The sequence below is a fragment of the Lygodium microphyllum genome, chromosome 3, assembly GCF_053477565.2.
Source record: "Lygodium microphyllum isolate KBCC chromosome 3, Lygodium_microphyllum_v1.1.10, whole genome shotgun sequence".
Taxonomy (NCBI): Eukaryota; Viridiplantae; Streptophyta; class Polypodiopsida; order Schizaeales; family Lygodiaceae; genus Lygodium; species Lygodium microphyllum.
Window position 1 is genome coordinate 138788033 of NC_141137.1, and position 72089 is coordinate 138860121.

Consider the following 72089-nt stretch of genomic DNA (forward strand, 5'->3'; position numbering starts at 1 on the left):
CTTTCTTAATGCAATGATAGTACTCTTTTCACTTCAGTAAAGTGTCAATGTCATTGTCCACATACACAAGATTGTGTTTATGAGTCCAAGTCTCAATCTTGGAACCTAATTCACTTGTGTAACAAATAGTGTCCATTCCATCATGAGTCTACACTTCTCCTTCCATCCTCCATAGCTTCCGGTTATGTCATGCTCTAGATCCCACATTTCTAACATGGTATCAGAGCCCAGTTGGGCATGGCATTGCTTCTCTAGCCTCTTTTGATTCTTCTGAACCTCCACCCAGCTCAGTGTCAGTGTATGACTTCTTTTGTCAACTCTACTCTCACTGAAGCTTCCATGGCAGCCATAACCAGCAGCACCCTGTCACATTGAACTGCTTATATCTCACTCCACAGGTCAAATCTCTTGGAGCTTCCTTTTGGAAAAGTATTCCCCAACTCATAAAGCTTCCCTGTATCACATCAATCCAGGACATTGGATCATCTGGAGCTCAGCATTGTGAAAATCCCCAATCTATGTTCTGTGTCTGCCATAGCCAGACAGGACCTACCTCGCTTGGAGCTTCCATAACTCTTCAACCAAGCCATTTCAGCCCACGATTTCTTCTAGAGAGTTGTTCCTCTGCTCAAGCCGCTTCATCTTGGCACAATAATCAATGACATTGATGCTCCCTGGCTCCAGCATTGCAGAAATTCGACCTCGCTGTCCAGATCTGCGCCGATTCTGTTCGCGGCACCTGCGCGCTGCATACTGACCACGATGTTCACAATCTCCATGGGGCTTTGGTAGTCCATGACATAAGCTTCCTAGATATGTAAAAAGTTTTGAAAATGATGCACTGTAGCTCCTGCAATAAGCAAAAAACCAGGCCCCTATCTCAGAAACCCTAATTCCACCATAGCCAAAAGCTTCAAAATCTTGACATTTTTCACTGTTTCTCTCACTGAAGTTATCAACAGTGATTTTAATCACTGAGCAATACTCTGTGAAGTTCGTTAAAGTACTGTCACTCAGATCTGAAGACATCAGCATCAAATCAAGAAGGGGAAGATCACTTGGAGTTGGAGTAAAAGACTTTTGCAGATTTGGTATTCATTGACACTCAGTTAGTGCTTTTTAGCACTTGTGTCTCTCAATCAATTCTTCTGTTGCTCAAATCTAATAAAGTCTGAAGTTGATTTGCTACTGTTCCCGTAAATCTAACATGGGCAAAGACTCGCCAAATGCTCGATTCAAAGGAGTCAGATTCCACACTTGGCAAACCCGCATCAAGCTCATCCTGATGAAGAAGGGTCTCTGGGCCATCACAAATGGCAAAGAGAAGAAACCGCGGGACGCGGACCTTGCAACTACTTGGCAAAAGAATGATGACAGAGCCCAGGCCATTATCAAATTGGAGCTAGATGACAGTTATATCCATCACGTGGATAACTGTGAGACCTCACAAGATACATGGAAAAGACTTGACACCCTGTTCGGTGCACAATCTAAATCATCAAAGTATGGTCTCCTAATTGAATTCTTCAGGCTTGAAATGAAGTCCAGCACATCACTTGCCACACATCTTAATTACATGGAAGGACTCCTAACCCAACTTGCAAGAATCAACATTAAAATGGATGAAGATGTTTGCATCGGTGTTCTACTTAAGAGCTTGCCTCCTGAATATAATAACGTATCAACAACTTTAATCAACATGCCAAATCCTGAACTTGTTGATATCTAGGCATCACTATTAGAAGAAGAAAAGAAGCTAAAAACTAAAGAAGAACCAAGTACCTCTAGAGATGAGCATGCATTATATGTTGGCAACAGGTACAAAGGCAAGAAAGATCAGCTCTTTTGTGACTTCTGCAAAAGGACCGGACACACCGAGAAGTTCTGCCACGCAAGAAAGAGATCCCAAAAGGCCTATCTAGTCGCAGTCAAAGAAGAAGAAGAAAATGAAGCAAAGGAAGAAGAAGATGAAGATCACCAGGATCGGAAGGACAAGACTCATCAGTCCTTGTACTCTCATAATTCTGATAGACTGTTTTAATAGCCTTGTATTTTTCCTTGCCCTAATGCTTCCTGCCATAAGCTATGTAAACTCCTTATGTAACTTGGCATTACAGTCCCTGTACACTTTGTGAGGCCCCTGTTACAGCCTCTGGATGTCCACCATGTTTATGGTACCCACACTTAGCTTTTTTCTGCGACAGCCTCTGGTGTTTTGCCATGTCTGTGGTATACCCACACTTTGCAGGTGGTTCTCATTACAGCCTCTACGCACTTTGTGCCTTTCCTAGTTGTGATTGAGGAGGGGTGTTGAGAATCAGCAATCACACTCAAACAGCCTCTTTGTATGGAGTCTCAGGGTCAAGGACATGCAGGCTAACTTATCCCATATGCACAATGGTGCCTACTGCAGTTTCCTACTTTCCTATAAAGCATTGTACTTGCTTCCTTTCTTAATGCAATGATAGTACTCTTTTCACTTCAGTAAAGTGTCAATGTCATTGTCCACATACACAAGATTGTGTTTATGAGTCCAAGTCTCAATCTTGGAACCTAATTCACTTGTGTAACAAACAGTGTCCATTCCATCATGAGTCTACACTTCTCCTTCCATCCTCCATAGCTTCCGGTTATGTCATGCTCTAGATCCCGCATTTCTAACATTATCATTATAATTTTTCTTCTGCAGGCTTCCCTAACGGCCTCACAACTAATAAGAACTCCTAGAATGGCTGCCTAGCAGGCTAGCAGAACAGGGTCACTAGGACTTCCGTCTAAAACAGATCTTTCAATGCTTGACAACGTCTTTATAGGAGGCAATGACTACTCAAACCTCCCTCAGACATACTTAACCTAACCTGGGACTTCATGCCTTGGACGCCGGTCCCCAATAAGAAATGAAAAACCCCCTTAACAAGTACACAAACACATATAGCACAAAAACCACAGTACTCATAAAGGAAAGATATCACCTGGATAGGGCCACGAGAAGCTTCCACGCAACAAAAGGCTCCTTCCAAGCTCTTCTTTCGAACCTGTCTAGCACAAAACTAAAACAAGAAACCATTAATCGCACCTGCACTAAACAGACAACTGGCCCTCTTGGCCTAACGAAATAAAGCACTTCACTACAAAAACTGATTGGCCCGCTTGGCCTAACGAAATCTGGACGTAATATCAAAGGCAACTAGCCTTCCTAGCTTAAAACTAGATAGGTCATTTTAGTCCACGTAATATTGATGTCCTTGGCATATACATCACACCCTAACTGACTACCCAGGGTGCCAAGGATAGCATATCATAGGTTGACTAGCCCCATGCTCCTCATGCAAGTTAGGTAAAAAATTGATCTTGTATTTTTTTGATCTTAGGTTTTTTGTAGAGCTACAAGTCCAAGCCTTTCCAAAAATAACTCATCAATAAGGCCGATCCCTTCTTGGGCACTATGAGCTGAATGAACGGCCTCAGTGGGCTCGCATGTCTCACCTTTATGGTCATCCGAATAAACTAGTCATTTAAACGGCTGAGTGGCTCCTTTGGGAAAAAGAATCATAGCTTTGTACTCATTCGAACCTCCCCTATTTGGGTTTTCACATAAATGAGTGCTGCGACCCAAACTAGATAGAGCTTCAAGCCTAGGCACATCACATGGGTGTATCCCAAGGCAGTGTATATTGTCAGATGTATATCCAGTCTTATCCTCTTGGGGTTTCAACAGAACATATCCAGATGGGATCCTTGGCCTTGCATCCGACACTCCTGCCATACTTTTGGAGATTTTGGGTCTCCAAACCCATCTCACATTTCCCTTAATATTCTTGCACTCCCTCAATTTGCTGCACTGGTCTAACGAACTCAATGCAAACTTATCCCTATGTCCAAAGGGCCTCACATCCTTATGACCTTCGTGAAGCACTGGTGGACTTTTAGCATTTTTCATCCTCTTTACAAAAGATGCCTTTACTTGTTTACGTCCATAGTGCAAATTTTTCCCCATAAGAACCATGCTTTCACTAAAGGGAACAACATCCACCCAGAAGCATGATTCCAATACCAAAGGTCTCTCAAGAGCCTTACTAGCAATAAAATTAGAACCACACACAGAATGCTTATCAACACTCACAGGCCCATTGGTTCTATCCATGTTGCCATCACAACCACTTCTTGTGGAAGTGTTGCAAGCCCTAATGGGACTTACATGGCTTGGAACCGTTTCACTGAGAGGCATGTCATTACTACTCATAGGATGGCCATTTTCTGCTTTGAGATTTTGGCCACCAAGGTTCCCCTCATAGGCTGCCTTGGTATCAACAAGTGAGCTGTCTCCTTGCAGAAATGATTGGAAGCTAGGATGCACTTGTACTGAGCGGGAAAAACGCCAAAAGTTTTCCCAACATCTCTGAATATGCCCCTCATAATCAATGGCATGCAGTTTTGCTTCCCTTAACGACTTAGGATTCCGCAATTCCACTTGGATTTGCATATTAATCTCTAAACAATTCATAAAGAGCTCACATAGCACATCATCTGGTAGAGCACTAGCTCTTCTTGGCCAAAGCCTAAGAGTACTATCAAAGGCTCTAGCATACTCGTTAACAAAAGGATAAGACCCCTGTCTAAACTACATAAGCTCCCCTAAGACCTAAATCATAGGGAGCTTCTTTTCATACTCATCTAGAAATCTATCACAAGACTCCTCAAATGATTTGATCGACCCTCTTGGGAGGCTCCAGTACCATTTCCTTGCCTCTCCCTTTAGGGTACTTGAGAATATGAGCATCCGGTGTATATCGTCGAACCCACTTGCAATGCAAGTTAGGTCACATTCTATTAAATGAATCATCGGATCCTCATTTGGCAACCCATAAAACACTGGGAGATCCCTATAAAGAGGAGGACATTTAGTCCTCTCCTTTGGGATCAAGACTGGGTCATCAAAATCTTTGTATTCCTCTTGACCTAATACCAGTGTGTTAGGGTCTTTAATCTCTTCCATTTCCACCTTTACTGGTGTGGAAGGGTCACTAATTCCATGAACTTCCCTTTCCGCCAACTCACAAAGTGGTTTAGGGAGTCCAACACTATGCAATAGGGAATCTATCCCATCATCTGCTAGTGGTGTTCTAGTAAGCCTATTCTCATCTGCCACCACTTTGCTAGAACTTAGGATAGGTCCTAATGAAGTCTGCCTTACTAACAATGGTTTTCCACACACATGGACATCATCCAATGCTTTATGGATCTTGGCAATCACACTATGGTACCCAACTGCGTCAGGCACTAGCATCGGATGTATCTTTAGATCATAATCATCATGTCCTCCTATGTGCATATTAACCATCATTGTCACGGTCTTTTCTATGACATTATCATCATGAATGATCATAGATGACTGTGTCATCTTAGCACTACTTTCACTTTCCCTTTTCTCTAATCTCCATGGGCTGTTAATCTTAGAGGTAGCTCCATGGGTATTTTCCCATAGTGACCCAAACTCAAGCATGGTATCGCTTTCAGGGCAAAGGGTAAAATAGTCAATCACCCGACTTGTCAAAGATCCCACTAGATTGTTCAAGATAGACAAAGTATCCTTTCGGTGTTGGGGATTTCTTGGATTGACCGTCATACTGATGACCAAGGTTTTTATCAGACTAACTTGATATCCACCGCGTCAAGGCGACTATCGACCAATAGAATAAAGCTAACATGTCCCTTATGAGACCAAGATTCGGAGACCGCCACTTATTGGTAGCTCCCGGCAAACGCACCACTGATGGGACCTTAAATGGGCCAGCACTGGCTATGGCACTAGCCGGACCTCATGCCCATGACACACAAACACCCTCACGGCCTCGCGGACCAGGAGCGCCAATCTAATGCTAAAGGACAAACTGCCCTAAAGATTAATTTATGCATTTATAGGTTATAGTCCAATGTTTCCCTTAAACTCCTCAAAGGGAGAACCCTTACACATTGGCAATGCCACAATCACACACATATGGAGGCACTCTCACGGTAGAAATACCGCGGCCCCACTGCAGCTCTCCTACATCTTAGGGATTGGTCCTTTGATGCACTGCTAAACATATAACACAAACAAACACAAACTCCTCTCTTTTATATTTCTCGTATTTCCAGGAGATATACCATGCTTCCTTACTTCACAATCCCTTAGGAAACTGACCCTCTACCCTACGCAAGGGATAACCTCACACTCTCAATCGTGGGTCAAAGTCCTAAGAAAACAATTGCTATGCAGTCCAGGAGATTTCCCTTCGATACCATGAACCATGCATAGTGCATAATGTGAATGGTTTAGTGCACAAACAATAGAAAATCAGCATTGTGCATCATGCGCAACCAATCTTTTCATGATTTCCATGCTAACGTTTATGTATTGAAACGAGGAGAGACACCGAGCCTTACGCTCATGCTGCATTTTCCTTTATTTTAAAACACGTCCTATAGCCATGATGCAACACATAAATCAGATTTAAGATTGTACTTTAACACTCAAACTCTCCTCTCGCCCTACCGTTTAATGTTTTGCAATCACTGATAGGTGTAACAGTCATTTTATGTGTATTTCTTTGTAGAGAAAGTGATAAATACGGACAAAAACATAGAAATGAGGGTAAACCGAGGCTATCCTTGTGCTCTACCTTCATTTTACATTGCACAAACACTTATGTGATTTTCTAGAATTTTCCTTTTATCGTTTCCTAATTTTCTCCCATTTAAAATCCATTTTTCACCATTTTTTGGTATTTTCCCTCTATTTTCTTCAATAAAAATGACTAAAAATTGAGATTGATTGTGGGCTGTGGCCCTTAGGTTCTTTGACAGCAAAATTTCAGGTTTTATTGATGTTATATCTCATGTTTCCTCTTTATTTTGCAAAAAACCCCCATTTTGTCTCTTAAACGCGTGTTTTACGGGTTTTATACCATTAATTTCAGTCATAACACTTATGATTTTTTGATTTTCTGAGCATAAACTGATCAAACTCATAGCAAACAACAACATAATGCATAATCAGCCCATGGGAACAATATTTCATAAAGCAAATAGCATTAAAGATAATTTTTCTTCAAAAAAAATAGCATTATCGCTGATTTTCAGGTCTCGGTTTCTTGGTCTCGATTACGGGACTGATTTCCAGCATGCATTTAATGCTCAGCATCTTCAAGAACAGCACTCTTCATGTCTTCATCCATTCGGAAGCAATCCGGTCATCCGGACAAGCTTTCCTCCACCATTCTTCATTGCCTTCTTCCACACAAGAACAACCCCTTAAGGGAGAGAGAGGGAGGAGAGAGAAAGACTAGATTTCCATCTCTTCATTCCCACAACCATTTCACGGGTGAAGATAGGCGATAAGACTAGCAAGAAAGGAGAAGATCAGCCCCATGATTGGTTGTATGGGTTACTTTCAGCCTGCATACTCCATCTCCATCATGAGAGGGCGCAAAAAACGGCCACCATATTGCTCCACGTTTTTTCTTCATCCCTCATTCTCTCTCCACGTTTTTTGCTTCATAAGATGCATAAAATTTTAGGGGGAGGGGGGTCCAAACTCAAAAGGCATGCCCAATTTTGGCCTCCCAAGTGTCCACCTTTTCATATCTTGCCCATTTTGTGGCCATTTCCCCGTCCTGGCTCCGATTCGAGCTCTGAAAAATCCTGGCCGTCCGGCTTGATATCCCGCATTGGTCGGTAACTCTTGACAACCTGCACGGCAGTCTAAAAAATTATGAAAAATCAATAAGTGTCACTCGGGCGCCTTTAAAGCACTTTGACGCTTAAAATCGTCCTAGCTGGAGCTACCACCTTCAACGTTGAATATTTTTCCCTTGATATTTGTAATTTTTAGCTATTTTTAAGCACTTCTCAGCATGAAAACTCCACTCTCACAAACATATGGCATTGATTATGAAGAAACATTCAGTCCAGTTGTTGTAAGGATGGCAACCGTAAGAGCAATCATTGCTATGGCTACATCAAAGGGATAGTCTTTACATCAAATGGATGTAAAGAATGCCTTCTTGCATGGTGATTTGCAAGAAGAGGTCTATATGGAGCAGCCACCAGGTTATGTGCATGCTATTCATCATGAGTTTGTTTGCAGGTTGAAGAAAGCCTTGTATGGCTTGAAGCAAGCACTTAGAGCATGGTCTGACAAGATATGACAGTATCTTGTCACTATTGGCTTTCAGATTTTCAAGGCAGATTTCTTACTTTATGTGAGAAAAATAGAGAAAGGTATTATGCTACTTGTCATTTATGTTGATGATTTGATTATGACAGGTGATAGTGATGAAGATATCCTTCATGTGAAAATGCTATTGAAGCAGAAGTTTGAGATGAAGGATTTGGGAGAGCTGCATTATTTCTTGGGCATTGAGGTGATTAGATCACCAAGTGGGATACGGCTCTTGCAGAGGCAGTATGGATTGGACATGCTGTCCAAATATGGAATGACAGGCTGTAAGCCTATTTCAGTTCCTTTGGAGCAGAATGTGAAGCTGAGCGCAGATGCAGGTGAGCTTCTGGAAGACCTACTATGTACAGACGCATAGTAGGAAGTTTGATTTATATGACTATTACCAGGCCAGATTTGAGCTATGTTGTTGGATTGGTAAGTCAGTTTATGCAGGCTCCAAGGAAACCGCATTTGGATGTGACTAGATGCATACTCAGGTATGTGAAGTCCACATTGCAGTATGGACTATTTTATGAGACTGGGGTTCAGATACAGTTGCATGGATACACTGATGCTGATTGGGCTGGTAGTATTTCTGATAGATGATCTACCAGTGGATATGTGTTCTCTTTTGGGAGTGTTGTAGTCACTTAGAGCAGCAAGAAACAACCTATAGTTGCCTTGTCGAGCACAGAGGCTAAGTACAGGGGTGCAGCAATGGCTGCATGTGAGGTAGCTTGGTTGCATAAGCTACTTTATGATATGCATGAACCTACAGATGGACCAGTTGTCATTTATTGAGACAACATGAGCAGTATACACTTGGCAAATAACCCAGTCTACCATGCTAGAACAAAGCACATTGAGATGCATTATCACTATGTGCAGGAGAGGGTTTTACTAGGTCTTATTGATCTAGTTTATGTCAGCATAGAGGATCAGGTAGCTGACATATTCACGAAGGCATTGGGCGTAGAGAAGCTGCGCAAGTTTAGAGACGTGCTTGGTGTGCAGGAATTGGGATTGAGCTCAAGGGGGAGTGTTAAGATATCGAGCTCCACTCGTGATATGCCAGGGTGACCGTTGTGCATTTATATCATCGACTTGTTAGCTGCAGATGCGATTGGTACACCACCCATGAATAATAGCTAGATGACAGCTATCCTTATCTACTCTAGTTCGTGGCTCAGTTAGTATGCCACCTTAGTTAGTTGAGTTTGGTTTGAGACCCATATATAGGGTTCTTCTATTTCTCTGTACCGGTGTTCTTTTTGGCTTACACAACTAAAAAGAGGAAAACTGTTTTCAGCCTCCATCTTTGTGTGTATTCCCCCGTTGTGTAAGTGAGAAAGCTACAAGTGAGACTCCTTCCTTCTCTCCCACAATCTTGACAATGGCTACCTCTCACATAGCCGACACGCCATCTACCTTCGAGTGTAGTGAGCTTACCTCCATGCCTGATCGAGTTACCTCCTCTCTTGATCACTTTGGTAACTCCATGATCCAAGTGAAAGCCTCAAGCAACCTCCATCCTCAAGCTCCATGCTCCAAGCTCCATTGCCACGAGCAAGAGAAGAGAAGGGAAGAGAAGAAGAGAGAAGAAGACAGAGAGCTTCTCCACCATGGTACCTCATCCTTACACACTCATTCCCTCAAACTCTCACACTCCCTCTCTCAAGAACAAGCTCAAGCAAGCAAGTAAGCAAGAAGAAGAAGAAGAAGAGCAGAGCTACTTTTGGCCACACATAAGAATGAGTTTCTCATTTAGTTTTAAACTCTATGTGCAAAACCCTAAATCCCTTTTGGGTGGTCATCCCGTGATCCCCTTTTTTACATGGCTGGTTGTGGCCTAGGCCCATTTTCCCATTGTCCATGTATCTTCCTAGCTTCCTTTCCACCACCCATCTACCTTTACAATTTGCACGGGTGAGACCGACGCTCTTAAAATAAATCCTGGTGTGCCTTGACCTCTTTTCCAAGAGTATTGACTTGTTCTTTTTCTTGTGTGCCTTTCTCCTTCATTTAGGACTTTTCTGCACTTCTTGTGTTTCCATATTTTTCTTGGTGCACCTTCGTCTTCCATTTCACTTTTGCCTTGGCCTTGTCTTCTAGTTTAGATTTCCCAGATGTTCCATCTTGTTCGTTTGAGGGTTAGCACCTTAGCTGCATGGTGCTCCATCCTGGTTTGTAAGTTGTATTTATTGACTATCTATTGGATATTGACTGAGAAATCTCCCAAATCAAGCTGGTCAATCTCGTGGTTGGAGCTAGATTCTGACATGTCGAACAGCTTCTTGCTCCACTAGGCTATCGATTAGGTTGATTAATTCTAGCAGCGATGCATCTCCAATGGTGTCAATCTATCTATGCTCCTGAGCCTTTAGTATCTTGACTCTCTCTTGGTCCTATTGGTCGAGGTTCTTAGTCACTCGTCTAAGTCTAAGGGTCATCTCTTATTAGTGGGTTCAATTTGCTTATTATGTATTGGTGTGTTTCTTCTTATTGCAAATAACCATAAATTTATGTGTACTCAATGTGTGCATGGTGCGAAATCAAGCTTTCAGCTTTCGAGTGCACTTTACGTGTTAAAAATAATATGAGGTGCAAACACTAGATGAATTGCTCTCTCCTCATTCTAGTTTTAGCCAAACATGGCTCTAAGCATGATTATTGGCCTCTTTCAAGGGCCGATTAGGGTCTCTATTGCATCTCCTAGCTTGGTCAGGGTGTAATTAGGGTCTGCGGGTCAATTTGGGGCAATAAGTGGGGGTGGACAACTAATAGGTTAGCGGTCGCTTATAGTTGTTAGGTCACAAGTTCTTTTTTTCTTTTGCATCTGGAAGTGATTTAACACATCTGTAAGGCTTGCAAAGTTTTTTTGGGCTTGGGTCTAGGTTTGTTAGAGTTTGAAGATGTCAATCTTGCCTAAATTCACATTCGGCTCAAATGATCTGAATTGCAGAGGTGTGAGTCCCAAAATTGGCCCATTTGAGACAAAATGTCTGATTACAGATGGGCCAAATGACATGTGGCCGAGTGACACATGGCTAAAAGGACCAAGTGTCCAAGTGTCCCAACTTGGACACCACGGGGTACCCCTCCAAGTAGTTGAATCAAAGTGACCGAATGGCTAAGAGCGTTCGGCTGACTACGGCCGTCCACTTGGATAGGTCGAGTGTGGTAGTGTTTTTCACCAAAGGAGATGAAAACTCGATGATTTGTTTATTCATCACTTCCTTGTCCTACTATTGACACTACCTAGGACTAAGCTCCTACACCTTGGGGACTAGTGTAACTCAACTGGAGCAAGGAGGATGATGAAGACTCATAACAATTGCAAGTTTTTTTATCTCCCACACCTGTAAGAAAACCTATCTCTCTCTCTCTCTCTCCCTCCCTCCCTCTCTCTCTCTCTCTCTCTCACTATGCTACAAATGAAAATGATCCTTCACCCCCCTTTCCTTGGGTCTTAAACCCCCTAATCTAGTGGCTGAGTGTTATCCTATTTGTGTTCTTTCCTTGTCAGTGGATTCCAACCCCTTTTTTCCCTTGTTATGGGCATGTTTACAACAACAACCCCAAACTGATTTGCCTTGATTACTTGGTCCTATCCTACTCTAAATGCAACAAAAATCACAATTCAAGTACCAAAATGAATTTACCTACTTGCCTACTCATTAAAAACTCAAAATACTTGTTTCAAAGATTTAATTCCCAAATATTCTACCTACATCAAGCACTATTTGAAACCCTACTTCAATGCTCAATTTGAAGCACACAAGTGCTCAAGCTTGAATTTGTTGGTGCTGACAACATAACCAAAATGAAGTGGGAGCTCACACTTGGCCACGAAGACCTGCAGATTGCTTATTGCTTCAAGCATTTCAAGTGAGTAACTAATGGCTATCTCTCACCTGGCCCTACGCGCTCTCGATCCTACAAATGTAGTGAGCTTACCTTGATGCCGGATAAAATAGCCTCCTCCCTCAAGCACTTTGGTAGCTCCAAAATCTGAGATGCGAGCCCAAGCAAGCCCAATCCTCTATCTTCAAGATTCATCTTCAAGCTCCACAAGAAGAGAGAAGAGAGGAGAAGATGGAGAGCTTCTCCACCACAGTCCCTCACACTCTCATACTCCCTCTCTCATAGACAAGTACAAGTACAAGCAAAGGAGAAGAGAAGAAGAGAGCCACTTTAGCCACACACAAAGAATGAGCTTCTCTATTCACTTTTTGACTTTTATGCATGCCCTCAACCATTTGGACACCCATCCCCTTTTTTACATGACCAGTGTTTTAGCCAAGGTCTTCTTTCCTCATGCCTTTCCTCTTTTCACAGTTCACTTGCTCTTTCACTTCTAATTGTAAGCCTAGCGCTCTTTTATAAAATGAATTACTTTGTGTCGCACTTTCCTTGCTAGAATATTCAGTGCACCTTGCTAGAATACTCGGTGCACTCCTACATTTTTTCCAAGCTTGCATTCTTTTCTCCTTTTCTCACCTAGGCTATCTTTCATTTTCGAGTTGGGCTTCCTTGGTCTTCCTCTACTTCTTTTTGGGTTGTATGGTCTATACCAACAATAGAGAGAATTATCCTTATCAATGCAATGTCATTTTGATAATGAGTAGATCAAGAGAACTAGAGGAGTTTTTTGCAAGAAACCAATTCTAAAAGCCATTGCAATATGGATGACAAGAAAGAGTATTTGCAGCCCTAAATGAGGAAGGAGAAACAATACATGCAAAGGATTATCAAGATATGGATGCCTCTACAGGTACCACTACATTATATCAATGTCTTGCTAGTTCAATAGAGGAAGAGGAGCCAATTCCTCTTAGTCAAACTCAAACTACTCCTCATCAAGTGGTTGAGAGAATGCAACATTTAATGTTGGGTAGAGTAGTTCTACTATGGACTTCAACAATGGTAGCCAAGATATCTCTAACTTCCAACCCTTTACCATTGTTGTGGAGGACAAGCAAACAAACCATAATGAAGCTAAATCCATTAGTCAATCCTAATGTTAGGGTTTCTAAATTTTCTAAAAAGAAGAAGAGAGATATGGATTTCAATGTTGCCCAAATTGAAACAAGATGGCTTGCTACTGGCTTCATTAATATGTATTAGAATCAGGTTAAACTTCAACAATTTGGTGTAACCTTCATGGGTAAGGCAATGGATTGGTATAGCACATATGGCACAGTGATTTTACTACTTATTACGATGCTCTCAGAAATGAATTTTTAAGTATGTTTAGAAAAGATAAACAACTACAGATGTACATGTTAAAGAAGTTAAAATAAATTAAGCAAAATTCAATGTTAGTACAAGACTATGCAAAAAAAAATAAGAATTTGCTAAATAGATTGGATGTTGTAGATAGGTCCTCTTTAGACCTCTAGAGTTCATACTTTCTGAAATGATTGGAATAAACTATTGCAAGAGCAATTGTAATGTTGAATTGAATGCAAGGAAATGCTACTATAGATGTGTTGGCTAATTCTTCCCAAAGGGTAAAAAGGAGACTTGGGAGGAAGAGAAAGTCCAAGAACAAGGCTCTAAATCTAAAGGATTGAATATGGAGGATAGAAGTGATGATAAGGATTCAATTGCAGGATTAGACTCAAATAGTGAGTCTAGCGATTTCAAAGATGACAAGGGAAAGAGCAAACAAAGATGTCATAAGAAGAAGTCCAAGAAGGATAGAGGATCCTCTATGGATAAAAAGCAAAGAAAAAGATAAGGATGAAAAGATAGCCTTGGAGAAGTAGATAGAAAAGCAAATTAAGAAGCAATTGCTAGATATGGGAGTAATGAGTGCTCCAAGAAATGTAAAGTCTTGCAATATTTGTTTAAAAATTGGCCATTAAGTGAGGAATGCAAGGATGTAGATAGCACCACTAATAGCACCTGTTAATCAAATTGTACCTAAAATGGCACCACAAAGAGGATTCATTGGGTTTGGTAGGAAGGGTCAACCACAAAAATAGTGGGTCATTGATGATCCAAGTGTCAAGAATCGTGTGGTGGGGGGACTTGCTTGAGATGCTGAGCCAAACACACACTGTATACACAAGAGGAAGCTCACTCAAAAACACAAGAAGAGAGATGGAGGCCAAAACGTTTTCTTGCTGGTTTTTTCTTCTTCTTCCACACAATATACAGTATACACAAAGTATAGATAAGATACAACATAAAGGAAAGTGGTCTACTAAGTCAAACAGTGCATAAATGAAACTAATCGACTAGCGCTATGTATTTGCCAGTTGTAGGTAAGTGTAACAAACTAATTATAATAAGTGATAAGTCAGTGGCCATGCAAGTATCATAATGACCAGATGTGTAGACTCATCTAGCCAGGCGGTCCATCATCAATGTCCGCATGTGTTGAGCTTGCCATCTCAACACTCCCCCTCAAGCTCAACTCTATCTCTGCAACTTCAAGTAAGCTTCGGAACTTTCGAAGCTTCTTTGCACCCAATGCCTTTGTGAAAATGTCAGCTATTTGATCCTGTGTGCTGACATATACCAAGTCAGTCTCTCTTGCGAGTACCTTCTCTCTCACAAAGTGGTAGTGCACCTCAATGTGTTTTTTCCTAGCATGGAACACTGGATTCTTAGCTAGTTGTATGCTACTCATGTTGTCACAATGAATGACAACTGGACCATCTCCCTGCACGTCCAAATCACCTAATAACTTTTGTAGCCATACCACCTCACATGCTGCCATAGCAGCACCTCTATACTCAGCCTCTGTACTCGATAAAGCAATTGTAGGTTACTTTTTGCTGCTCCATGTAACTGCTGCACTACCAAGGGAAAACATGAATCCACTTGTAGATCTTCTGTCTGACATGGTACTAGTCCAATCTACATCTGTGTATCCAAAGACCTGTACGTCCTTATCTGCCTCATAAAAATTTCCACAATGTAAAGTGGACTTCACATACCTCAATATATGTCTAACTGCATCCAAATGAGGCTTTCTAGGCATCTGCATAAACTGATTGAAAAGGCCAACAACATAGCTCAAGTATGGCCTTGTGATAGTCATGTAAATCAAACTCCCTACTATCCTCCTAAACATAGTAGGGTCTTCTATCTCATCCCCAACATCAGCACTCAACTTCCCATTTTGCTCCAATGGTACTGAAAGAGGCTTACATGCTATCATACCATACTTGGATAACATATGCAAGCCATACTGCCTTTGGGATAGCCATATACCATCATCACATCTGATCACCTCAATACCAAGAAAGTATCTCAACTCACCCAAATCTTTCATCTCAAACTTCTTCTTTAAGAAGTCCTTAACTTCAGCAATCCCATTGTCACTGTCACATGTAATAATCAAGTCATCCACATAGATGACTATGATGACCAACCCTGCATCTCCCTTTCTCACATAAAGACAATGATCAGCATTAAAAATACAAAATCCAATATTGACAAGATACTCTCCAATCTTTTCAAACCATGCTCTAGGTGCTTGCTTCAACCCATATAGTGCCTTCTTTAACATGCACACATATGTGGAATGCTCTAAATCCTCATAACTTGTTGGCTGCTCCATATACACTTCTTCTTGCAATTCACCATGCAAGAAGGCATTCTTAACATCCATTTGCTACAAACTCCAACCTTTGGTTGGAGTTGCCAAGGCAATCACACATCTAACAATTTCCATCCTAGCAATTGGGCTGAATGTCTCTTCATAATCTATGCCATGTGTTTGAGCATAGCCTTTTGCAACCAACCTAGCTTTATATCTGCTAACTGAACCATCAGCATTATGCTTGACTTTGTAAACCCACTTACAGCCAATAGCTTTCTTACCCTTAGGTAAGGGTATCAAATCCCAAGTCTTATTGGCTTCTAATGCAACCATCTCCTCATCCATTGCTACATCCCAATGAGCATGAGCAACAACATCCTCAAAACAAGCGGGCTCAACATCCTCAACTAGTTTTACCATATAAGCATAATGGTGAGCTACTTAACCTTCAAAACCAAATCTTTTAACAGGGTATCTAACCCTGCTAGATTTGCATACCACCAGATCACTCAATGGAGCCTTTACATTACTATGAGCTCTCTATACACCTAGTGTCCTGATTGAAGGAATGCCAAGCTCATCATCCAAACTCTCTGAACCACTAGAATCTCCAACCAATCCCAAATGATTGGTAGATGCATCATTACCATCCAGCACTTTCTTCTTTCCTTTGTCCTTCCTTGCAACACTTATAGATCCACCTAAAGATGTGGGGCTACTCCTTAGTCTCCCAGACCAAGGGCTCACTGTAGGTGTAGTACCGGATGATGTTTTTGGTCTACTAAGACTTCGTGATTCTTGTTTATCTTTCCACACATAGCTGTCCTTATCATTATCATCATCCAAAACATCACCAGCAGGTGTATACCAACTTCCCATCTCATCAAAGATAACATCCCAGCTCACTCTGAACTCACCTGTGTGACAGGGTTATAACAGCGATACCCTTTCTGCTCTAAAGAGTACCCAATAAAAATACATTGAAGTGCGCTCCTCAGTGCAAGAAGAATCTACCATTGAATCATGGGTTTTGGATCATGGGGCCTCCCGTCACAAGAAAGGTCTATATAGTTCTATGTAGCCTCTACAAGAATCCATCACTGTGATAGTTGGAAATGATGCAAAATGCCCTGCTGCGGGCACATGTACTATTTCATTTGTTGTTGCAAATTGTGGAGTCAAAAAGCTTTCAAATGTGTTGTATATTTTCAACATTAGGGAAATTTTGTTATCAATTGTGCGGCCATAACTGTTCTTGGTCATGAAGCGAGGTTCAAGAAGACAAGTGTAGAAATTCTCGACAGTGCTAGCAAAGTTTTTGGCAAAGAAGAAAGAAGGAACAACATGTATGAGCTAAGTGCTCTTACAGCCACCACTGGAGTGGGCACAAGTAAGCTTTGGCATGAAAGGTTTGGACACATCGGATTTGCAGTGTTAAAGGGGATGCACAAGCAAGATATGGTTGCTCACCTACCTGCAGTGATTGAATTGAAGGAACCATGCGAAGCTTGTATGATGGGCATGCAACTGAGAAAGGCAAAACAAGAAAGCAAGAATAGAGCATAGGCTCCTCTAGAGTTGATGCATATTAACTTGTGAGGTAAGATGCATACATAGGCCTTGGGGGGATCTTCTTATTTTATGTTGATTAGGAAGATGTGGGTGTACTTCCTTTGTGATAAGGATCAAGCTTTTGGTAAGTTTAAAGAATTTGTTGAGAATGAAACAAGGAAAAGTGTGAAGACATTTAGAACAAATGGTGGTGGTGAGTTCAACTCAAAGGATTTTGAGACTTTTGCAAGAGCAAAGGGATCAAGCATCAAATGATGATGCCTCACACACCTCAACAAAATGGTGTTGTGGAATGCAAGAATCGCATCATTATGGAGATGGCAAGATGCATGCTAAGGGGCAAGGGATTGCCTAACCATTTTCGAGTTGAAGCTATTAATACTACATTCTATATTCTAAATCAGAGCTACACATAGGCTCTTAGGGGAAAAACACCTCATGAGATTTACACCGGTAAGAAACCATCGGTCTCACATTTCAAAATTTCTAGATGTGACTATTTTGCACATGTTCTAGATGAGAAGAGAAGCAAGTTAAAACCAAAAAGCAAAAAATGTATCTTCTTGGGTTATAGTGATGAGCACAAGGCTTACAAATTATACGACCAAGAGACAAAGAAGATCATTGTGATCCATGATGTGATGTCCAAGGAGCAGCCGCATATAGTGGAGGAGGAGAAGACAAGTTCTTCCACTTTATCATCAAGCGAAGAAGTAGTCCACTATGAACCTATCCCGAGAGTTGTCCCTATCATTAAGGAGAAGGAAGCATCATCTTCAGATGATGAGGAAAAGCTCACCAACCTGACATCATCCCACCCTTGAGGTCACCATTTAAGAACGTTGACTTAACATCCATTTGGTAAACTGGCCATTGCAAGTACTCTACAAATAGTGGTCATTGTTGCAATTGGGGAAAATGACTCTTGAAAATCAAACCCTCCAACCTGTGAAAATCCGTAGGAAACTAGTCTAGCTTTGTACTTTTCTAAGGTACCATCAGCCTTGTACTTTACCTTCCTGATCCACTTGGTGCCAATAACCTTTCGCTTTGCTAGCCGATCCACTAGCTCCCAGGTGTCATTCTTCATTATGTTATCATACTCAGCTTGCATAACTGCCTTCCATGCTAGATCTGCAATTGCTTCTTCTAGGTCAGTTGGCTCCTTTACTTCTCTCATAATCTTAGTCATTAAGGCCATATTGACTATGTGAGCAGAAGCCCTCCTTTGCTCCTCTATTCTCTGAGACCTCCTTGGTGTCTTCTCCTCAACAGATGTAGGCATAAGATTATTGTGGTCATAGAGTTGCTTCACCCAATACGGCAGTGGCTTTTCTGTATGTGACTCAACCACCATGGTTTGAGGCCCTCATTCTAAGAACAAAGCGTGCAAGCTGAAGAAGGCATTGTATGGGCTAAAAAAAGCCCCTAGAGCATGGTACCAGTGGATAGATAAGTTCTTTTTAAGCTTAAACTTCAAAAGATATGCCTCAGATGCTAACTTGTATGTTTACAGGGATGGTGAAAAATCTATAGTGATTGTCCTATATGTGGACAACCTTCTTATTATAGGTGACTATGAAGATATGATCAACCAAACTCGAAAGGGTTTGAGTTATAAGTTTGAAATGATTGGGCTTGTTGCACTATTATTTGGGGGTTGAAGTCTCTAGGAAAGATCTTCATCTCTCAAAAGAAGTTTGCACGGGAGATCTTGAAGGCATTTGGCATGACCGAGTGCAAGGAGATAGCTACACCTATGGAGGTGAATGCAAAAGTATCCATTGAGGATACATCATAGCAGACATTGGGAGGTAGAGGAGGTTGGAGTCTGATCTACTTGAGTAACACTAGATGAGATATCAATTTTGCTGTTGGTGTTTTGAGCATGTTCTCAAAAAAACCTCATGAGATCATTGGAAAGCTGGGATGCGGGTGCTTAGATACTTGAAGGAAACTCTTGACTATAACATACAATTTCGAAATTTCTCTTGTGGGGAACTCTGACTCAAATTGGGCAGGAGATAGTGATTCCAAGATTTCAATTTTTGGTTATTTTTTCTCTTTGGATTCATGGATTTTCTCTTTGATTAGTAAGAAGTAGCCAATAATAGCATTGTCTTCTACCAAAGTAGAGTACAAGGCAGCTTGTTTTGCTGCATGTGAATCAGTATGGTTGAAAAGGATCCTATAGCATATGAGAGTGCAGGGGGAAGAACCAACTGTGTTGAGATGTGACAATCAAAATTGCATCACCATTGCCAAAAATCCAGTGTTTCATGCGTGCATCAAACATATAGAGATCCAATATCACTATGTGTGTGATTTGATCGAGGATGGGATAGTGGAATTGGCTAATAGAGGAGAATGGAGTGAATATCTCGAGGAAGTTATTATATATATATCCTCTACATCACGTGCATTCACGGCCTATTTATAAATATCCTTATTTGTGTTTTTGTCCTAAATAAAACATAACCCTTTTCTATTCAATCTATAAATAACCCCTTTATATTGTTGAGATGCAAGGTCAACATGTGCGGACATTGATGATGGACCACCTACTGGCTAGATGGATCCTTACGTCTACACTTAGCATGTTGGTGGTCATTATGACACTCGACCACTGACTTATCACTTATTATATTTAGTTTGTTAAACCTACCTACAACTGGCAAAGATATAGCACCAGTCGATTAGTGTAGTCTGTTATGCACTATTTGACTTAGTAGGCCACTTTTCTTTATGTTGTATCTTATCTTTAATGTGTGTACATTGTATAGCGTATGGTAGAAGAAGAAGAAATCGGCAAGAAAACGTTTTGGCCTCCATCTCTCTTCTTATGTTCTTGAGTGAGCTTTCTCTTGTGTATACAGTGTGTGTTTGGTGCAGTAGCTCAAGCAAGTCCCCCCACCACACGATTCTTGACATATATTACACCATTCTGTATGTAAAAAATATATAAAAATATTACACCATTCTGTATATAAAAAATATGTAAAAATATATAAAAATATATTACACCATTCTGTATTGCTGAGAGTTGCCACTTCTTATGAAGACTAGAGATAGTTGCCACTCTAGACAATCTGTCAGAGATTTCTTTTACAACACTTATGAAAGCAGTCTTTGGAATCACGTGCTCTGTAGCTCTCTGGGCTTTTCTAATCTAACTGAAACACCTCTGCATGTAGAAGAACTGAGACTTCCTCTTTTTCTTTTGTGGCTTGGAAGGCTCACTAGCTCCAGCAGAAGTAGGCTCGAGTGCAATTGGAGGGATGAATCCTTCACAGGGGAAGTCTCACCCTTTGCTTCTTCAACTTCAGGAGAAGAAACTTTCTCTGCACTGGAATTCTTTAACTCCATGGAAGTTGCCAGGCCAACACCTGGTGTAGGGGGGATCTCTATGGCAAAATGCTCTGGGACCTCTGATGGCCTAGCCTCAGCAATATTTGAAGAGAGTTCCTCCTCAGATTCATTAAATTGTAACTTCCTTCTACCCCCACTGTCCTTCCTATCTACATAAACTTTTCTTGTAGTTTGCCTTGTCCTTGCCATGCAGAGGAGGAAATAAAAGAGCCAGAAAGACAAAAATGAGATAGGAATTTTCTAGAAAATCTGACAAGAGGGCAGCAGGCACGATACGGTGCGAGGAGGAACAAACGAACAAGACATATGTTAGCGTTCATGTCATATCAGAGATGAGGCTAGCGCGAGAAGAAAGCCCGATATGACACGAGATGGTAATTAGGTAGACCATCGAAGGACGCCCTCGCTCTGTATCAAACAAGCATCCACAAAACACCGCAGGTAGCAAGGAAAAAGGCCACGAAATGACGCGAAATGAGGAAACCTGGGTAGACATTTTTTGGACCTTCGCTCCGTATCCAACACACAACCACGAAGCGACACGAAATAAGAAAATCGAGAAAGAGGCAGGAGCACCCTCACTTTGTATCGGGCGACGGGAACCGATACGACGCGACAGGATAGGGATGCAATAGGCACATCACTCGGATCACTCCGTATCAGGCAAGCACGGTGTGAGAGATCAAGAGAATGTAAAGTGTACACATAAGCAAAAGGGTCCCTTATATACTCTCGTCAACCATACCACGTGTCGGACACATGTCTCGCATTGATTGTGCCACGTGTCCACCTAACGTCTATATGCCACGTGTCGACTAACGATCGGTCCACGTGTTTGCCACGTATTTGTCGGCCACGTGTCGCCCAACGGCTAGTGCCACATGTCGGTGCCCAATGGCTAGTGCCACGTGGCATTATTGCACGCCCTACATAAGGAGGTGTCAGTCATCTGTACGGCTTTTTCGACTGCTTTTGCAGACTTCTCATTATTCTCCCGATACGGCGCGAGACCGAGTGTTCATGTTTTTCCCTTTTTCCTGCTCGCATCGTTTCGGGCTTATCTATTCTTGTCTTGCTTCGGTGCAGCGTTCGTTTCCAAACTCCTAACCCGATACTGTGCGAGGGTGAGTGATCGCTAATTTGGGTTTTACCTTATCGCATCATTTTGGGCGCGGCCCTTTGCTTTCAGAGATTCTCGTTTGCATTCCCGATAGGGCGCGAGTACGAACATCCGTGTTTAGCGTTTGAGTCTCATCGCGTCGTATCGTGCAAGCATTGGAAATATGTCTGAACCTACAGATTTTCTGGGCTCCAAGGTTCTGCCAGGGAGACAGGGAAAAGGACAAGGCTTTCTAGAGGCTCAAGGGCTTGAACATGTAATGAGCCTGTGCATTTTGTTTCTTCCCCATGCTCTTCCACCAGTGTCATAATGCCAAGCACATCTCCAGGGAAGGGAAAGTCTGCAATGAGAGTTCTTGGAGTATCAAAGCTTAATGATGTCACTCCATCAGAGAGGCTTCTTGACTTTATCCTTCAGAATGGCATGGATCTCTCTTTCTATGGAGTTGTTAAGAATGTCTTTAATCCTGATTGGGACCTTGGCAGTGTTTTGCAATATTGTTAAAAATATTTTTTGGAAGACTTTTTGGAGTTTGAAAATCTATCAGGTCCTGCTATTGAAGTTGATACAAAGGAATATGTCCATGTTCCCATTGGGTCAACAGGTAATGAAAAGTCAGTGTTTACTAAGAGGTGTGCTGCCCACTCACTAGAAAGGTTTTATGCAAGAGACATATTGTGCTCCACTCATTCCAAGAACTGCAAGATTATGTCAAAGTCTAATGATTTTATTGTTTTCACCCTTGTCAAATATCCTCTGAAAGCTGATGAGCAACAGTTGGAAGGAGCAAAGTCTGCTAGCTTTTGTATGTTAGATGACCTGGCATATGAAAAGGAAACAGAGGAGGTTGTAGATGAAGATTTTGAGGCTTCTATTGTTGAGAAGTTGGATGTTTCTCACTTCAAAGCTGAGACCATCATTGAGGAGAGCCAAGGAAATGCAAACCATACAAGTGATGAGAGTTCTCACTATACTCTTCCTTCTCTACCATCTATACCTTCCAAGGAGGAGTACATTTTACTGTCAGATATTCAAAAACTTTTCAATCTTATGGAAGATTATTGTCTAGCCATTATTGCAGAGGCTTCTGATGCTGCAAATGGGATAGTTGACACAAAGAATGAATCAAAGGAAGAGATACTCAAACTTGATAAAGAAACTATAGATGATAAGTTTATTGATGCTGGTGAGGCCCTCTCTCTTTGTTTTGAAAAGGCAAAAGATGCTGAGAAAGAGTTGAGTATTACTGATGAGGAGCTCGATTGCATGCAAAGCCAACTTGGGATTTTCAATTTTGGAAGAGAGAGTCTGAATACGTTAAAGAATTGATAAACACCAATGAGACATCATCATCAATAAATTTATGGAATCCAGTTAAATTGGAGTACGATGAAAACCAAGTGGTAAGATTATTTTGAATTTGCTTTTACACATTGGTAGGTTTGAGTTTCACAATCATTTGGTATGGGTGTTATTTGCAGTTGGAGATTGCTGATTCAGATAACTTCTTGGGACGTGGCAAAGGATCAAGAGCTGGTGGTAGTATATTGAAAGACATTGCACTCGACCACTACTTAGCTAGGATTGACCCTAATTCCTTTTTAGTACTTCATAGTATTTTCTCAGAGGATGCAGCATGGCCCATACTTTGTATTAAAGCTCTTACAAGGCTTCTAGGTTTCTCAGGATTACAATATAATGCCCACAAAGTAATGATTTTGGAAAAGACTGCAGCAATTAGGATTTTTGGCTATGGTCCAGGTTACTCTGCTTCTAGAGCAGGATACTTTTTGGCGTTCACATCCTATGCCTTGGCTGCAAACTGAACTGATGTAAAATCTATAACTGGCTACAAGAGAAGAAAATTTCTACGTTATAGAGGAAAGATTCCTGAGGAGGAAGAGAATGTGAGAGTTTTGGAAAGCTAGCTTTGTATATATTCTATCTTATATATAAAAGTGTGACTACTCATGTGTCATTGCCATCTTTTATTTGCATTCTTTGAAGTTGTCATTGAAAAAACCAATTGAATAGCTCCTCCAAAGCATTGCTTTTTGTAACTCCTCCCCCATGCCTTCTGCTTCAAAAATAACTTGTGCGTGCTTGATAGTGGGATGTTTCCATTCCTTGGCTACTATAAGTTGCTAAGGGACCATGCTCCTCGACAAAGTAAGGCCCATGAATATGAAGAATATGCTGCAATACAAAGTAACACTTATTTTATACCAATTGAAAAACTTGTCAAAATAAACTCATATTAAATAATTGTTACTTTACCATATAAAAAGTGATATCTTTTTCTTCCCATGGCTCTTTTATTGCCTGACAAGATTTGTGATTGATCTTTTGAACTCTTCCACATATGTATATGTTGTCTTATGTTGCCTGAGGAGTTTCAGAAAAACATCAAGGTGTATCCAAACCTCCATTCTAAGAAATGCAAGCCTCGGCATGCTTGCAACATTTGTTGTGATCTCACATAGCTCTCTCCAACACTCCCAAGCCGCATTCACCTGCTTTCCTGAATGGTTTCCTAAGAATCGTCTAGCTTTTGAGCCTCCCTTAGAGACATCGGCCAAGATATCTCTTGTTTTTCCTGAAAGTATTAGATCCTTTCTCAAGTGAAATTGGCCTCCATGAAATCCCATTTTTGATAGTAATGCCTCGCATTTATCAATACACTCATCTAATAAAGATAATGGCTTAATGGAATATGCGTAGTCAAGATGCAACCTAAGAAGCTTATCGATTATTCTAATCTCTGCATGTAAAGTACAAATATGAACATTCTTAAGAGAGATTGAAAGAATGGGATCCCAGATGTCTTCTATTTTTTAAATTTACTCAAATCTATAGAGTCTCTATTTGGGGCTCTTCTTACTGGTCGCAAACTACTCCAATCTTTGGATCCAACACTTTCCATGTAATAAATGCAAGGATATTTTGCATTTGCACCATTACATATTCCAAGCATACATTTGATAGTTTTTAAATCAGCACTCGTATGCCATTCCACATTAAAATTACCAACCCCATCAACTACCAACATTTTGCCTTCACTTTGAGACTTAATGATATTTGGAATACATGTATGGTTGAACAACCATTTCAACATTTGACGATTTTCAATTGGTATCTGGGTTGCACCAATGCACCAAATCTCCATCTCGGATTGGATCTTATGCAATGGATCTTGGCCCTCACCATTGCTATGCTCCAATGCCATGTTCATGAGGCAAATGCTAATTCTTTCCATCTTCAGTCCCTTTTGAATCTGTGCTTCATCCAACTTCAAGGCAAACTTTAGAATGCCATAACTTTCTTCTACTGTGATTTTATACATGTGAACCATTGCAATTTGCACCTTTTTTAGATCAACCCATATATTGTTAAATGCATTGTAATAAAAAATTACATTTTTTTGTTTTTCATAGGACATAGACCTTTTGATGTGAATGTAATCTCCAAAAACAAGTCGGATTTGTGATTCATGGCAATTCTTGCAGTCGAAACTGCAAGGGCTTGGGGCAATCCAAATACAGCTACCCTATTGTGTTTAAGATTTTTAAACCATAATCCAGAGATAGCCCGATAACCTTTCCGACTTATACCCACAGTATCACACGTATCTACAATTTCATTTTCTTTCACTGTGCCTTTTAAGTACTTCACTAACTCTTTGAGAGTTGGACCTCTCAAATCCGCATTTTCGGGTGACTTAAGAATCCTCAAAATATCTTTCTTATTCATGATTTCCTTCAAAAGTTTGATTCTTTCCTCATTCTCTCGAATATTGATGCCTAATATGTTAGATACATATTTCTTTGTAAGATTTAGTCTCCTTTTCTTTGCTCTCTCACACAAGTTGGTTATATTTTTTAATGGTCTCTTCCTCTCTCTAAATCCTACTAGAGTTTCTCTCAAGCGTGTTAGCTTATCCTGCAATGACTTGTTAACATTTTTCAAAACATCAATCTGACTTGTCAACTCTAAAATATTTGTTTGTGCAGTTTCTAGTGCTTTTTTCATTTCATGCATTTGAGCTATATATGTGTAAGATGTAGAGTATAACCTCGTACAGTAGCCAAGCATCCCATTGTAACCTTCTCCAACATATCTTATATAGTCATGGACATTGAAAAAAGGAGGTGGTTTACCTGTAGAAGGATCCCTGGGATATATATTTCCATCCACCCACAAATCTATATGCTTCATTCCTTGTGTTCATAACCTTTTGTCTTCGATCTCATCTATCAATACTAGATTATGTATACTTCTCCAAGATGTATAAATCGGATCTAGCTAAACAGCTAGCTTGTATTTACGTGTGCTTGTACCTGTGTTATTTGAAGAGGTATTGCTAGACATTTTAGCAAATTAACCGAGCAAGAATCTCATAGTGATAGGAAGCAAGTGCAACAAAAATAATGGCGAAAGAGAATAGTGTGTAGAAAGAAAACGCGGGAGCAAACAAATGAGATTTTCGTGCAAAAATCTCGAAAATACAAAATCTCTCGAGTTCCAAGACAAAAACGGCCGAAAAGGTGACCCCTGACCTGGATTAAAAGATGAGGGCAATTAATGGCCGACCTCTTCAATGAACCAAATATTCTCTCATTAATCACATCTGGACAACCAAATTTAGAGGTTTTATTCTTCCTAAACCTCAACTAATTAGCAACTTAATCACTTTCTTACAAGTGCCATTTTTGAAGCGTTTTTGGCCCTAATGGATAGTGTCCCCACACCACTAAAGTGCCCTCCAACTATTTTGCTATGTGCTTCTTTGAGCACATATACATTTCATGTTTGCAAACACATCTCCTTAAAATTCTATCCTATCCTACCTAATACAATTGACCTGCAATCAACTGATAAGGTTGGATCTTCAAGATTAGTCTTTTTAATATAGCTTTCTCTATTAGTTGTTCTGGTAGACCATTCTTGAGTATGTGGACTATGTCATCTGCTTAATGTGGTGTGAGGTCTTCTCTAAACAATTCTCATTCATTGGACAATAGTCACTATCCACCAATGCATGATGGTCCACAAAGATAAAGCATGATGGTCCACAAACATTACCCACAAGAGAGACTATCTGCTTATTCACAAGATAAAGCAATGCATGATGGTCCACAAAGAAGGTGAAGGGTGTCACTAGAAGATAGTGTCTAAACTTCTTTACGGCAAACACAATGGCTAATCCTTCTCTCTCTATTGTGAAGTAGTTCATTTCTATATCAGTGCGTTGTTTGGTAGCAAAACTCACTGGATCGTGTAGGATATGTTCACCAGGTTGTTCCCACAGAAAATTTTAATGCATCAATGTGCACATGAAAGGAAATGGACCAATTTGGGGCTCTTAAGATGGGAACTAAAGTTAGATCCTTATTTAGCCTTTTATAGGCATATTGACATTCTTTAGTCCCCTCGAAGACTATTAGTAGCTTGTACAAGGGTCTAGCAATCATCAACGCACAGTTTAGTACAAATTTCTATTAGTATCCTGTGTGGCCTAAGAAACATTAAACTCTGGGGAAGGTCTATAATCACCTTGACTTTCAAAAAGTTTGTGCCTATCCCATTCCTTGACACAATGTTCCCTAAGATGTAACCATACTTTACCCAAAACTGGCACTTTAAGGGGTTCAGAGATTGTATTGTTGACACCATTCAAAGACTGTTGGTAGCTTTTCCAAGTGCTCTTCCTAGTTGGTGTAGATGCAAAGGTCATCATCAAAGACTTCCAATCATTTTCTAATCACATCCTTAAAAACGACACACATGAGGTGTTAGAATATCAAGCTTCGGTTACTCTTCAGTCATTCTATCTTTGTGTGTGTGACCAACATTAGCTGGATACAACTGTACATGTGTGTGACATTCAATAAGTCGGTGTAGTCAGTGACTTAACCACATTTATTCTTGATTAGTCATACCTATGTGTGTAAGTCTCTTTCAGTTAGTATGATGGAAGAATAATGAAAGAAGAACAACAATGAGTTGAGGCTCATCTTCCGCTCCACTCTTCTCTCTCCCTCTCTTCCAACATGGTAGTAGAGATTAAATGTTGAAAGCTTGAAGGCTTGGCAATGGCCATTTGACATCAAGACATCAGATCTGAAGAAAATGTCATCAAAGGAGTTTGTGCCTGCAGCACGATTTTTTTTCAGAAGCTATATCTTGCTAAAAAAATGGTTTTTGGAGAAATAATCCTCATTTCTTGACCATTTTGATGTGGTCTAAAACTTTGCAAAAGAAGGTTTTGCAAATTCCTCACAGATTTTTGAAATATTCAGCACAAACTTGTGTAGATTGGCTATTTACTGCAGTAAACAACTGGCGATTCCAAGGCACTAGTGGCTTTCATCATAGCAATGTATATTGCCTTATTATCATGCATTTGAGCATGATATTGAAGTGTTAAATGCTCAGTTTTGGAGCTTATTTGCAGGCTAGAAATAATGAACTGGTTGTTGTCCTAAATTTGGAAACAATATACCTACAGGGTTGAAGTATCTATGATGCTTATTTGCTAGTGACAAATGCTTGGATCATACCACTTGAGTGGGAGCTTCTTTTTGGGATATTAAGAGTGTTGAAAGTCCAAAGTTTGGACTAATTTGTTGTTGGTTATACCATGGTGTTGACTGGTTATTGTCTGCAGGAAGGATACCTATCATCTTCACTTGACATACATGCAATATATTCAGACCGGTTGGACTTATATCAACTCTTGCATAGAGCGGCAGCTGAATGAGATGTTTTGGGGCTGTTTTGAGGTCTAAATACTCTTGTTTTAACAGAGAAAATACTACTGGTTATAGCAGTGGGCTGGTTGTATTTGGTACTACTACTTGCATACAGTACAAACATTGATACTTATATGGATATAGTTTGTTGCTAGGATGTTTTGCCACTACCATAGAATGTTTTTTCATTGTTGGAATACATTTTACAACGAGCACGTTGTCAGGAAAATTGTCTTGAATTGTAGGAAACTGTCATGAATAGTAGGAAAGTGGTCCTGAACTGTAGGAAAAGGAGTCACATCCTTACAAGTTGTATACATCACTAAACACCTAAGCTGCAACTATGGCAAATGCTCAAGGTAGTGACAATATCACTCAAATTGTGGGAGAAAAGATGGACAACAAAAACTTTGCTTTATGGAAGTTCTGTATGAAGAATTTTTTGATTGGCAGAGGTTATTGGGACTTATGTACATGTGATGAGACTGAACCTGAAATGCATGAAAGGAATCCGAAAAATTATTAAAAAAGGGCTCATAAGCAATGGACTGAGAGAGCATGCAAGGTGTTACATTGGTTTTCCTTATGTATATCAGATGCTATGGTTATATAGATTACTAGATGTAGGATGCATGGGACATACTCATGAAGAATTATGGAAATGTAACACATGCAAGAAAGATTCAGCTAAAGCAACAGTTCAATAACATGTCTAGGAATGCCAAAAGAATTCAAGCCTACACTACAAAGATCAAGAACATAGCGGATGAGCATGCCACCATTGGATCTTAAGTGTCTGAGGATGATACGATTGAAGTGACATTGAATGGACTTGGAAAAGATTATAAAGCATTTGATACATCTATTTCTGTGAGAGTTGAATCCCATGATTGGGATGAGATGATTGCTTTGCTGCTGCATGAGGAAGTTAAGCTTGGGATGAATACAAATTCTAGTACATCTCAAAGTAGAGACACTGTTCTTTACTCTAGCCAGCATGGTAGAGGTGACAGAGGCCATGGCTCTTTTCGAGGTCGAGGAGACACTCGAAATGCTTATGGACAGCATCAACAGAATGCCTGGCATGGCACAAATACATAGGGCCAGTGTGGATCTAGGAACTTTAGAGGCAAGGGGAGATCACCCCATGGTAGGGGTGGTGGATCTAGTTCATGGAAGTCAAATGATTAGTCAAACAATGATAAGGAATGTCATTACTACGATAGATATGAACATATTGCAGAGGATTATTACAATAAGTAGGGAGATATGAAGGCAAAGGGCAAACAACATGGGCACTATGCATCATCTAGCGGTGCTCATGATGAGCAGGTTGACAGATTGTTTGCCATGCAGCATGTGTCTAAGAATGCATGTAGGAAAAACAGAGATGAGAGATGGTACATTTATTTAAGGGCTTCAAATCATATGACACCCCATGGAGAATGGCTTGATGAGATGGTTGCACGTTCACATGGTTATCTGTGTACTGGGGATGACACCCAACATAACATTCAGCACACAAGAATTGTTTCATTGTTGATGCTTGATGGCAAGAAAAAGAGCCTGCATGATGTACCTACAATAACCAAGAACCTTTTATCAATTGGAAAGATGGCATAATAGAATCTGCAGGTGAGATTTAATAGAGATGGGTGCTTTGTTGAAGAATATGGTAATGGCTCCAAATTGATTGATAGAGGCTGAAGAGAGTGGACTGGTTGTATTTGGTACTGCTACTTGCATACGGTACAAACATTGATACTTATATGGATATAGTTTGTTGCTGGGATGTTTTGCCACTACCATAGAATGTTTTTTCATTGTTGGAATACATTTTACAACAAGCTTGTTGTCAGGAAAATTGACTTGAATTGTAGGAAACTATCATGAATAGTAGGAAATTGGTCTTGAACTGTAGGAAAAGGAGTCACATACTTACAGGTTGTATATATCACTAAACACCTAAGCTGTAACTATGGCAAATGCTCAAGGTACTGTCAATATCACTCAAATTGTGGGAGAAAATCTGGACAACAAAAATTTTGCTTTATGGAAGTTCCGCATGAAGAATTTTTTGGTTGGCAGAGGTTATTGGGACTTATGTACACGTGATGAGACTGAACCTGAAATGCATGAAAGTAATCCAAAAAATGATCAAGAAAGGGATCATAAGCTATGGACTGAGAGAGCATGCAAGGTGTTACATTGGTTTTCCTTATGTATATCAGATGCTATGGTTATATAGATTACTAGATGTAGGATGCATGAGACATACTCATGAAAAATTATGGAAATGTAACACATGCAAGAAAGATTCAGCTAAAGCAATAGTTCAATAACATGTCTAGGAATGCCAAAAGCATTCAAGCCTACACTACAAAGATCAAGAACATAGCGGATGAGCATGCCACCATTGGATCTTCCGTGTCTGAGGATGATATGATTGCAATGACATTGAATGGACTTGGAAAAGAGTATAAAGCATTTGATAAGTCTATTTCTGTGAGAGTTGAATCCCATGATTGGGATGAGATGATTGCTTTGCTGCTGCATGAGGAAGTTAAGCTTGGGATGAATACAAATTCTAGTACATCTCAAAGTAGAGACACTATTCTTTACTCTAGCCAACATGGTAGAGGCGACAGAGGCCATGGCTCTTTTTGAGGTCGAGGAGACACTCAAAATGCTTATGGAGAGCATCAGTAGAATGCCTGGCATGGCACAAATACATAGGGCCAGTGTGGATCTAGCAACTTTAGAGGCAAGGGGAAATCACCCCATGGTAGAGGTGGTGGATCTAGTTCATAGCAGTCAAATGATTAGTCAAACAAAGATAAGGACTGTCATTACTATGGCAGATATGAACACATTGCAAAGGATTATTACAAGAAGTAGGGAGATATGAAGGCAAAGGGCAAACAACATGGGCACTATGCATCATCTAGCGGTGCTCATGATGAGCAAGTTGACATATTGTTTGCCATGCAGCATGTGTCTAAGAATGCATGTAGGAAAAACAGAGATGAGAGATGGTACATTTATTTAGGGGCTTCAAATCATATGACACCCCATGGAGAATGGTTTGATGAGATGGTTGCACGTTCACATGGTTATGTGTGTACTGGGGATGACACCCAACCTAACATTCAGCACACAAGAATTGTTTCATTGTTGATGCTTGATGGAAAGAAAAAGAGCCTGCATGATGTACCTACAATAACCAAGAACCTTTTATCAGTTGGACAGATGGCAGAACAGAATCTGTAGGTGAGATTTAATAGAGATGGGTGCTTTGTTGAAGAATATGGTAATGGCTGCAAATTGATTGATAGAGGCTGAAGAGATGGCAAAATGTTTACTCTTGATGCATCAATTCCAAAATTGAAAGCAGCCATGTTTGCACATGATGATGGTGCTATACGGGATATCGAGATATAGCATAAGTAGATTGGCCATTTGAATGTACAAAATTTGAAATCTACGCAGCAAAAGGAGATTGTGCTTGGATTACGTAAGTTCAAGTATCATGACTTTGGACATGTGTGTGATGCATGTCAATTTGGAAAGCAAGCACGATTTCCATTAATGAGACATGTACAGAATAGCTCACAACCCTTGCAGTTGGTACATTCAGATGTATGGGGTCCGTCTCATAATGCTTCGTTTGGTGGTGCTTGTTACTATGTAGCCTTCATTGATGATTTAAGTAGGTATACCTAGCTTTACATACTGAAACATAAGGATGATGTGTTTGATGCATTCAAGGACTTCAAAAAGCATGTTGAAAATGAGTTGAGCTGTAAAATTTAATGTCTTAGATCAAATGGAGGTGGAGAATATGTCTCTAATTACTTTGACACATACCTTGCTAAACATGGAATCAGAAGACAGTTAACTTGCAACTATACACTGCAGCAAATTGGTGTTGCAGAAAGGAAAAATAGGGTACTTATGGAATCGGCAAGAGCTATACTAAATGAGAAGAGTTTTCCAAATGGTTATTGGGCTGAAACAGCAGTGACTGATGTCTATGTGTTGAATAGAACTCCTAAAGTAGGGATTCATGATGTAACTCCATATGAGAGGTTGTATGGTCATAAGCCTGACATTTCACAATTGAAGGTATTTGACAGCATTGCATATGTGCATGTTCCTGATGAAAAGAGGAATAAATTGGATCCTAAAACTCTCAAGAGTGTGTTCCTTGGTTATGCACAAGACCAAAAAACTTACAAGTGTTATGTACCATCTACACATGAGACATTGATTATCAGAGATGCTGTGTTTGATAAGCTGGCATCGTGGTATGGTAATCCTATTGCAGTGGCTATTGATGGATCAGCCAGCACTAGTAATGCTAAAAATACACATGTAGTGAGTATATCTATAAGTGGTTCTACAAGTCATGGGTCACCAAGTCCTTGGTCAGGATGCTTGCAGAGTCGTACTTCTACTTCCACTCACATGGATATGTCAGTGAGGGGGAGATTGGATAAGGGAAAAGAAAATATGCTTGAGGTGTCAAGATTGTGGGACAGAAGGAAGGAGTCTCACTTGTAGCTTTCTTGCTTGCACAATGGGGGAATACACACAAAGGTGGAGGCTGAAAACAGTTTTTCTCTTCTTAGTTGTGTAAGCTAAAAGAACTCTCATACAAAGAAATAGAAGAACCCTATATATGGGTCTCAAACCAAACTCAACTAACTAAGGTGGCATACTAACTGAGCCACAAACTAGAGTAGATAAGAATAGCTGCCATGTAGCTATTATTCATGGGCGGTGTACCAACCTCGTCTGCAACTGACAAGTCGGTGACATAAATACACAACGGTCACCTTGGCGTATCACGAGTGGAGCTCGATATCTCAACACTCCCCCTCGAGCTCAATCCCAATTCCTGCACACCAAGCAGATCTCTGAACTTGCGCAGCTTCTCTGCACCCAATGCCTTCGTGAATATGTCAGCTACCTGATCCTCTATGCTGACATAAACTAGATCAATAAGACCTAGTAAAACCCTCTCTCGCACATAGTGATAATGCACCTCAATGTGCTTTGTTCTAGCATGATAGATTGGGTTATTTGCCAAGTGTATACTACTCATGTTGTCACAATAAATGACAACTGGCCCATCTGTAGAGAGTGATGCATATCATAAAGTAGCTTATGCAACCAAGCTACCTCACATGCAGCCATTGTTTCACCCCTGTACTCAGCCTCTGTGCTCGACAAGGCAACTGTAAGCTGTTTCTTGCTGCTCCAAGTGACTGCAGCACTCCCAAAAGAGAACACATATCCACTGGTAGATCGTCTATCAGAAATACTACTAGCCCAATCAGCATCAGTGTATCCATGCAACTATATCTGAACCCTAGTCTCATAAAATAGTCCATACTACAATGTGGACTTCACATACCTGAGTATACGTCTAGCCGCATCCAAATGTGGTTTCCTTGGAGCCTGCATAAACTGACTTACCAATCCAACAGCATAGCTCAAATCTGGCCTGGTAATAGTCATATAAATCAAACTTCCTACTATGCGTCTGTACATAGTACGGTCTTCTAGAAGCTCACCTGCATCTGTGCTCAGCTTCACATTCTGCTCCAAAGGAACTGAAATAGGCTTACAGCCTGTCATCCCATATTTGGACAGCATGTCCAATCCATACTGCCTCTACAAGAGCTGTATCCCACTTGGCGATCTAATCACCTCAATGCCCAAGAAATAATGCAGCTCTCCCAAATCCTTCATCTCAAACTTCTGTTTCAATAGCATTTTCACATGAAGGATATCTTCATCATTGTCACATGTCATAATCAAATCATCAACATAAATGACAAGTAGCATAATACCTTTCTTTGTTTTTCTCACATAAAGTGAGAAATCTGCCTCGGAAATCTGAAAGCCAATAGTGACAAGATACTGTCCTATCTTGTCAGACCATGCTCTAGGTGCTTGCTTCAAGCCATACATGGCTTTCTTCAACTTGCAAACAAAATCAGGATGAACAACATGCACATAACCTGGTGGCTGCTCCATATAGACCTCTTCTTGCAAATCACCATGCAAGAAGGCATTCTTTACATCCATCTGATGTAAAGACCATCCCTTTGATGCAGCCATAGCAATGACTGCTCTTACGGTTGCCATCCTTGCAACCCGACTGAATGTTTCTTCATAGTCAATGCCATATGTTTGTGCATACCCCTTGACTACTAATCTTGCCTTGTATCTGTTCACAGAACCATCTGCATTGTGCTTCACCTTATAAACCCACTTACAGCCAATTGCATTTTTACCTTTAGGCAAAGGTACCAATTCCCATGTAGCATTTGCTTCCAAGGCATCCATTTCTTCATCCATGGTTTTCTCCCATTTTTCTTTTCCCATGGCTTCCTCAAAAGAAGTGGGTTCTGGTTCTTGTATCACTTTAACCATATATGCATAGTGAATGGCTGTAAATCCATCATATTTCAGCCTATCCACAGGATACCTAGCTCTGGTAGACCTGCGCAAAGTAGGTTCACTCCCAGGTGCTCTCAAAACATCCATGGTCTTCCTTATTCTAGGTGTAACAATAGAAGGAATACCCAACTCATCATCAATGCTCTGTTCTGAGCCACTAGATTCACCATCCACATAAGAGTGACCTGCATTCACATCAAACATGGGCTGATCAACCTTCTCTTTTCCTTTTCATGATACCTGCATACCATTATCTGCATTGCTTTGAGAAGATTCTCCTGATCTCAATCTGCTTGTCCATGGCGAAGAATGTGACCCACTGCTAGAGGACGCTCCAGGTCCACTAATATTTTGTGACTGCTGCTGTGAATTCTGTGTAGCATTACCATTTTGTGCATCTACATCATCAAACACATTTACTGGTTTATACCAGCTACTCATCTCATCAAAAACAACATCTTTGCTCACTGTAAACTTACGAGTAGAAGGGTTATAGCATCTATACCCTTTTTGTTGCAGAGAGTAACCAATAAAGATGCACTTCTCAGCTTTTGGATCCAACTTGGATCTCAGCTCATCTGGCACATGTACATAGACAATGCAACAAAAAATTTTCAAATGAGAAATATCTGGTTTCCTACCAGTATACCTCTCCTCTAGAGTCATCCCATGTATTACTGCAGTGGGAGTCCTGTTCATTATATAGACTGCTATAGCAACTGCTTCAGCCCAATAAAAATTTGGCAAGTCTTTTTCATTGAGCATGGCACGAGATACCTCTCCAATATGCATGTTTTTCCTTTCTACAATTCCATTTTGTTGTGGGGTATGACTGCATGAATATTGTTGCTTTATGCCATGCTCCTGTAGGAACCTTGCAAACTCATTTGAGAGGTACTCTCCCCCTCCATCTGACCTTAGGCATTTTATTTGCAGACCTGTTTCTTTTTCAGCCATAGCTTTAAGAGTTTTGAAATGCCCAAAAACTTCACTTTTCTTTTTCATAAAATACACCCAAACGTTTCTGCTATAGTCATCAATAAAAGTGACAAAATAATGACAGCCTCCAAGAGATGCAGCTTTAGTAGTCCACACATCAGAGTGGATTAATTCCAATGGCTTCTTACTCTCTTGAACATGTCTAGGAAATGGTCTCCTTGCTTGTTTTCCAAACTGACAAGCTTCACATACCTTATGCATTTCTGCAACCTTGAATTTTGGCAATCCTGCAACAATATTTTGGGCCTGCATTGATTTAAGTCGTTGTACATTAACATGACCAATGCGTTTATGCCAGATATCAATATCTACAACTACACCGGTCCCATGTGCAAACATTGCTGCACTCAATTCAGGCATGTCTGCATCCAACGTAAACATTCTACCCTTCTTCTTTCCTTTTGCTATCAAGCAACCTTTATTTTTCATATCCTCAACAAAGCATCCATGAGGATTAAATCTGACCTGCAAGCCCTGCTCAACCATTTGACCAACAGAAACCAGATTCTTGGTGATATTCGGGACATGAAATACATCGGACAGGTATTTCTTTTTCCCATCCTACATAGACAAATGAATTTTTCCAATTTGCACAATAGGATGTGCAGTATCATCACCAGTCTCCACAAATCCTGGTTTTTTCATTTTCCTTGCATCCTCCATCCATTCTGCATGACCTGTCATGTGGTTTGATGCACCAGAGTCAACATACCATACATCATTGCTTTCTTCTGCACTTGTCATTGAATTGTTCATGTGCTGCACCATAAACAAATGCTCATTTCTGTCATCACCTTGTCTACTAGAATATGCATAATTCCCTTGTTGCAGTTTTCCATTCATGATGTCATTCTGCTTTTTATAGCAGTCTTTAGCCATATGACCCATTTTACCACAGTAGTAGCATTCAACATTACTATTTGCATTTTGGCCTCTTTACCATCCACCACGACCTCTTTGGCTCCCCCTGCCTCTAGAGTTACCAGGTCCTCCTCCATAGGACTGGTTTTCTTGAGTTTGCTGCATATTCTGATTTCTACCATGGCCTCCATATCGGCCTCCTCTACCTCTGCCTCTACCTCTTCCAGCATTTGAGTAGAAGACAGCTTCTTTTGAAGTTCCTCCTGAAGAAGATGCACCACCATTTCTCTGCTCCTCAGAAATTAGAAGAGCAATCAACTCCTCAAAATCAGGAAATCTTTCACGGACGGAAATGGATGTTCGGAACTGTGCATAATCCTTTCCTAGACCATTCAAGGTCACAGAAACTAAATCATCATCTTCCACTGGCGACCCAATGGAAGTAAGTGCATCTGCAATCTTCTTCACCTTCATGTGGTAGTCATTGATGCTCATACTTTCTCTTTGCACATTATGCAACTCTTGCTTGAGCTGCATTTTCATGGCTTGCGTATTTGTGCTATACATTTTTGACAAAGTATCCCATGCCTCCTTTGGCGTACTTGCATCTTGAATATGCACAATCATAGAGTCTGAAATGCTGATAGACAGCCAGTACATAACTTTCCTGGCTCTCTCATGGCATGCTTTAAATGCCTGCATTTGCTGTTGATTGGGAACATCAGGAAGAACTGGTTCTTCTTCATTTCCTGCAACAAATTCCCAATATCCTTTTCCCATAAGGAAATTCGTCATTCTAAACTTCCATGCTTGGAAGTTGTTCTTGTCAAGCTTTTCAGTGACAATCTCTGAGAGAGAATCAGACACCATTACAGAACACTGCAAAAAATTCTGTCACTGCAAAGAACACAACTTTAGCCTCACAAAGGTAAATCTGCAAAACTGACGATGGTATTTGACCATACAGTCACTTCGTAGTGACGATTTTGCATCAACAGGCAACAGGGATGATTCTGTAACTCCCAATGTCTCTGCGCAGAAGCATACGATGCAATTTCTACAGCAACTTTTCACCGACCTGTAGAACAGTGGCTGCACAGCATAAAACTGGGCCTTTTCCTGAGTGCGTGCAGAAAACTTCCGCCTCCAAAACAGGTCCCGAAATGGTCTCCCGCAGTATATACTGCCCTCTTGCTTCACCGCGAAGGGCGTCTCAACCTGAGACAATGCACTCTTGCAATTTCTGGCTGTGCTACTTGCAGAGATCTGCTCCCAAAACAGAAAATGAAAGCAACACTGCTCCTCTTACCAGAACACCGCGAGCTTGGCTTGCTTTCTTGAGCTCCTTACTACGAACAAGGCTCTGATACCATGTCAAGATTGTGGGAGAGAAGGAAGGAGTCTCACTTGTAGCTTTCTTGCTTGCACAATGGGGGACACACAAAGGTGGAGGTTGAAAACAGTTTTCCTCTTCTTAGTTGTGTAAGCCAAAAGAACTCTCATACAAAGAAATAGAAGAACCCTATATATGGGTCTCAAACCAAACTCAACTAACTAAGGTGGCATACTAACTGAGCCACGAACTAGAGTAGATAAGGATAGCTGTCATGTAGCTATTATTCATGGGCGGTGCACCAACCGCATCTGCAACTGGCAAGTCAATGACATAAATACACAACGGTCACCTTGGCGTATCACGAGTGGAGCTCGATATCTCAACATGAGGATGTGACAAGTCCACTTACAGCAGGTTATGAGTCATCTAACAATGACATTTTGGATAGTGAGTTGGGAATTTCATCTATTATGACGCCCAGAGTAAGGCAGAGTCGTTATGTACTACCTCATGATAGGCAAGCTCAGAGTGAGCCACAGTTAAGGAGATCTAAGAGAATCAGAAAACCAGTTGAAAGGTTTATATACACTGGTTATTCGGCCCACCATTATGCATATATGGCTAGTGTGACAGGTTAACAAGAACATACAAAGTTTGATGATGCACTTACAGATGATAACTAGTGTGCCATGGATGAGGAATATGCAGCCCTAGCTGAAAATGAGACATGGGATTTGGTTGAGTTGCTTGAAGGCAAAGTCCCCATTGGCTGCAAATGGGTGGAGAATTTCAGTCCAGTGGCTAAAATGGAAATAGTGAGAATTGTCATTGCTTTGACAGCATGCAAAGGCTGGAAATGATGGAAAATGGACATCAAGAATGCTTTCTTGAACGGTGATTTGGTTGAGGAAGTATATATGAAGCAGCCTGAAGGCTATGTTCACCTAGACTTTCCTACACATGTATGTAAGCTGAAAAAGACTTTATATGGATTGAAACAAGCACCTAGAGCATGGAATGCTCAGATTAGCAATTATTTACAGCAACATGGATTGAGATTGGGTGACGCAGATCACAGTCTATTCACGAAGAAGAGAGATCATGGATATGTGTTTCTAGTGGTTTATGTAGATGATCTTATCATCACTGGAGCTGATGAAGAGGGCATTGCTAAAATTAAATAATATTTACAGGCTGAATTCAAAGTCAAAGACCTTGGTGAGCTGAAGTATTTTCTTGGGATTGAGGTAGTCTCTATGCCTCAAGGTATATGGTTGCTATAGAAGCAGTATGCTCATGTCATGTTACAGAAGTATGGTATGGTTGAATGCAAGCTGATGGAGACACCTCTTGATCAGAATTTCTAGCTGTAGATTGATGTTGGGAATGACATAGAGAATGTGACCATGTATCGACAGATGGTGGGCGGCTTGATATACTTAACTATTATCCGTCTCGACTTATGTTATGCAGTGGGGCTGATTAGTTAGCTCATACAGAAGCCTCGTAAACCACATTTATATGTAGTTAGGAGGATCATGAGATATGTAAAGGGTACTACTAATTATGGGTTTTTTTATGCATATAGAAAATCCCTTGACTTGACAAGGTTTACTGATGCTAATTGGGCAGGTTGTGCCTATGAAAGGAGGTCATCCAGTAGTTATGCATTTGGACTGTGCAGTAGTATGATCAGTTTGGCAAAGTAAGAAACAGCCTAATGTCACATTGTCTAGTACAGAAGCGAAGTATAGAGGAGCTGCCTTAGCGGCTTACGAAGTAGTTTGTTTAATGAAACTACTGAAAGACTTGGGAATACAGCTCTAAAGTAGAGTGAGATTGCATTGTGATAACCTCAGCAGTGTTATGTTGGCTAGCAATCCTATCTACCATGCTAGGTCCAAACAAATTGAGGCTCACTACCATTTCATTAGAGAAATGATTCTTACAAGGCAGATTGACTTGATTCATGTGAAGACTGAAGACCAGGTAATAGCAGATATATTTACCAAGTCTCTTGGTAAAGAAAAATTTCATATATTTTAGACAGCTACTTGGAGTTTATCAAATGGTTTGAGCTATCCACTATGTACACAGGTAGAGGTATGTCCTCCCTCTCCACCACGTTGACCTCCTTAACCTTGGTTGGTTCGATGGGTTCTTTAGCTTGCCCTTTCCATTTGGCCCCTACCAACATCACTATTCTATCACCCTTTTTGTACTTTGTGAAACACTTGGGTAGGTCCTAGGATTTCTTCAGTCATTTAGCTTCTGAAGAAACTGTATATTTCCTTTTCTCCTCCCTTAACCTCTTGCACCTTAGGTGGACTAGAAGGTCCCCCATGGTGCATCGAGTCCCTAATTGGTTGAGGTATGTCAGGGTCATAATCAAAGATTTCCTCTAACTCAGAATTCTACTCATCATCCTCACTAGAAGAAGTTGTCTCCCCTAGTGCTCACAACTCTAAAGTTGACTCTGCTCCAAATGATGGTGGGGTGCAAGGATGAGCTAGTCTTTCTTGCTCATAATCTACCACCTCGAGGCATTATAGCCAAGCTCGATTTCAATCTACCTTGGTAACTCATTTTCCCACTCGAAACATGTTGACCTCTCAGGGTTTAGTGTCTGCTCTGATATGCTAAATTACTCTTTCCTCCATATCATATTCTATGGTTTTTACTTCCTCTTTTCTCTCTTCACTGATGGAATAGTAGTCTTCGTACTAGTCGTTAGAATTCTCAAACTGGAATTGTAGGTCGCTTGTGCAGGGTTCCTACTTTCTGAGCTCTACCACACTTGTCAATCATGAGAGTCTAGTTATATGACAAATTTTATGTCCTCCCTAGGAAAAACCATGTTACTTCTAGAGTCTCTAAATAAAGTTTTGACCCTTTCTTTATTGCCGAATTCAATCTCATCCATTGTTTTATCTATGCAATCATGAACAACTTCTCCCAAAGATACCATGCAAGGATCTCCCAACTCAATATCAAAATCAAACACAACATCAAAAGGAGTCAACTCTGGACTCACAGCACCACGGGAACCAATAACTTGAACACATGGGGTCACTCCAGGAGACCCATCCACATCACTCAACTCATCAACAATAAAAGACTCCTTTCGAGACTTTCACATGAAAAGAGGGGCAAACACCTTCCATTGTGTCCTTACAAGCAACCTCTGAAGAAACTTCCACATCTACATCATCACAAACAACATCTTCATAATGCAACAACTTTAGGTCAATAAGCTCAACCAAAGACTCCTCAACTTCCAAATCCCCAATACCTTCTCACAAACCTCTTCCAACTCTATTTCCATGGTTTTAAACCTCTCTTTCCTCAAATTTTCAATTCTTTTCAAGGGCTTACTTGTTGTAAGAGAGGGAGAGAGATAGAGTGGAGCAGAAGATGAGCCTCAGCTCATTGTTTTTCTTCTTTCATTATTCTTCCATCATATTCGAATCCATAGGAGTAGAAATGGTCCGACAGGTCTCCATCTCAAAAGTCACCAAGAGCTCCTGAATGTATCTCTCCTGAGAGATAAAAATCCCCCTCTGAGATTGATAAATCTCATGACCTAAGAAGAAATGAATAAGCCCCAAATCCGTCATCTCGAACGTCTGATGTAGGGCTATCTTGGTCTCTTGGACCTTCTATGCATGATCCCCTATTAGAATCGACATACAACACAAACAACACATGATCAACCTCGGGAGTGTGCACATAAAGCTACGGATCAGCCTTGGAGTGCCAATAGCCCAACTTGGACTGAAGAAACAAGTTAATCTTCTTGTTCCATGCACGCAGTGCCTACTTGACGCCATACAAGGCCTTCTTCAACATGTAAAATTTTGCATCCGAGGATCCAAAGCCAGGAAGATACTCAACATAGATCTCCTTCTGCAAGTCACCAAGACTAACTGTGGTTAAGTCACTGACTACATTGACTTACTGAATGTCACACACATGTACAGTTGTATCCAGCTAATGGTCACACACATAAAGATAGATTGACTCAAGAGTAGCGGGAGCTTGATATTCTAACACTCCCCCTCAAGCTCAAACCATCTGATAAAATCCAAGTGGATGTCTGAAGTATATGACCTTTTCTTTATCAAGAGACTTGGTAAATATGTCTGCTACTTAGTCTTCAGTATTCACATGAATCAAGTCAATCTGCCCTATAAGAACCATTTCTTTGATGAAATGGTAGTGAACCTCAATATGTTTGGACCTAGCATGGTAGACAAGATTGCTAACCAACATAAAACTGCTGAGGTTATCACTACTTTCCAGCTATATCCCCAAGTCTTTCAACAATTTCATGAAACCAAACTACTTCGCAAGCCGCTAAGGCAACTCCTCTGTACTCAGCTTTTGTACTAGACAATGCAATAGTAGGCTGTTTCTTACTTTGCCAACTAATCATATTGTTGCCCAATCCAAATGCATGACCACTAGTTTACCTCTTGTCATAGGCACAACCAGCCCAATCAACATCAGTAAACCCTATCAAGTCAAGAGCTTTTCCATATGCATAAAACATCCCATAATCTGTAGTACCTTTACATATCTCACGATCCTCTTGACTGCATCTAAATGTGGTTTATGAGGCTTCTGCATGAACTGACTAATCAGCCCCACTGCATAACATGTTGAGAAACACGAATCTAGAGCATGGCTATGGTGGTTCAAAGACGGGAAGAAGACTCATGTAGACATAGACTTAGACACTGATTGTCACAAAAGTGAATTAAGTTTCAAGATTGAGACTTGAACTCATAAACACAATCTTGTGTGTGGACAATGACACGGACACTTTACTAGAAAGAAAAGAGTACTATCATTGCATTAAGAAAAGGAAGCAAGTACAATGCTTTATAGGAAAGTAGGAAACTGTAGTAGGCACCACTGTACATATGGGATAGGTAAGCCTACATGTCCTTGGCCCTAAAGCTCCATACAAAGAGGCTGTTAGTGAGTGTGATTGCTGAATCTCAACACCTCTCCTCAATCACAACTAGAAAGGCACAAAGCGTGTAGAGGTTGTAATGAGAACCACCTGCAAAGTGTGGGCACACCACAAACATGGTAGACACTATAGGCTGTTGCAGAAAAGGCTAAGTGTGGGCACCAAAACATGATGGACATCTAGAGATTGTAACAGGGGCCTCACAAAGTGTACAGGGACTGTAGTGCCAAGTTACATGAGGATTTTACAAAGCTTATGACAGAAGCATTAGGGCAAGGAAATACAAGGCTTTTAAAACAATCTATCAGAGTAATGAGAGTAGAAGGACTGATGAGGCTTGTCCTTCCGATCCTGGTGGTCTTCATCTTCATCTTCATCTTTTGGTCCATGGTCTTCTTCTTCTTTCACAGCTGCAAGATAGGCCTTTTGGGACCTATTCCTAGCATGACAAAACTTCTCAGTGTGTTCGGCCCTTTTGCAGAAGTCACAAAAGAGCGGTTCCTTTTTACCTTTGTATCTGTTGTTTACATATAACATTTGTTCATCCTTTGAAGTGCTAGGCTCTTCTTTGCTTTTAAGTTTCTTTTCTTCCTCTAGTAGAGAGGCTTTAATATCAACAAGTTGAGGATTAGACATATTGGTTAGAGTGGTTGATACATTATCATAGGCAAGAGGCAGACTTTTTAACAAGACACCAATGCAAACATCTTCATCCATTTTTAGCTTTATCCCTGCATGTTGAGTAAGCAGGCTTTCCATGTAGTTCAGATAGGATGCCAGGGTTGTATGAGGCTTCATATCAAGTCAGAAAAATTCAATCAATAGACCATACTTAGACGACTTTGACTGTGCACCAAATAAGGTATCTAATTCATCCCAAGTGTCATGGGACGTGTCACAGGCATCCACATGATGGATGTAGTTGTCATCCAATTCCAGCTTAATGATGGATTGTGCCTTGTCATCATTCTTCTGCCAAGTAACTGCAAAGTCTGCATCTCGAGGTTTATTTTCTTTGCCATTTGTGATGGCCCAGAGACCCTTCTTCATCAGGATGAGCTTGATGCGGGTTTGCCAGGTGTGAAACCCGACTCCTTTGAATCAAGCATTTGGAGAGTTTTTTCCCATGTTGAGGTTGCTGTAAAATATTACACGGCGCAGCGAACAGAATCTGAGAAAGAGATAGAGAGTACACAACAGATAAGAGGAGAATCAGTAAAATTCTTTAACTCCAAACAACTGATACAAAGATGGCTCTGTCCACCCGTGCGCTTCCAATGAATGAAGCTTAGATGGCGATCTAGACAGAAGATAGGTGAAGAGCTTAAGGCTAGCTGGAACAACAACTCTGACTGGGTGAAAGATGAGTGTGAGATGGCTGCGAAGGGGTTTAGCTTTTATAGCCCGCGAAGGTCGTTAGGTCGGCCTGCTGACCGACCTACCATATGAGCCTCCACTAGTCGGCCAGGGAATATTCCAGGGAATATTCCCTTTACCATCGGGCCGGGGGCGCTGCCCCCGGACCCCCGCCAGGGGGGCCGCTGGCCCCCCTGGGACCCCCCAGCCAGGGGCCGCTTCCGCGGCCCCCGAACCCCACAATAGGGGCCCCTTTTAACTCCCTTACCACGCAACTCAATGCAATGTGCCTCGAGTTGCTACCAGCTTAACCACTCCGTCTAACCCAAAGATTAGACCCACAACAGTCACCTTTTTGCCATCCGGTCACATAGACCTCATCTGATATACAAGTCGGGACTCAACCAATGTCCGGGCTCACATTTGGCTTCTCCTCATAATGGGGGCCTTACAACTTTGAGCACCATGGATCATTGGTAGCACCTAATGAGGGTGGGGCATTGATCATATCTAACACCCCCCCTCAATGTCCACCCATAGGTGAACTATCTCCTCGGCCCAATGCCGAGTCTCTGAAGATGAACTTGAAGCAGATCCTTCGTAAGTGCTTTGGTGAAGATATCTGCTCCATTCTCCTCTGTTGGACAGTAGACCAATTCCACTATCCCATCCTCCATCAAATCACGCACATAGTGATACTGGATCTCTATATGTTTGGTGCGTGCATGAAACACTGGATTTTTGGCAATGGCGATGCAACTCTGATTGTCACATCTCAGCACAGTTGGTTCTTCATCCTGCACTCCCATATGCCATAGAATCCTTCTCAACCATACGGCCTCACATGCAGCAAAACAAGCTGCCTTGTACTCTGCTTCGGTAGAAGACAATGCCACTGTTGGTTGCTTCTTACTAATCCAAGAGAAAATTCCTGAACCCAAAGAGAAACAATAACCAGAAACTGACTTCCTGGAATCAATGTCTCCTGCCCAATCTGAGTCACAGTTCCCCACAAGATAAGTTCCGAAACTGTATGTGATACCATAGTCAAGAGTTTTCTTCAAGTATCTAAGCACCCGCATCCCAGCCTTCCAATGACTCTCATGAGGTTTGTTTGAGAACCTGCTCAAAACACCAACAGCAAAACTGATATCTGGTCTGGTGTTACACAAGTAGATTAGACTGCCGACCAACCTCCTATACCTCCCAATGTCTGCTAGTGCTGATGTATCCTCAACGGATAACTTTACATTCACCTCCATAGGTGTAGCTATCTCCTTGCACTCGGTCATGCCAAATGCCTTCAAGATCTCCCATGCATACTTCTTCTGAGAGATGAAGATCTTTCCTGGCTCTTGCCAGACTTCAATCCCCAAACAATAGTGCAGCAAGCCCAAGTCTGTCATTTCAAACTCAAAACTCAAAGCCTTTCGAGTTTGGTTGATCATATCTTCATAGTCACCTGTAATAAGAAGGTCGTCCACATATAGGACAATCACTACAGACTTTTTACCATCCCTGTAAACATACAAGTTAGCATCTGAGGCACATCTTTTGAAGTTTAGGTTTAAAAAGAACCTATCTATCCGCTGGTACCATGCTCTGGGGGCTTGTTTCAGCCCATACAATGCCTTCTTTAGTTTACACACTTTGTTCTCAGAATGGGGGGCCTCAAACCCTGGTGGCTGAGCCACGTACACCTCCTCCTTGAGGTCACCATTTAAGAACGCTGACTTAACATCCATTTGGTACACTGGCCACTTCTTGTGGGCAGCCACTGCAAGTACCGTGCGAATAGTGGTCATTCTGGCAGTTGGGGCAAATGACTCTTGAAAATCAAACCCTTCAACTTGTGAAAATCCTTGGGCAACCAGTCTAGCTTTGTACTTTTCTAAGGTACCATCAGCCTTGTACTTTACCTTCCAGATCCACTTGGTGCCAATAATCTTCCGCTTTGCTGGCCGATCCACTAGCTCCCAAGTGTCATTCTTCATTATGCTGTCATACTCCGCCTGCATAGCAGCCTTCCATGATGGATCTGCAAGTGCTTCTTCTAAGTCAGTTGGCTCCTTTACTTCTCTCATAATCTCAACCATCAAGGCCATGTTGACTATGTGAGCAGAAGCCCTCCTTTGCTCCTCTATTCTCTGAGACCTCCTTGGTCCGTCTGCCTTCTCCTCAACAGATGCAGGCATAGGATTATTGTGGTCATAGAGCTGCTTCACCCAGCGCGGCAATGGCTTTTCCGGTGGGGTGATGTCAGGTTGGTGAACTTTTTCCTCATCATCTGAAGATGATGCTTCCTCCTCCTTAAGGATAGGGATAGCTCTCGGGACAGGTTCATAGTGGACTACTTCTTCGCTTGATGATAAAGTGGAAGACCTTGCCTTCTCCTCCTCCACTGTATGCGGCTCCTCCTTGAACACCACATCACGGCTCGCGATGATCTTCTTTGCCTCTTGGTCATATAACTTGTAAGCCTTCTGCTCATCACTATAACCCAAGAAGATACATTTTCTGCTTTTTGGTTGTAACTTGTTTCTCTTCTCATCTGGAACATGTGCATAACATTCACATCCAAAAATTCTGAAATGTGAAACAAATGGTTTCTTACCAGTGTAAGCCTCATGAGGTGTTTTTCCCTTGAGAGCCTTTGTGTAGCTCCGATTTAGAATGTAGACTGCAGTATTAACAGCTTCAGCCCAAAAATGGTTAGGCAATCCCTTGCCCTTTAGCATGCATCTTGCCATCTCCACAATGGTACGATTCCTGCGTTCCACAACACCATTCTGCTGAGGTGTGTGAGGCGTCGTCAATTGACGCTTGATCCCTTTGCTCTTGCAAAAGCCTTCAAACTCCTTTGAGTTGAACTCACCACCACCATCTGTTCTAAATTTCTTCACACTTTTCCCTGTTTCATTCTCAACAAGTATTAGCCATTCTTTAAACTTACCAAAAGCTTGAGCCTTATCACGAAGGAAGTACACCCACATCTTCCTACTGTAGTCGTCGACAATCAACATAAAATAAGAAGATCCCCCCAAGGCCTGTGTAGGCATCTTACCACACAAGTCAGCATGCACCAACTCTAGAGGAGCATGTGCTCTATTCTTGCTTTCTTGTGGAAATGCCTTTCTCTGTTGCTTGCCCATCATACAAGCTTCACATGGTTCCTTCAATTCAGTTATTGTAGGTAGGTGAGCAACCATACCTTGCTTTTGCATCTCCTTCAATACTGCAAATCCGATGTGTCCAAACCTTTCATGCCAAAGCTTACTTGTGCCCACTCCAGCGGTGGCTGTAAGAGCACTTAGCTCATACAGGTTGTTCCTTCTTTCTCCTTTGCCAACAATTGTGCCAGCACTATCAATAATTTCTGCACCTGTCTTCTTGAACCTCACTTCATGACCAAGATCAGTTATGGCAGCAACTGATAAGAGATTTCTCCTGATTTCGGGAACATACAACACATTTGAAAGCTTTTTGACTTCACCATTTGCAGCAACAAAAGAAATAGTACCTGTGCCCGCAGCAGGGCATTTAGCATCATTTCCAACCGTCACAGTGATGGATTCTTGTAGAGGCTGCATAGAACTGTATAGACCTTTCTTGTTGGTCATGTGACGGGAGGCCCCACTATCCAACACCCAAGAGTCAGTGGTAGATTCTTCTTGCGCCGAGGAGCACACTTCCTCAATGGTCGCCATGAATAATTCCAACTCTGCTTCAGCCGTATTGGCTGTCTCTTTCCCTTTAGTTTTAAGGGTACCATTCTTTTCATCTGCCTTCTTGACACGACAATCTGCAATTGCATGTCCTTTCTTCTTACAGTAGAAGCACTCTCCTTGAAACTTCTTCTTGCCGCCCTTTTTCTTTTTGTCACCATCATTTTTGGTGGAGGAAACACCTTTGCCTTTTGCATTGGCAGAGAATGCAGCATCTCCATTGTTGCTTCCTTCTCGGGCTTTCAGCCTTAACTCCTCCTCCATTAATAATGCACAAAACTCCTCAAAAGTCAAAGCTTGAGGTCTCACCTGAGTATTAAGGGCAGTTACTAGTCCATCAAACTTTTGTGGACAAATCCGAAGACACCTCCGAGCTAGCTCTTCGCTAGTCTTTTGTATCCCAACGCCAGCCATCTGGTCGCGCAGATTCTTAATTCGAGTGATGAATGCTTCAACCGTCTCTCCTTCAGCAAACTTCTCCGCTGCTAGTTGATTCTCCAAGTTTTGAATCCTTGTTTGGTTTCGTGTTTCATACTGACTCCTTAGTACATTCCAAGCCTCTGACGCTTTGGTTGTATGCTGAATCAGAGTCAAAACACTGTCAGAACAGCTTGTAACTAAGGCACACAATGCATCTGCATTCCTTCGTTTCCAAGCTCGTAGAAGATCTGTATTCGGAGGAATCATCACACTAGGATTTGATGGGTCGGGGGTAGGCTGTGGTTCTGCGTCAGTCCCCAGCACAGTCTCCAGAAGCTCATAAGAATCAAGGATAGTAGTAATTTTGAACTTCCACAAGGTGTAGTTTGTACCATCTAACTTGCCTTCGCTGAAGGTTGGTGGACGAATCCTCAGTGTTTGAATAGCCGGTACAGCAGCACCACCTCCTGCACCGCTTCCTGATGCGCCAGAACTGCTTCCCGGAGTCGACATCGTTTCTCTTTGCTGTTGAAGCCTTTGCCTCTTGCACGCTCTCCGATCTCTAGAGCCCCCTGGGCTCTGATACCATGTAAAATATTACACGGCGCAGCGAACAGAATCTGAGAAAGAGATAGAGAGTACACAACAGATAAGAGGAGAATCAGTAAAATTCTTTAACTCCAAACAACTGATACAAAGATGGCTCTGTCCACCCGTGCGCTTCCAATGAATGAAGCTTAGATGGCGATCTAGACAGAAGATAGGTGAAGAGCTTAAGGCTAGCTGGAACAACAACTCTGACTGGGTGAAAGATGAGTGTGAGATGGCTGCGAAGGGGTTTAGCTTTTATAGCCCGCGAAGGTCGTTAGGTCGGCCTGCTGACCGACCTACCATATGAGCCTCCACTAGTCGGCCAGGGAATATTCCAGGGAATATTCCCTTTACCATCGGGGCCCCTTTTAACTCCCTTACCACGCAACTCAATGCAATGTGCCTCGAGTTGCTACCAGCTTAACCACTCCGTCTAACCCAAAGATTAGACCCACAACAGTCACCTTTTTGCCATCCGGTCACATAGACCTCATCTGATATACAAGTCGGGACTCAACCAATGTCCGGGCTCACATTTGGCTTCTCCTCATAATGGGGGCCTTACAACTTTGAGCACCATGGATCATTGGTAGCACCTAATGAGGGTGGGGCATTGATCATATCTAACAGTTGCAAGATCAGCAGCAAATCAACTCCAAAATTCTTAGATTGCAGCAGCAGAAGAGTTGGTTGTGTCACAAGACACAAGTGCTAAGAGCACTAGATGAGTGTCAATGGACACTATATTTGTATCTTCTTCCTTGAATCTTCCAAATCTGCAAAATTCTTCAAGATCTTTCAAATCCAAATCTTCCCCTCCTTGATTTGATGCTGGAAGCTGATACTAGCTTTAGATAAATAGCTTGACAGGAGTGAAAATTTCAAGTGGTTTATGAGCTTGAACTTGACATTGCTATGGTGGAGCTTTAGGGTTTCCGCACGACTAGTTTTTTTAAGATTCTAGCTCGTAGCCTAAACCATATGCCTCAAGATTCAAGCTAGAGATAGCTTAAGTAATAGACTTCAAAATCCCTAATGAGTTGGGATGAATCGTGCTACGGAGATGGACGTCGGACTATACGAACAGAAGGCGTTGTTTTTTAGACTGCGGCTGACGAATTACGCAATGTTGGAGCTATAAGTCACCAATGTTAGGGATTGAGGTGTTGGGATGAAGTGCCTTGAAGTGAGGGACAATTTCTCAGAAGGAGGAAAGTGAAGATATGCCCTATAAGTGGAGATCCAGCTCCTCCAACAGAGGTAGGTTGCAGGTTGGCTATGGCTGCCAAGGGGTAGAGAGTGAAAATGGAGTTGGAGATGAAGTCAAACACTTGAGTTGAGCTGGATAGAGATTGTGAGAAGCTGAGAGAGTAGAGAGAGGACCTGAAACATGCTAAGCCATGCTCACCTGCGCTCTGATACCATGTTGAGAAACATGGATCTAGAGCATGGCTATGGTGGTTCAAAGACGGGAAGAAGGCTCATGTAGACATAGACTTATACACTGACTGTCACACAAGTGAATTAAGTTTCAAGATTGAGACTTGAACTCATAAACACAATCTTGTGTGTGGACAATGACACAGACACTTTACTAGAAAGAAAAGAGTACTATCATTGCATTAAGAAAAGGAAGCAAATACAATACTTTATAGGAAAGTAGGAAACTGCAGTAGGCACCGCTGTGCATATGGGATAGGTAAGCCTGCATGTCCTTGGCCCTGAAGCTCCATACAAAGAGGCTGTTAGTGAGTGTGATTACTGAATCTCAACATAACATAAGTTAGGACAGTAGTCAAGTATATCAAACTGCCCACCATCTATCAATACATCGCTACATTCTCTATGTCATTCCCAACATCAATATATAGCTTGACATTCTGATCAAGAGGTGTCTCCATAGGCTTGCATTCAACCATACCATACTTCTATAACATGTCATGAGCATACTGCTTCTATAGTAGCCATATACCTTGAGGGGTAAGACTACCTCCATCCCAAGAAATTAATTTAGTTCACTAAGGTCTTTGACTCTAGATTTAGCCTATAAACATGATTTGATTTCAGCAATACCCTCTTCATCATCTCTAGTGATGATAAGATCATCTACATAAACCACTAGAAACACATATCCATGATCTCTCTTCTTCATGAACAAACTATGATCTACATCAGCCAATCAATATCCAGGTTGTTGTAAATAACTATTGATCTGAGCATTCCATGCTCTAGGTGCCTGTTTCAATCCATATAAATCCTTTTTTAGCTTATATACATGTGTAGGAAAGTTTGGGTGAACATAGCCTTCAGGATGCTCAATATATACTTCCTCAACCAAATCACCGTTCAAGAAAGCATTCTTGACGTCCATTTGCCATAATTTCTAGCATTTGCATGTTGCCAAAGTAATGACAGTTCTCACTGTTGCCATTTTAGCCACCGGACTGAAAGTCTCCTCATAGTCAAGGCCATATTGCTATGGATACCCTTTTGCAACCAACCTGGCCTTATAGCATTCTAACAAACCATTTGACTTGCACTTAACCTTGTACACCCATTTGCAACCAATGGGGACTTTCCTTTAGGCAACTGAACCAATTCCCATGTCTCATTTTCAGCCAGGGCGGCATACTCCTCATCTGTAAGTGCATCATCATACTTTTTAGGTTCTTTGTAACTTGTCACACTAGCCATATATGCATAATGGCGGGCTCAATAACTAGTGTATGTAAACCTATCAACTGGTTTTTTGACTCTCTCAGGTCTACGTAACTATGTCTCACTCTGAGCTTGCCTCTCATGAGGTGGTACATAACGACTCTGCCTTGCTTCAGGCGTCATAATAGACGAAATGCCCAACTCACTATCCAAACTATCACTATTAGATTACTCATAGCCTATTGTAAGGGGACCTATCACATCCTCAAGTATCTTTTCTTTTCCCTTATCCAATCTCCCCCTCACTGACATATCCATGTCAGTGGATGTAGGAGTATGGCTCTGCAAGTGTCTTGACCAAGGACTTACTATAGGTGACCCATCACCTGCAGGACCACTCATAGATGTACTCATTTTAGGCGTATTTTCAGCATTACTAGTGCTGACTAATCCAACAGTAGCCACTGAATTGGATTACCATACCACTATGCAAGCTCATCAAAAACAGCATCTCTGCTAATCAATGTCTCATGTGTAGACAGTACATAACACTTGTAAGCTTTTCGATCTTGTGCATAACCAATGAACACACTCTTGATAGCTTTAGGATCCAATTTCTTCCTCTTATCATCAGGAACATGCACATATGCAATGATTCGAAATACCTTCAAGTGTGAAATGTCAAGCTTATGACCATACAACCTCTCGCATGGAGTTACATTATGAATCCCTACTGTAGGAGTTCTATTCAACACATAGAGAGCAATCACTACTACTTCAGCCCAATAACAATTTTGGCAAACTCTTCTCATTCAACACATCTCTTGCCGATTCCATCAATACCCTATTTTTCATTTCTGCTACACCATTTTGATGTGGTGTATACTTGCAAGCTAATTGTCTTCTGATCCCATATTTTAGCAAGGTACCTATCAAAGTAATTAGAGACATATTCTCCACCTCCATTTGATCTAAGACATGAAATTTTACAACTCAACTCATTTTCAACATGCTTCTTGAAGTCCTTGAATGCATCAAACACATCATCCTTATGTTTTAGTATGTAAAGCCAGGTATACCTGCTGAAATCATCAATGAAGGATACAAAGTAATGAGCACCACCAAACGAAGCATTATGAGATGAACCCCATACATCTTAATGTAACAACTGCAAGGGTTGTGACTATTCTGTACATGTCTCATAAATGGAAATTGTGTCTGCTTTCCAAACTAACATGTATCACACACATGTCCAAAGTCATGATACTTGAACTTAGGTAGTCCAAGCACAATCTCCTTTTGTTTCATAGATTTTAGCTTTTGTACATTCACATGGCCAATCCACTTTTGCCATATCTCAATATCCTGTATAGCACCATCATCATGTGCAAACATGGCTCCTTTCAATTCTGGAATTGACGCATCAAGAGCAAACATTTTGCCATCTCTTCATCCTCTAGCAATCAATTTGTAGCCATTACCATATTCTTCAACAAAGCATCCATCTCTATTAAATCTCACTTGCAGATTCTGTTCTACCATCTGTCCAACTGATAAAAGATTCTTGGTTATTGTAGGTACATGTAGTACATCATGCAGGCTCTTTTTCTTGCCATCAAGCATCAACAACAGAACAATGTGAACCTGTAATCATCTCATTAAACCATTCTCCATGGGGTGTCATATGATTTGAAGCCCCTAAATCAGTGTACCATCTCTCATCTCTGATCTGCCTAGATGCCTTCTTAGGCACATGCTGCATGATGGCAAACAATCTTTCAGCCTACTCATCATGAGCATTGCTAGAAGATGCATAGTGTCCATGATGTTTGTCCTTTGCCTTCATATCTCCTTGCTTCTTGTAACAATCCTTTGCAATGTGTCCATATCTCCCACAGTAATGAGAGTCCTTATCTCTATTTGACTGATCATTTGACTTGCCATGAACCAGATCCACCACCTCTACCATGGGGTGATCTCCGCCTAGCTCTAAAGCCGCTAGATCTATGCTAGCCCTGTGTATTTGTGCCATGCTAGGGATTCTACTGATGCTTCCCATAAGCATTTAGAGTGTCTCCTCGACCTCAAAAAGAGCCATGGCCTCTTCCGCCTCTAGCATGCTCGCTAGAGTAAAGAAGAATGTCTTTTCTTTGAGATGTAGTAGAACCTGTATTCAGTTCAAGCTTAACTTCCTCATGTAGCAACAAAGTAATCAGCTCATCCCAATCAGGGGATTTAGCTCTCACAAAAATAGACGTATCAAATGCTTTATACTCTTTGCAAAGTCCATTCAATGTCACTGCAATCATATCATCCTTTGACATTGAAGATCCAATGGTGGCAAGCTGATCCACTATGTTCTTGATCTTTGTAGTGTAGGCTTGAGTGCTTTTGCCATTCCTAGACATGTTATTGAGTTGTTGCTTTAGCTGAATCTTTCTTGCATGCCCTGTAAGTATCTGAGTCCTTTTCCTACAGCTCAGGACCAATTTTCTGCTATTCAAGACAATTTTCCTGACAACTTGCTTGCTGTAAACTGTATTCCAACAATGAAAAAACACATTCAACTGAGCATAAACCAAGCTCAAATCAGTTTAAAACATTTTACGGTAGTGCCAAAACATCCCAACAACAAACTATGTTCATACAAGTATCAATGTTTATATTGTGCGCAAGTATCAGTACCAAATGCAACCAGCCCACTACTATAACCAGTAGTATTACAAGAGTATTCAAAGCTCAAAACAGCCCCAAAACATCTCATTCATTTGCCACTCTATGCAAGAGTTGATACATGTCCAACCGGTCAAAATATATTGCATGTATGTCAAGTGAAGATGATAGGTATCCTTCCTGCAGATAATAACCAGTCAACACCCTGGTATAACCAGCAACAAATCAACTTTGGACTTTTAGCACTCACAATATCCCTAAAAGCATCTACCACTCAAGTGGTATGATCCAAGCATTTGTCAGTAGCAAATAAGCATCAAAGTTACTTCAACCATGTAGGTATATTATTTTCAAATTTAGGACATCAACCAATTCATTGTTTCTAGCCTGCAAATAAGCTCCAAATTTGAGCATTTAACACTACAATATCATGCTCAAATGCATGATAATAAGGGCATATACATGTTTAGGATGAAAGCCACCAGTGCCTTGGCCTGTTGTTTACTGCAGTAAACAGCCACTCCGCACAAGTCTGTGCTGAATATCTCAAAATCTGTGAGGAATTTGAAAAACTCAAAATCTGTGAGGAATTTGAAAAACTTTCTTCTGCAAAGTTGTAGACCACATTGAAATGATTAGGATGATAGGAATATTTCTTCAAAAAGAATTTCTATAGCAAGATATAGCCTTTGCAAAAAACTCAAGCTGCAAGCACAGTCTCCTTTGATGACGCTTTCTTCAGATCTGATGTCTTGATATCAAATGGCCACTGCCAAGCCTTTAGGCTCAAAGCTTCAGGCATTCAAGCTCTAATACCATGTTGGAAGAGAGGGAGAGAGATAGACTGGAGTGGAAGATGAGCCTCAGCTCATTGTTGTTCTTCTTCCATTATTCTTCCATCATACTAGCTGAAAGAGACTTATACACATAGGTATGACTAACCAAGAATATTTGTGGTTAAGTCACTGACTACACCGACTTATTGAATGTCACACATATGTATAGATGTATCTTGCTAATGTTGGTTACACACATAAAGATAGACTGATTGAAGAGTAACGAGAGATTGATATCCGATTCTCTCTCACAATCTCTTCAATGTCACTCTCAAGTCCTCAAAATGCAAATCACAATCTTCACAAAAATCATCACAAACTTCAGGAGAATTCAAAGAAACCCCAAGATTATCAAATGAAGTTTTCTATTCGATATTGTGGCCAAAATCACCCAAACAATCATCCACACAACTATCAAGTAGCATGAGGTTAGGTCTACTCAAAACAACATCATCAACACCACAAACAAAAGCCTCTCCATGACTACTCAAAACATCACTAAACAACTCACAAGACTCATAAGACTCAACAACACCAACACCAAAATCACAAGAAGAGTCATAACTCATAACCTCAATAGTCTCTTGATTAACAAACTCACAATCAAACTCAGAATAAATCTCAACAAACTCATCAGGCAACAAATTCGAACCCTCAACTTCATCTTGAAAACTTACAGTTTCTAAGCCCTCTCTCTCTTGGTCTTCTAACAAACTCAAAAATTCATCCTCTATTCTCTGTTCATCTTTCAAGCAATCAAATCCATCTATACTATCACCAAGGCAAACAAAATCCCTCTCTAAATTACCTTTACTCTCTTCAACAGTGCCATGACCATTAGAACCTTCATCACAACTTCCCTCATAAAAAATATCAAAACTTTCTTGACTCTCATTCTTTCCCAAGGAACATGAAAACTCTTGGTCCTTAAAACAATCTAGTCTCTCATTTTCTTCTTTACAACTTAGATCCATCTCTAGCTCATCTCTATAGTCCTCAAGCTCCAAAGTATCATCAATCAATCCCTCCTCTTTAGTTAAATCACTAATCACTGGACTAGAAGTATCCGTGGTCAATGGATATGAACTCACACTCCTAGACTCTTCACTCTAATCAATCAAACAAGTATTTTTCTCATCAACCACCCTAGGGACTTTCTCCCTACAAACTTCAACAATTGATTTTTCACAAGTCAATTCATCTCTCCTAAATAGAGAATATAGTATACCTCTCTTAGGATATGCATAACTAACTCTCTTCTCCTCAAAAACTTTTCTCTCAACTCACCTTGAACTCAACCTTTTCTTTAGTTCAACAAACCCTAACTCTTTTTTTATTTTTGTCTTCCTCTCTTGATATTTAGTTATCTTCACCGCTTCCTCAAAAGTCTTAGGGTTCTTAACCTCTAATTTCACTCTCCAATCTTCTGATTTCAACCCATTTACAAAATACATTATCTTCAACATAACTAGGGCTATCTCACCTTTTAAAAATGTCAAACTCCATCAATTCCACAATCTTTTGAAATCCCTAGTAAAATCCTCAACACATTGATCATCTTTTTGAACACAAGTTTCTATTTGACTTTCTCTTTTTTTAAACCTAGATAGAAACACAGTTCTAATGGTTTCATAGTCCAATTTCTCTCTTTGGAATTTTAGGCTTCTGTCAAAGTCAAGCAACCAATTTCATGCTTTTCCTTGCAATTGATACACCTAAGAATGTGGAATTTGGCCTCAGGATTGGTCACTCTCTCTATCAAACAACATAGCTCTATTTTTTCTAAAAATCTTTCGAGATCTTCTGTACGATTACCATGGGACTCAAGAAAATCATCAGCCATTTTCAACAATCGCAAGAAATCAAAACTAGGTCACATACATGTAAAACAACCAAGACAAAGTCAATTTCGGCACTCCTCAGTGGGGGCACCAAAAAAGAGATGCTATATGAGTGGTGATCGAGGGAAAGCCTCACTCACAACCCAATAACGAGACGTTAAGGAGTGCGGGTTGGGGTAATTGACTTCGTCGGATGCACAACAACACAATATAATTATTTCGACAAACACCACATGAACTACACACAAAACCAAACAATAAACACTATGCCTCTTGTAGCTCAAACAACTAAAACCCAAATCCGAGTAGAGCATCACACAACCTTTCAACAATTTCAAAAAAACACAAACACTTCAAAGACAAAACCAAATGAATTGTATTATCGTACCTTGACAACCTTTAGTCGACATTCGATGCTTCAACTTCCAAGTTCTCCAACTTTACAACTAGCACGACAAGAGTTCACAGTCCCGCATGTGATTTTCCTCTCTCCTCTCTCCTCTCTCCTCTCTCACAAGATACAATTGGAATTGAGGGGGAAGGCCCCTTGCTCTTCTCTTCCTCATCCTTATATAGTTTTCACAAGTTCTCTCACATACATTAGCCTTTTTTCTTTCAACTTTTGGCTTTCTAAAAAGGCTTAAGGAATTTATGATTTTGGCTTCTGCTTTTCACTATTTTCATTTTTTCTGCCCTATGCCTATTTGCAACTTGTTTGGATCATAACTTCATCATATGAACTCTGAATATAGTCGCTCAAGTACTCAAAACGATTGGAACTCATCTGGTCGAAGAGCCAACATGGGAAGAATTGCAAAAATCCATAAAACATGGGTAAAAATATCAACTTTTATAAATCACATCATTTTTCTCTATCTTTTATCTTGGACGACTTATTCCCTTCCTTGGCCTATTGTTCTTGTAATTGCACATACTTTTAGCACACATGTCCTCTTTTTCTTCAAGAAATACTTGCTGACGATGTAAAACTTACGACATTTTCCTTTGATCCTTGAGTTTTCAAAATAAACATTTTCTGGATATGAACCTGTTTTTTATGCAGTGCGCCCTAGCAAGAATATGGTTTTTTGAAATGAACTTCGTGCCCAATCATCCATGATATGCAATCAATCAATCAATGCTCACATGAAAAATTATGAATGCACTGAAGAAATTGTGCCTAGCCTATCTACATGTGCTAGTGGGTCATGCATTATGCATAAAAAATTCCTTCATTATTTAAATCCTTAACCTCACCTCTCAATGCTCATTAAAGAAATGTCACACCCATCCAAAATCTCACAATCTCTCAAGATAAAATGATGGTCCTCAATATGTCAACCAAATCAGAACAACTCATCTCACAATTGCTGACGTCCTTCATGACCCTCTAACTCACCCAACCACCTTACACACTCATGCAGAGGTTCTAACTTTGTGATGAACATTTCAAATATCGTGTGTGCAAGAAATGTGCATGCTCAATGATAGGTGCTCTCTCATGTGCGTGTGCAACTAAGATTTGTTGCATATAGCTACAGAAGGCCTCATGCCGTGCAAGCACTCAACGATGGTGCAAAATGTGCTTCATCCCAACCCATGGCATGGAAGTTTTTGAGAAAATTAGGGGACAACCCCTAAGCACAGTGCAATGGGAAGTGCTTGTGAACCCATAATCCTTGTGATGTGTAAGATTCTCGACAAGAAAGCATACCTTGTTCCACAATGTTTGGTAGCTTCTGACAAAATTCAGCTTCAACCTGTCCAAAAAAGTACCAAGCTCGACCAAGGCTATCAAGTTTTCACATTTGACAAACCAAATAGAATGACAAAAAAATCCTACACCAGATAAACACAAAAAATCCAACTACAAAACTACAAAGAAATCAGTCACACAAAGAACTAGCAGAAATCAAACCTAACTATAGTTTGACTAGGGGCTTTCACTTTTCAAAAAAATGCTTGGCAACGAGTACAAAGCAAGCATCACAATGCTTCAACTGTCAAAAGCATAATGTGTCATACATTCATATATATATTTCAACCTACTATTTGCTTCGAGATCAGAGTTTTCAACTCTTCAAGGCCATCCCCAAATGCATGAGATAAAGGAATATACATTACCAAGCATGAGGTAAATAAGAATGGAGTTTAATATAGCTCCCAATGAGCTACAACCAAGTAGATGCTTGCTATCTCTGTATGATAAACAGTAGACCTACTCTATTTTCTAGCCAATGTCTAATTCAAACATCCCACATGTGAGCTAAGATCTGAAATGCCAATGCTATGGAGTCTTTTTCAATCCTTGACCAGATTTTCATGGTAGTTGTCTTCAACATGGAGCTCCAAATGCGAGCATAGCTTGTGTTTACTACTACCCTCTTCCTGTCAGTCTAGAAATAGGCACAACCTCTCCTGCCCACATTTTTTTGCTACTGCAATTATTGAGGTCAATGCTCATTGTTAAGAGATCCAATGCTTGCCAATAAAACCTGCAAACAAGACTTCATAGCATAGAAACATACCTAGATCTTGAGCTATGGATGCCAACACTCAAAGACAACTCATTCCTTCTACAAAGCCACTCACAGATCCCTTCATTCCAACTCCTACAACTCCAATGCCAAGCTTTTAGGCTTTACAAACTTTGCAGGGTCACACGAGTTCATGGTTCTGATATCATGTTAGAAGAATGAGAGAGAGATAGGGGCAAGAGAGAGCAATCAACTCTGAGTATGCTCTTTCTTCATTATTTATCACTTTTACTCTAACTAACACGAAGTACAATGTACTAGAATATAAGTCAACAAGCAATGTAAATAGACTTGGTCTAATTGTACCAACTGAATCTAACTGTTACAATCCAAAAATAAGTCCAAGATGGAAAAGCCCCAAAAAGTCAAAAATGGAAAATAGCCTAAGGCAAGAAAAATGAAAGAGAAAGGCAAGCTCAGAAACATGTAGGAAAAGTCTCAAATGTAAAAGGAAGTACACAATAATAAGTGCACCAAATATTCTAGCAAGGAAAGCATTGGGAACATTGTAATTCATTTTGTAAAAGAGTGCTAGGCTCCCTCCTATGTAATTTGTAAATGTAGATGGGCATGGGGTAAAGAACAATGCAAATAGAAAGGGAACAGGGAAAAGGGACCTAGGTTGAAATGGTCGGTCATGTAAAAAAAGGGATGGGCATCCAAGGCGAGTATGACATGTATAAAAAGGAAAAATTAAATGAAGAATTGCATTCTTGTGTGTGGCAAAAACTAGCTCTCTTCTTTTCTTCTTCTTCTTCTTATTCTTGCTTGCTTAAGCTTGTGCTTGAGAGAGGGAGTGTGAGGGAGTGAGGGAGCAAGTGTATGAGGGTGAGGGACCATGGTGGAGAAACCCTCCATCTTCTTCTCTCTTTTTCTTCTTCTCTTCTCCTCTCTCCTCTTGTCTTGTGCATGGCAATGGATCATGGATCTTGGAGCTTGAGGATCGAGCTTGCTTGAGCTTGCACCTTGGATCCTGAAGCTATGGGAGTGCTTGTGGGAGGAGGAAACTCAATCAAGCATGGAGGTAAGCTCACTCCCACATTTTGGTTCTATTGCTGGGAGACCAAGATATTCAAGCTTTGGGTGCTTGTGTTTTCTAGATCGAGCGATGAAATAGGAGTTTAACTCAAAAATGATAGTGGTTTTAGGTAGGAAGAAAGGGAGTCATAGGATATTCAATCTCTTTTCTGGATTAGTTTAGGGTTTGAAAGCTTTCTGTGCATTGGTTAGAGTAGGAAATGTGCATTTTTTATGAGATTTGAGACATTAAGGTTTGGGAAATATGAAAAAATAAGGAAAATATAACTCTTTGGATAACTAGGAAATAGGGAACCATGGAAAGAAAGGAAATAGATTTTGTATGTTGAGGAAGGAAAACAGAAGGTAAGGGGAGAAAGAGAGAAAACATAAGGTGAAAAGAGGGGAAGAGAGAGCTCATTTACATTTAGTGAGATTGAGAGAGAGCTAGTGAGAGAGAGACAAGTCCATAGATAGCTACATCAAACGATCCTTATCTTTGACACTTCTAGCTCTTCCAGGTACACTCTGAATCTGTGAGTACTAAGTCATTGGATAGAGTGTTTTTTCCATTCGCTAGGTTAGGTCCATCCAAGTCAGATGCCAGAGCCACTTAAGTGAGCCTCTCAGACATTTGACTTGAATGGACCTTACCCCTCAACCTCAGATGGCCAAATTCGGATAACTCGGCCTCAAACGATTACTCGAACAGGCCTCCCTTGTTTGAATCCAAGTAGTCTAACCAGTAAGATGTCCGAATCCTCGACTCGGATGATCGAGTCTAGGACTCAAAACAATTGTCCACACCCCTATTTTGATTGAAGTCTGACCTTTAGGGGCTTGCTAGAGCCTATTTCCATCATTAACCAGGTGACCAAATTGAAGTCCAAACCAGTAGATGAAACCATAGGAGTGTTCACACTCAAAGAACCTCAACCTAATAGTCTATGGGGGAACTGAGAGAAAATCGACTATTGGCCGCTACTTGATTAGTGACCCAGTTGACTCATTGGGCTCAACACCCAATAGACCACATGTCATGACCTGTAGAGAACCTAGTTTTAACTAGTTGTTGGGAGTAATTAAAACCCCTTCTAAAAGCATCTAGAATATGAATATGGTTGACGTGGTTGACTCCATCAAAGGTCACATTCGGCAATGTAGGCATTTAAACACATGTGAAAGCTGGAAAGCCTGATTTTGCACATCACACATCAAGATGTGTTGCTAGTGTATAAATGTTGCATATTTTTAAACTGTTGGATTAATAAGGAATACACTAAGGGGGATTAACCTAAAAACAAACCCACCAGTAGGAGTACAATCCCAAGACTTGGACAAGGGACCTAGAAAACCAGGAACAGAGATGAAGAGGGGACCAATCCATCACATTACCGAAAGAAGGACAAGCTTGCCAAGATTAGGGATACATCTCTAGCTAACTTAGTTGACCTTATAGAGACACACTAGTGGGTCAAGAGGCAACTACTATGGCAAGTATCAGCTCAAACAAGAACACTCTAGACCTCGACCTTGACCTTAACATGGCTAAGCAACTTGACGACATCCTACGACTTGTCACACAATACGACTAGTAGACAAGGATAGCACACCATGGAAGAATAGTGACAGAGGTCATAGCCAACCTTGAGGAGAAGAGGAGACAAGCAAGGATGACATTGCATTGCATTGCAAGTTATAGCCAAGAACAAAGGGTTCAGAGGTTGCCTCATGAAAGAGAGCTCAATGAGGCTCACAAGATCCTTGCCATATCAAGTAGGAATAGAATGAGAGGCAATACCAATAGGGAGAGAGTGTTGTAAACCAATCTCACAGTAAGTGAGCTACTCACCAAAAGTTTTCTAGATAATACCAGTGTTGAGCAGAGTGGGGCAGCCTTGGTGGCATCATTACTAGCCTGGGTTACCCCCTAAATGCCAAGAACAAAAAAAAAACCCATAGTTGCAAAGCAACTTGATAAATACTAGGTAGGTAAAAACCCCTATAACACAATATTATTGAGTTTGGGAATTCCCAATTCCCATTTTTTGAATACTAAAAAGGTGACATCCAGATAACATGCCCATAATTTTCTCAAAACCATATGTGACCTATCATTGGAAAGCGCTTGAAAAATGAATTCTATTGAGCTATAGAGCGCTTAATTTGGAGTTATAGTGTTCAAGTTATGACAAATCCAAAGATTTGACCATGTTTCCCAAACTTATGGGAAATTCCCATATTCCCCAATATGGTGTTCTATAGCTTCATCAAGTAGTTTGAGCAAGTATATGAGGCTAATAACCTCACAGACCCTGCTACTCAGCGAACACATGTATTCAGTCTTTGCTTGGGAGATAAGGAACAAACTTGGTTCACTAGTCTAGACAATGTTGAACATAATGACTTTGCCCAATTGAATGATCTCTTCATCAAGAGATTCTTAGAGGTAGGTTACTCTGATAACCTCATTGTTAAGTTGATGAATGTCAGCCAGAAAGACAAAGAGGACATATGAGACTATGTCACACATGTGAGGAGTCTCTATAAGAGGATATTTGTAGTAGATTGAAAGACCCAATGAGAGCAGTCTCTATCATATTCATTAATGGGATCCGCAATGAAGAACTTCATAAGGCCCTTGTTGCAAGAAACTACAAATACTAGTAAAACCCCACATGCAATGTGTGCAATGTGGAGGGAATCACTTGCTCTCTGAATGCTCCAATCCCATGTCAAGGCCCTTTGCCGATTTGTGGAAGATTTGGGCACGACACCATGCTTTGCCAGTTTCCAAGATGGTTGCCTTACTAGCAACGTTACACTCAACCTGTAACGTGTCCGCTCCGTCCACCTATGGGACACCTCTTAGTAGCCCATTGGGAAGAGAGTCTAGAAAGTGCCACGTGGCACTTGCAAGGAATGTCACAGATTTTGCGATCTAGGTCTCCTCGAGTCTGCCTTGAGTGGAAGTGTCCAGCCATTCCCACTAAGGATCGACTTGAAATCAAGGTTTCCTTCCTATCAACAAAGTCTCTAGGAAGTAGCTAGTGTCGAGCTCCAAATGAACCACTTTGCGTAGGAACAACAGAGTTGAAGCGGATTTATGCTGCACTTGGTTCATGGAGAATGGGAAACGAGAGGGATGCGAGCTCAACCTCTCTGCCCATAAGGCATAATCCCATTCCTTCCCCTAAAACAACATAAATCGGAATTCTAACTCTACTAATGCTAGGTCTTCATTTCAATACTTAAAATTTTGATATAATCCATGCGTTATTTTATGCCACACATGCGAAGGTCCTTTCTATGCATGCAATCTTAACATTATCCTCCATGTAATTATTTACACAATCTATAATCTTCTTGAATGATCTAACTTTATGTGATCATTGTATGAGTCTAGCTGCACTTTAATATTTTCTGTAGATTATTACATGTACCTTAGAATCCTTCTTGCGATAGGGACATACACTTTGTTTCCTTCAATGTCCTCTGAAATGCATTTTAAGCAAGAATCTGTGCAAGGAGCAATGCACTTTTTGTAGGAATTCTTGCAAGATGTTTTTTGTAATTTACGATACAATAATCTAATCAATTTTACCTATTATGATGTCATCTTACAACGGAAATTATCTTGCTCATTATATACATCACAACTAAGTTCATACCTAGGAAATTATCAAACGCGCAATTAATGTGATGCATGCGAATATGAATTCCACTACGATAATTATAATCTATGATTGAATAATAGAGCAACCTGGGTTTGGAGTGATGCCTGGATTCCAGTGGTATTGATGCCTGGTGAACCATTCGCGGTTGTGGTGCCATCTTGATTCGAACCTCCATCCACACTTGCAGGGTTTTCGGCCATCTTGGTGGAATTACGCTTCGGGGCCATACTTGAAGACGCGTGTACGAGTGATAGAGTTCTCACACTCTCCTATGCAAGATTCACCGCCTCTCCTTGAGTGGAGTGTTGAAAGAGGGGAGAGAGAGACAGGGATGGAGCTAATAGAGAACCATCAGGTTCTTCTTCTTCTCTTTCATTATTCAACACTAGAGTAATACCCACACTACAAAGAGTAACCTAGTGTAAGTGTAATTAGACTGACTAACTCTAGTCAGGTCACCGACTAGCTAAACCAACTTATTCAATGTAGTCACATGCAGACAGCTGCACACTAGCTGTCACAAATGTCGGTCATACATAAAGACTGACAGACGAGAGAGCTTGGCTTCTAACACTCCCCCTCAAGCTCAAGACAGCATCTGCACACCAAGTAGCTGTCTAAAACCACAAAACTTATCTTTACCCAGAGACTTGGTAAAGATATCTACAACTTGCTCATTAGTCCTCACATGCATGAGATCAACCTTTCCTGCAAGAACCATCTCTCAAATGAAGTGGTAGTGTACCTCTATGTGTTTTGTCCTAGCATGGTAAACTGGATTCATGGCCAGGAGTACACTACTGAGATTGTCGCATAACAGTGTCACTGGAGCATCAATCTGTATATCCAAGTCAGCCATAAGCTTGAGCAGCCATGCAATCTCACATGCTGCCAATGCAGCTCCCTTGTACTCAGCCTCAGTACTGGATAAAGCAACCGTAGGCTGCTTCTTGCTGCTCTAGCTGATCATGCCGCTACCAAAGCCAAAAGCATAGCCACTCGTAGACCGTCTGTCAAATGAGCATCCTGCCCAATCTGCATTTGTGTATCCAATCAGTGTCAAGGGCTTATCTCTGACATAGAACAGCCCATAGTCTACAGTGGACTTAACATACCTCATGATGCGTCTAACTGCATCCAAGTGCGGCTTCCTCGGCTTCTGCATAAACTGGCTTATCAGCCCTACAACATAGCTCAAGTCAGGCCTAGTGATGGTTAAGTAAATCAGAATGCCAACCATCTGCCTGTACATAGTCACATCTTCAACTTCAGCCCCAGTGTTCATGTCTAGCTTTACATTCTAATCCAGAGGTGTATCCAGTGGTTTGCATTCAGCCATGCCATACTTCTTAAGCATTTCCATGGCATAGTGCTTCTGCATCAACCATAAACCATTTTCAGCTGGTACAACCTCAATAGCCAAGAAATACTTCAGATCTCCTAGATCTTTCATGTCAAATTCAGATTTCAGCATCATTGCATGCTGAATTCCCATGTCATCATCTCCAATAATTATCAGGTCATCAACATATATGACCAGCACTACCAAGTCACTGTCAGTCTTCTTTGTGAATAGGCTGTGATGAGCCCTGCCAACAACAAATCCAAGGCTCTGCAAGTAGTTGCTGATCCTAGCATGCCAGGCTCTCGGAGCCTGCTTCAGCCCATATAGTGCCTTTTTCAGCCTTCATGCATAATGCTAAAAATCAGTGTGCTCATATTCTTCCGACTGAACCATATATACATCATTTGCTAAATCACTGTTGAGGAATGCATTCTTGACATCCATCTGCTGCAATTTCCAGCCTTTTGCAGCAGCCAATGCAATTATTGTACATATGGTTTCCATCTTTGCAACCGGGCTGAATGTTTCATCATAATCCAATCCATACTGTTGAGCATATTCTTTAGCAACCAGCCTGGCTTTGTATCTTTCCACACTGCCATCAGATTTACATTTGATTTTATAGACCCATTTGCAGCCAATGGTATTTTTCCCATCAGGCAGCAGTGGCATCAGATCCCAAGTCTGATTTTCAGCCAAGGCATTCATCTCTTCGTCCATAGCATTGCACCAATTTTCATCCTTTACTGCTTCAGCATAAGTACCTGGTTCTTTGATCTCCATCACTTTTGTCATGTAAGCATAGTGCTTTGCAGCATAACCAGTGTACGTAAACCTATCAACAGGTCTCCTGATCCTCTCTGATCTCCTGAGCTATGGCTCACTCTGAGCTTGCCTCTCATGAGGCGGCACATAATGGCTCTGCTTAGCACCTGGCGTCATAACAGACGGAATCCCCAGTTCGCTTTCTAAGCTATCACTACTCGATGACTCATAGCCTGCTGTGAGTGGTCCTGTCACATCCTCAAAAACCTTTTCTTTTCCTTTTCCCTTGTCATTTCTCCCCCTCACTGACATGTCCGTGTCAGTGGACATAGAATTATGATTTCATAAGCGTCCTGACCAAGGACTCACTGCGGAAGATACATCTGTTATCTGACCACTCATAGAAGTACTCTCTGCAGGAGTATTTTTAGCATGATTCATACTAGGTGCTCCATCAGTAGGCATCACAACCGGATTCCCATACCATGATGCTAACTCATCAAAGACTACATCTCTGCTGATGAGTGTCTCATGCGTAGAAGGAACATAACACTTGTATGCTTTCCATTCCTGTGCATATCCCAAAAATACACTCTTCACTACCTTAGGATTCAATTTCTTCCTCTTGTCATTCGGTATATGCACATACGCAATACATCCAAAGACTTTCAAGTGCCTGATGTCAGGTCTATGACCATACAGTTTCTCATAAGGGGTGACTGCATGTATTCCTATTGTAGGAGTGCGATTCAGCACATAAACTGCAGTCATTACTGCTTCAGCCCAATAGGCATTAGGCAAACACTTCTCATTTAGCATAGCTCTTGCTGACTCCATTAAGACTCTATTCTTCTGTTCTACAACATCGTTCTATTGCGGTGTATAGCTACATGTGAGCTGCCTTTTGATCCCATACTTGGCAAGATATCTGTCAAATTCTTTGGATACATATTCACCTCCTCCATCTGATCTCAAGCATGATATGTAGCAGCCAAGTTCATTTTCAGCATGTTTTTTAAAGTCTCTAAAGACTTCAAACACCTAATCTTTATGCTTCAAAATGTACAGCCAAGTGTACTTGCTAAAATCATCAATAAATGAGACATAGTACCGTGCACCTCCAAAAGACGCATTATGCGATGGTCCCCAGACATCAGAGTGCACCAACTGCAAAGGCCTAGTGTTGTTTTGTACATGTCTCATGAAAGGAAATCGTGCCTGCTTCCCAAACTGACATGCAGGACACACATGCCCAAAGTCATTATACTTGAATTTCGGTAATCCAAGTACGACTGCCTTCTGCTGCATGGATTTCAGCTTCTGTACATTTACATGTCCAATTCTCTTGTGCCAAATCTCTACATCTCTGATGGCACTCTCATCATGAGCAAACATAGCTGCTTTAAGTTCAGGAATGGTCATTTCCAAAGTAAACATCCTGCCATCCCTTCTGCCCTTCGCAATTAGCTTGCAGCCATTTCCATACTCCTCAATGAAACATCCATCCTTGTTAAACCTCACTTGCAGATTCTGTTCTGCCATTTGACCCACAGACAACAAATTCTTCGTTATGGTCGGTATATGTAAGACATCATGCAGGCCTTTCTTCTTGCCATCAGGCATCATCAATGGAACAATCCCTTTATGCTTTATGTCATGTTGGGTGTCATCCCCAGTACATACATGACCATGTGTACCTACAACCATCTCATCAAACCACTCTCCATGCAGAGTCATGTGGTTTGACGCACCAGAGTCAATGTACCACCTGTCATCTCTCTTCTGCCTTGACGCAGTCTTGCACACATGCTGCATGGCAAAGAGTCTATCAACCTGATCATCTTGACCACCACTAGAGGATGCATAATGCCCATGCTGTTTCCCTTTTGCCTTCATGTCATTCTGATTTTTGTAACATTCCTTCGCTATGTGCCCATACCTGCCACAATAATGACAATCTTTGTCCCTGTTGGACTGATCAAAATACTGGCAAGATCTAGATCCACCTCCTCTTCCTCGAGGTGATCTCCCCCTGCCTCTAAAACCACCAGATCCTCGCTGGCCTTGTGTATTGGCACCATGCCAATTTCCCTGTTGTTGCTGCTGTCTATAGGCATTACGAGTGTCGCCACAACCTCGATATGAACCATGGCCTTTGCCTCCTCTGCCACGCTGGCTAGAGTATAACACAGTGTCTCTGCTCTGAGAGGCACTGGAACCTGTATTTAGGCCAAGTTTGACCTCCTCATGCAGCAACAATGCAACCAGTTCTTCCTAGTCAGGGGGATCTGCTCTAACAGAGACAGAAGTGTCAAATGCTTTGTATTCTTTCCCTAAACCATTCAATGCAACAACAATCATATCATCTTCTGATACCCTTGAACCAATGGTAGCTAACTGATCAGCTATGGTCTTGATCTCCGTGGTATACACCTAGATGCTCCTGCCATTTCTAGACATATTATTGAACTGCTGTTTCAACTGGATCTTCCATGCATGTGTCATGGTTCCATAATTTCTCATCAGTATATCCCAAGCATCCTTCGGAAACTCACAGCCAGTGATTTTAATAGCCACAGCATTGGATATACATAGTGAAAACCAATGCAGTACCTTACATGCTCTTTCAGTCCATAACCTGTGAGCTCTCTTCTGTTCATTTGTTGCATTTGCTTTAGGCAATTTAGGAGCTGCTTCATCTCCTGTGCATAAGTCCGAATATCCTCTGCCAACCAGAAAATTTTTCATTCTGAATTTCCATAATGCAAAGTTTTTGTTGTCTAGCTTTTCTCCAACTATTTTCGTGATATTATTAGTCCCATGTGCATTAGCCATGATGCAACAGACTATATGTCAAATGCCTGACTCCCTGCAAGTCAATAAGTCCGACTGACTAAGTTCAGTCCACTACAGTTGATGATAATTGCAGTAAAAAACCAGTAAATTTCAGCCCAGTATCAGCCCAAAATAGTCCACAATCAAGTGGTCCAGCTCGTAGAAATAATTGTCAATACATATGCCGTGTACTTGCTTCAGATTGAACTCCTGCAAATCCACTGCCAGGGTCCAAAAACATGCAGTCTAAACCTGTAAACTGTGATTAACAGTAGCACTTTCAATGCCAAAAACAACATGCACACATGTCATATATGTCCCAAGTCTTCTCGGATGACTGCAAGTACATATGCCACTCCAAACATGAGCATAGAAGCACGAACCAATGCATAATCAGCAAGTACAAGTGTCAACAGTTTTGTTTGAAGGTTGCAGTCAACCAAAAAATAGCATAACCAGCTTCAAACCGCTTCAAAGTGTCTTCAACCAAACCATACATTTGCTCCAGTATGACAAGGTCAATGCATGACTATGTAGTGACCATAGACTGTCTGTCTCTAATGAGCAAAGTCATACATTACTTCTTCAATTTGTATTCAGCCAAAAAAACAAGATTGCATTTGCTCCAACTCCAAAAATTTCAGCATTCAGTAGCACTTAATGCTTTTCTCAACCCATGAACATTCTGACATACATATGTCAGTACATACATCTCATAGATGTCACCAAATGTCACACTATGCTTCAGTAAAGAACAAATGCTTGTTGTCCATGTTAAATGACAGTTTTCAGCCTGTCTAAAATGCTCCACATCTAAGTATTTTAGTTACCAAAATCAGCTTGCAGTGGATCACAACAGGTACATATGACCTCCAGCATATACCTATGCTCCAAGAGTGCTTCTGGGCTTGTCAGAGAGCTTCCAAAGCTCTTCAATGTGTTGCATATACCATGTATGCTGTGTATATAGCAGTGCATGCCTTCTTTTTCAGATATGCCCACTCTGATCTCAGCTCATGTTAGAGCTCAAAGTCAAGCATTTCTTCTTGCAATCTCAAAGCACTTCATACATGACATAACCAAGCATTTGATGACCAAAGACACTAGCATTTGATGAAATGCATCCCAACAAATGATGACAGCAAACAAGCGCAGTTCACGCTGCCTGTAAACTTGGATTTCAACATGCTTCTGAAGATGATGATGATGGTAGTGAGTGATACACACTCTGATGTGGTCTTCTTGGCCTCCTCAAGGCTCCCAACAAGGCACAAGCAGTGATCTTCACCCTGGAGTATGCAATTAACAAATGCTCACCTGCAGCCCACAATGGCAGCTTGTTTAATGCAAGGAAAAACCTAAGTCACGTCCTCTTCACTTCCTCCAGCTTCATGGAGTCTACCAAGTCCCGCTCTGATACCATGTTGAAAGAGGGGAGAGAGAGACAGGGATGGAGCTAACAGGGAACCATCAGGTTCTTCTTCTTCTCTTTCATTATTCAACACTAGAGTAATACCCACACTACAAAGAGTAACCTAGTGTAAGTGTAACTAGACTGACTAACTCACTGACTAACTCTAGTCAGGTCACCGACTAGCTAAACCGACTTATTCAATGTAGTCACATGCAGACAGCTGCACACTAGCTGTCAAGATGTCGGTCATACATAAAGACGGACAAACGGGAGAGCTTGACTTCTAACATGGAGGAAGAGATTGAAGGAGGGGCATATTTCCGAAAATGACAAGAGGGGTGTGTGACCCCTCTTTGAGGAGGGGGAGAAGAAGCTTCCAGAAGCTTCTCTCTTTCTCTCTCTCTCTCTCTCTCTCTCTCTCTCTTCTCTCTCTTCTCTCTCTCTCTCATCTCTCTCTCTCTCTTCTTCTTCTTCTTCTCTTCTTCTCCTTCTCTCTCTCCCTCTTCTTCTTCTTCTTCTTCTTCTTCTTCTCCTCTCTCTCTCTCTCTTCTTCTTCTTCTCTTCTTCTCCTTGTCTCTCTTCCTCTTCTTCTTCTTCTTCTTCTCCTTGTCTCTCTCCCTCTACTTCTTCTTCTCCTCTCTCTCTCTCTTCTTTGCGATGAACACGAGGGGGGGGTTTCTAATCATGGCCAGGGGGTGGCACTTGCTGAAAACCAAGCGGGGGGAGGGGGGCTGCGTTCCAGGCGACGAGGGAGGGGAGGGGTGCTGTTGTCAAAGATGGGGGGGCATGATGATGCAGGCCACGAGGGAGGGGGGACTACCCTTTTAAAGAGGGGGAGGAGGTCTTCACGAGGGGAGGGAGACGGCCGTTAACGACCCCCACCCTCCACCTAGGGGGCTGCATGCCCCCCTTTCACTCTCTTCACTCCCTCTCTCTCTCTCTCTCTTCAATGTGATGTCGCCAAGGAGAGAGAGAGGGAGAAAAAAATTGTATTAAAATTAAAACCTTTAAGGGGGGTATATTACATTCTCTCCCTCTTAGAGGAATTGAGATGTCCTCATCTTGAGAAGACTTGGGGGTATTGTTGATTGAGAGTATTTTCATCCATCTAGGTGGCATCCTCTTCGGGATAATCTTTCCACTGGATGAGGTATTCTCTCAAGGTCCTTGATCGCAAATG